The sequence below is a fragment of the Cibotium barometz genome, chromosome 48 (assembly GCF_041138505.1).
Source record: "Cibotium barometz isolate CiBa-2024 chromosome 48, ASM4113850v1, whole genome shotgun sequence".
Taxonomy (NCBI): Eukaryota; Viridiplantae; Streptophyta; class Polypodiopsida; order Cyatheales; family Cibotiaceae; genus Cibotium; species Cibotium barometz.
This window is the reverse complement of record NC_141093.1, coordinates 33,227,557-33,299,645: the sequence shown is the minus strand read 5'-3', so window position 1 is coordinate 33,299,645 and position 72,089 is coordinate 33,227,557. Positions and strand designations below refer to the sequence as shown.

General features: G+C 42.6%; 1 protein-coding gene across 1 annotated transcript; it reads left to right on the top strand.

Moving 5' to 3' along the window:
• Nucleotides 1–36,722: 36,722 nt before the first annotated feature.
• On the top strand, nt 36,723–64,425 carry LOC147611096 (cyclin-like protein). Its single transcript, XM_086785756.1, has 4 exons — nt 36,723–36,928; nt 37,416–37,698; nt 43,020–43,074; nt 63,465–64,425. The coding sequence occupies exons 1-4, from the start codon at nt 36,864–36,866 to the stop codon at nt 64,100–64,102; spliced, it is 1,041 nt and encodes a 346-aa protein (XP_086641882.1). The 5' UTR covers nt 36,723–36,863; the 3' UTR covers nt 64,103–64,425.
• The last annotated feature ends 7,664 nt before the right edge of the window (nt 64,426–72,089 follow it).

Genomic DNA, 72,089 nt, shown 5'->3' with positions numbered 1-72,089 from the left:
AGCCTCTGTACTGGATAAAGCAACTGTAGGTTGCTTTTTGCTACTCCAACTCACCACAGCACTTCCAAGTGTAAAAGCATATCCACTAGTAGACCTCCTGTCATATGCACTACCTGCCCAATCAGCATTTGTGTAGCCATGTATGTCCAAGCTTTTACCACTCTCATAAAATAGACCATAATGTGCTGTGGTCTTCACATATCTCATGATGCGTCTCACTGCATCCAAATGTGGTTTCCTGGGGCTCTGCATAAACTGGCTCACTAGCCCCACTGCATAACTCAAATCTGGGCGTGTGATAGTCATGTATATGAGACTACCAACCATCTTCCTGTACATAGAAGGATCATCCAATTCCTCGCCATAATCAGCCCGCAACTTCACATTTTGCTCCAATGGTGTACTCATAGGCTTACACCCTGTCATGCCATACTTTGCCAACATATCCAATGCATATTGGCGCTGTACTAACCAAGTACCTGCATGATCTTTCACCACTTCAATGCCAAGGAAGTATCTCAACTCACCAAGATCTTTCATGTCAAATTGCCCACTCAAAGCTTTCTTGACATGCATCACAGCTGCACTATGATCACCTGTGATAATCAAGTCATCCACATAGATGACGAGTAAAACAATCCCATGCTGTGTCTTCTTCACATAGAGTGAAGAATCTACTGTAGAAATCTGAAAACCAAGTGAGATAAGATATCTGCTCATCTTATCACTCCAAGCACGTGGTGCTTGCTTCAGACCATACAATGCCTTTTTCAACCTGCATACGTGAGTGGGATATCTAGGGTGTACATACCCTTTCGGCTGTGCCATGTACACTTCCTCTTGTAGATCTCCATTTAGAAATGCATTCTTGACATCCATTTGATGCATTTCCCAGCCATTAGCTGCAGCCATCGCAATGACTGCTCTCACTGTGCCCATCTTAGCCACTGGACTAAACGTCTCATCATAATCCAATCCTTGGGTCTGTGCATAACCCTTTGCTACCAATCTTGCTTTATGTCTCTCAATAGAACCATCAGATTTGCACTTCACTTTGTAAACCCATTTACATCCAATAACATTCTTATCCTTTGGTAATGCAACCAAGTCCCATGTATCATTATGGACTAATGCGTCCATCTCAACATCCATTGCTTTCTCCCATACATGCTCTCCAATAGCCTCTGTATAGCATGTAGGTTCCACATGCTTCACCATAGATGTCATATATGCATAGTGCATAGCAAAATCTCTATATGTCAACCTGTCAACAGGATATCTGACTCTCTGGGATCTCCGCAATGCATGCGGGTCACTCTGTACACCTGTAACTCTAGCATGTGGTGGCACATATCTGTCCTGCCTAGCACCAGGTGTGCGTAAAACAGGTATGCTAAGCTCCTCATCCAAACTCTCAGAACTAGATGACTCATAACCTATGATTCCAATTCCTTCGACCTTCTTCTTTCCTTTGTCCATAGCACTACTCCCAATGCTCACACTCTCATGCCTCAAACGTCCTGACCATGGACGTACACTGCTGCTCTCAGCTTCTGCTGGTGGCCCAGACATAGTAGTAGAACTAGAACTTGCTTGTGATGGCAAGTTCACAGGCACATCAGCCTCAAGTGACTCAATGACTCCCTCATCTTTTGCTTTGTACCAACTAGCAAGCTCATCAAACACCACATCTCGTGAGATGACTACTTGTCTAGTTTGAGGGTTATAACATTTGTATGCCTTTCGATCCTGTGCATATCCAACAAATACACATTTCTCTGCTTTAGGATCCAACTTCCTTCTTCTTTCATCAGGCACATGTACATAAGCTATGCATCCAAAAACTTTAAGATGTCCAATGTCTGGCCTGTAACCTGTAAGCCGCATCTCTGGCATGCTTCCATGAATGGCTGCTGTAGGTGTTTTGTTCAATATATACACTGCAGTAGCACATGCTTCTGCCCAATAGTAATCTGGCATACTCTTTTCATTAAGCATTGCCCTTGCCACTTCACATATGACTCTATTCTTTCTCTCAGCCACACCATTCTGCTGAGGTGTATACCTGCAAGTCAACTGTCTTCTTATTCCATGCTTCCTCAAGAAATGTTCAAAAGCTTTTGAGGTGTATTCACCACCTCCATCTGTCCTCAGACATTTAATCCAACAGCCATATTGCTTTTCTGCAAAAGCTTTGAAATCCATGAACTTTTCCAAGACTTCACTCTTCTCTCTCAGAAAGTATATCCATGTCATCCTGCTAAAGTCATCAATGAATGTAACATAGTATAGACTGCCTTTGATAGATGGGTTTTGTGCAGGACCCCATACATCACTGTGTACTATCTCAAGTGGCATGTTACTCATATTTCCTTCTCTAGGAAACCTCAACCTTGCCTGCTTTCCAAACTGACAGGCTTCACAAACATGCATATGTCCATCATATTTGAACCTAGGCAATCCATTGACAATGCCTCTTGTTTGCATGTTCTTTAATCTCTGTATATTGACATGTCTAATCCTCTTGTGCCACATATCAATGTCCTGTACCACATTCGTGCTCTTTGAGAACATGGCTGATTTTAGCTCAGGAATTCCAGCATCCAGCTTAAACAATCTGCCTTCTTTCTTTCCTTTAGCAATCACTCTACATCCATGTTTGAAGTCCTCAACGAAGCATCCATGCTCGTTGAAGCGAACCTGTAATCCCTGTTCCACCATTTGACCAACTGAGGCCAAGCTTTTAGTGATAGAAGGTACGTATAACACATCAGACATAGACTTTGTTTGACCATTGTGCATGACCAATGGTACACTTCCAACATGTGTAATGGCATGCTGGGTATCATCACCTGTTTCCACATAGCCCTTCACATCCATAGGCTTCATATGCTCAAACCATTCTCCATGACATGTCATATGGTTTGATGCTCCTGAGTCCATATACCATGTATCATCATTCTCAGCATTTGTCATCATTGAACCCACAACATGCTTCATGGCAAACAAATGATTTGCAGTTCCATCATTGCTACTTGATGCATAGTTACCACCATGTTGTGCATAGTTTCCACCATAATGACCACCACGTTGTGCTCTTCCCCCTCTCAAATCATTCTGTTTGCAGAAACAATCTCTCGCCATATGACCATACTTCCCACAATAATGGCATTCAACATCTTGCATAGAATTTTGTTGGCCTTGGCAACGTCCTCTTCCACGGGGGTTACCACGACCTCTTTGAGGGGTATATCCACGACCACCTCGAGCACCATATGAAGGCTGAAAATTCTGTTGTGGAGGCCTGTCCTGCCATCCACGACCATTACCACCACGTCCACGTGATGCAAATCTCCCCCTGCCTCTAAAACCTCTCTGCGAGTAGAAAGCCTGATTCCTGCCATCATCATGGCTAGAAGATGCATCCAGAAATGAATCACTGAGCTTGATTTCCTCAACCAACAAGAGTGAAACCAACTCATCGAAGTCGGGTAAACCTGAACTCCTCACTGAGATAGATGTATCAAATGATTTGTATTCCTTGCCAAGACCACGCAAGGTAATATCCACCAAATCATCATCAGGCATGGGGGCATTTATTGTGGCCAATGCATCTGCAAACTTTTTGATTTCTTGCACATAATCATGTATGCTCCTTTTATTCCTTTTCACATTATGTATCTGCTGTCGCAACAACTGAGACTTGCGAGCACTCGTATCTGTATCAAACATTTTGACCAAAGTATCCCATGCATCTTTGGGATTCTCAGCATCCTGAATGTGTATGAGCATAGCATCAGAAATGCATATAGACAAATAATGCAGCACTTTGAACGCTCTCTCTGACCATTGCTTATGAGCAATAAGCTGCTGCTCTGTAGGTTGCCGAGGTAGCTCAGGCTCTGGCTCAGCACCTGTAATGAGATTCCAAAATCCTTTCCCTTTCAAGAAACTCTTTATCCTGTACTTCCATGCCTGGAAGTTCTTCCTATCCAGCTTCACCAACAATCTGAACTGGATTGTCCGACATGTCTGCTCAATGTGCACCTTCTGCACAACTCCAAATCTAAAACCGAGCCTTCCTCAGCTCAACCACACTCCAATGAGTGTTCCAGATACTCCAAGATAGCCAACAAACTCCAAATTTGATGTAGAAAATTAACCTGTAATCATCCAAGATGAACTGTCTCACGCAGTCCGAGATAGACTGTTTCGATGCGCTTCCACGGCTCCAAAATGCAATGTAATGGTGCAATCAAGTATGGGAAACTTGCATTGACACCTAATTAGCCTCAATGTTGAGTATCAACACCATCTGACATGTGTACATATCAATTTTTGAAAACCCCTTTCTCTGTTTTTGGAAAAACCAGAAAAACCAGTAGAAAATTTGCTCTAATTCCTTCAATATTTGTCCAAATTGAGCAACCAGGCATTCATTAGCTTAGCATTAGTGTCCATCAACTCCATGTAAGAGGAATTTGTCCAATTGTAAAAGACCAAAGATTAATTGCTCAATTAAAATGCTCTGTTTCTCTGCAACCAGTGGACAGCCTGTTTTAATCAGCTCATTCCCAGCTCAATTAAGCATCATTGACCAAAAAAATCACATAGCCCTCTTCTCCAAAGTGTAAATCATCTAATTGCTAAGGAAGTTGTGGAAGATATCAAGTATCGAATGAGAATTTGATCTCCTCGTAGTCAAAAAAACCAGAATTCTGCCCTGTTTCCTCTGTATGGGCTGCGCCGCCTGCTGTAGGGGGGTTTAGGAGGGTTTGTGATGCTAATTGAAGATGGTTTTAAGTCCCCAAGACACCTAGGCATGTGTGTGACCCATCAATGCTTTGATTTTTACCAAAAATGTGCTCCAAATGCTTCAATTTTTGACTTGCTTTTCTTTGTTTTGTGTGAGCTCAAAAACCAGAGATTTCCATACATTTAAATGCTTCCAAAATGTTCCAAAATTTGTTCAAGGCTTGCACATGGGTTGCTAATACATCCCTCTTTGTCAAGTACATATGTCTTTTGCCAGAATCACTTGTATTTCCACCATACATCAATGCTTTCAAGCTTTAATGGAAAGCTTCAAAAAACCAAAATTTTACTTTGCTTTGATTTGCTCTATTTTGCATTGCTTTTGCCTGTTTCACCTGCAATCCGCTCAAGGATGTTTAGAAGACCTTACCCGGTAGGCCAAGCTTTCAGATCTGATAAGATTCGGTGTGCTCCAAGCTTCACAGCTCCAATGGCAAGCTTCACAGCTTCTTCTCCCTCTTCACTCACTCACTCATAAACCCTAATAAACAGCACAAGGCTCTGATACCATGTTGAAAGAACGGTAGAGGGGGAGGAGAGACACACACAGGAGCAAACCCTAATGTATATTGCAAACCCTAACCATAGAGGGAAGCCATCTCCACTCTCACACAAAGCATAATGCACTAATCCATAATCCACACAACACACAATGAGTTGTGTCCACACTCTACTAACCCTAGCTGATGTCCACACACTATGACCAGCTGGACACGCGGTCATTTATGTCTCACACATGTTCCTACCTAATCTGCCAGCACATAGCATAGCTGGCTCACACTGACATTGAGCTTGAATCTCAACAGTCCCTCTCCCAAGCCATGTATGTATGTGTCTCTTTTAATATAGATTTAAATAAGGAAAGAGAGTGTACTTAGAGAAGAGTGAGACAATAAGGCTAGAAATATTAGGAAAGTGTTAGAATAAAAATATTAGCTTCAAAAATCCTAAAAGAAATAAGAAGACAAGAATAGTTCTATTAAGAGATAAGTATCTCCAAAAATAAAAATTTGAATTTAGGTGATAAGAGGTCATATTTAGAGTACTTTTACATATTTAGAGTCCATGCATACTAAAAATGTGAAAAACCAACGCGTTTCTAAAGATGGCACATTTGTGGCTATATACAGATGTTTTGCCTATTCTACCCACGTAAGCTTGTAGAAGACTAAATGTCTTCCGATTCTTTTGACTGGCTATATGACCATATTCTGAGTTTTTATCAGAGAGTTATGGCCGAAATAATTTGATGATTGTGTCAGGGTCTCTACACAGGGAAAACTCTAAGAAGGCAGCAAAGGAGCCTCAAGGTAATCGTAGAGCTTGAGATGTATATATCCCTTCATTCTTATCTAATATCTTAGAAGAGAAGGTTAGATTACTATGGTCTTTCGGAGGAAGAGACCAAAACTCCATAGCTTTTCTTTTAGAGAAAGAATAGTATGTCATAGCCCTATAAGAGAAGGCTATTTTGCCATAGACCTTAGAAAGAGAGAAGAGTCACAGTACGAGTAAGAGGAGATAAAGCTTGGGGATGATTGGATGATTTCAATCGTAAGAGAAGGTATTAGAAGACTCTATTCGAGAAGATCATATGTCAAGTAAAGCTCTTGTTAACGAGCAAAGGCAATGATAAACAACAAATGTCTATAAGGTATATACATATTTTGTTTTTCAATTATATATCATTCTTAGGGGTTGAGGTATGGCCCCGGCTTCTCTATTAATTGTTAATAGTGATCTATTTGATTGATTTACTATTTAAAGTTTGTATTCTTTTAAACAACAGCATATGCCTTAATAAAGAATGTCTTATCGCAATCTCAAGTTGAAATGCTAAGATCTTTATGAAAAGGATTGTTTTCTTAAGAAGGTAACATGGATTCTAGTCCTATGGTTTAGTGAGTAAATGGATTGTTATGTTGGTTAAATTAAGATACACGTACAACTCTCCCTGCCCTTGATGCTACCCCATTCTTATGCTTGTATAGCTGGACGGCAGAGACGTTAGTAAGGCCCGGAGTTGGCCCATGGTACCATTGGGAGAATGAGATTCGCTGAGATTGAGGTGAGTGATTGTGATGCTCCCTAGTTCTAAAAGGGCCCAGGCTAGTGTGGTGAATTAGCCCATCCTAGTGCGCAGACATCCCTCTGAGGGGCGGGAGGATCGAGTGATGGATCCTGAGAGGGTGACATGCCGGCTTGAGTCCTCTCGCCAGCGGGGACGACAATGAGGTGTATGGTCCCGTAGGGTTTTGCCCAACATGTAGAGGCTGGAAGGCCGAATTCTAGATCATCAGCGGTATAAAGGAAAAGAATAAGAGAGCCGATTTGGCTTGTATGAAATTGATTCATGTATAAACTTTTTAAAAAACAATCTTATCTTGGCATTATTGTATTGTGTAAAAAGGTTGTTTTAAAAAACCTTGTGAAAAAGACCTTAATTAAGAAACATGTTTATTTATGTCAAACAGTGTGGTAGGATTAATTAGCAAACAAATTGACATGTGAGTAGGGTGGAAAGTGGGAGGATGGAATGCCCCGACGGCACCATCCTACGGACGGGTGGACCCGATTAGTCGGGTAGCTTTCCAACATATTAAGTGAAAGCCCTATGTTAGATAAATAGGTTCTTGGGCAACTCTATTCTAGAAGACTAGGCCAGCGGCTGTGCCTTGCATGGATGAGGAAAAAAGTGTTACCTCTAGAAATCAAGTCTAGTAGTTGCCCAATTTATGATCAATTACCCTATGGGTGATTTGATTTTTAGAAGATCACGCTCCCCCTCCGGGATAGGACTAGGTCTTACCTATGAATCGTATCCTTGAATCTCTACATGGTCAAGGTGTCAATAAATAGGAGATTTTCTCTAAGTTAAGACTTAGTGGACTATCTTAAGTGTTTCTCCTATCAATTACCCTATGGGTGATTTGATTTTTAGAAGATCACGCTCCCCCTCCGGGATAGGACTAGGTCTTACCTATGAATCGTATCCTTGAATCTCTACATGGTCAAGGTGTCAATAAATAGGAGATTTTCTCTAAGTTAAGACTTAGTGGACTATCTTAAGTGTTTCTCCTATTTTAGAAGGGGGGAACCTTACAAGTGGTATCAGAGCCGATCTTAGTTCCTAGGATTTGTTTTTCAAAGGTTAACTGTCAAGGGATTAAAACAAGTGATTGTTTATCATATGAGGACGAATCAATCATCTCTACTGGCCATAGAAGTGATTTGAATATCCTCACATGTTGAGACAATCATCCTATGAAATTGTGCTTGTATCTTGGGGGTGCACATGCAAGATATTTATACACTAAATTTGAGAAATAATAGTAGGGAGGAAACCTTTTGAGGAAAAACATAGGGCGATCAAATTAAGAAACTAGTGAGAGGCTAAATGAATAGAAGGATAGACCAAAACTTTGTTTAGAGACATTTTCAGGATATATCTCATTAGTTTACATATTATAAATTATTAAGATTGTAACTTCATTAAGGTTTGAATAGTTGACATGTGAATGCCATCCATTAGCTCCTTTACACTAGGAAAATGCCAAATTAACCACTAGAACCAGAATCAGTTATGGGATGCCATGAAATTACACCTTCGTGAAACGTTTTGTCCTCCGGGATTTTGAGAGGATAAAATGAATGAATTTTTGGAGCTAACCCAAGAAAGAAAGACCCTAAAAGAATACCACCAAAAACTTCTCCGATTTGCTCTAGAGACGGATGAGGTAACTCTTCTCCATCGATTCATTTGGAAGCTTAATCTACCTTTGAATAACCTCATCAAGAATGTAAAACTATCCTCTATTTCAAAAGCCATAATTATAGCTAGAGATTGTGATAAAGTTTTTTTATATAGAAAATATCGAGAAGGACATGAGTCCTTCCATGTTAATCAAGAAGAGGTCTCCTAATTTAAGAGGAACGTCAAGCCCACCCCTGGCTACAAGGAATCATGAGCTAGAGCAAAAATTAGGTCAAAAAATAGGGATAGCAGGGTTAAAGATAATCGAATTCAACAAGTATTTCTATGAGTAAATAGAAGAGGATTGGTGCAAGATTCATGTGAAGTAATTGTGCATGATGAATAGAGGTATTCTACAAGACGATACTAAGATAATGAAATTGCTATCATAGGTTAGATTGCGTAAAGGATTGATTCCCTTATGTTTCTCCATTGATAATTTGTTAAGTACTATATTACATGGGGGTATAGAATAAGGAATTCGAAGGTTCATAGCATTTGAGAGGTATATGGATGCATGAACTTAGGATAATAAGGCCAATTAACTTTAGAATAATAGACCTTTTGGAGGCACAACAAAATAAGCCAAACACATGAAATAAGGGACTCGGAGCAATGTTTAGATAAAAGAAGATTTCTACCTAGTAGGGACACCACTTTAAAAAGAGACGGGAGGATTTACTTAGATACTACCCCAGCGCACGAGATAAGGACATCTCGAATCTTTTAAGTGGGGAAGATTGTAAGGTCCCTCCCAAGCCATGTATGTATGTGTCTCTTTTAATATAGATTTCAATAAGGAAAGAGAGTGTACTTAGAGAAGAGTGAGACAATAAGGCTAGAAACATTAGGAAAGTGTTAGAATAAAAATATTAGCTCCAAAAATCCTAAAAGAAATAAGAAGACAAGAATAGTTCTATTAAGAGATAAGTATCTCCAAAAATAGAAATTCAAATTTAGGTGATAAGAGGTCATATTTAGAGTACTTTTACATATTTAGAGTCCATGCATACTAAAAATGTGAAAAAGCAACGCGTTTCTAAAGATGGCACATTTGTGGCTATATACAGACGTTTTTGCCTATTCTACCCGCTCTTGCTTGTAGACTAAATGTCTTTCGATTATTTTGACTGGTTATATGACCAAATTCTGAGTTTTTATCAGAGAGTTATGGCCGAAACAATTTGCTGACCGTGTCAGGGTCTCTACACAGGGAAAACTAGAAGAAGGCAGCAAGTAGCCTCTCAAGGTAATCCTAGAGCTTGAGATGTATATATCCCTTCATTCTTATCTAATATCTTAAAAGAGAAGGTTAGATTGCTATGGTCTTTTGGAGGAAGAGACCAAAACTCCATAGCTTTTCTTTCAGAGAAAGAATAGTATGCCGTAGCCCTGTAAGAGAAGGCTATTTTGCCGCCATAGACCTTAGAAAGAGAGAAGAGTCACAGTATGAGTAAGAGGAGATAAAGCTTGGGGATGATTGAATGATTTTAATCGTAAGAGAAGATATTAGAAGACTCTATTCTCATATGTCAAGTTCTAAAGCTCTTATTAACGAGCAAAGACAACGATAAATGACAAATTTCTATAAGGTATATACATATTTTGTTTTTCAATTATATATCATTCTTAGGGGTTGAGGTATGGCCCCGGCTTCTCTATGAATTGTTAATAGTGATCTATTTGATTGATTTACTATTTAAAGTTTGTATTCTTTTAAACAACAGTATATGCCTTAATAAAGAATGTCTTATTGTAATCTCAAGTTGAAATGCTAAAATCTTTATGAAAAGGATTGTTTTCTTAAGAAGGTGACATGGATTCTAGTCCTATGGTTTAGTGAGTAAATGGATTGTTATCTTGGTTAAATTAAGATATAGGTAAAACTCTCCCTGCCTTGATGTTGCCACGTTCTTGTGCTTGTATAGTCGGACGGCGGAGACGTTAGTAAGGCCCGGAGTTGGCCCATGGTATCCCTCATACCATTGGGAGAATGAGGTTCACCGATTGAGGCGAGTGATTGTGATGCTGCCTAGTACTGAGGACCCAGGCTAGTGCGGTGAATTAGCCCACCCTAGTGCGCAGACATCTCTGTGAGGGGCGAGAGGATCAAGCAATGGAGCTTGAGAGGGTAACAGGCCGGCTTGAGTCCTTGCCACAGCGGTCGACGATGAGGTGTATGGTTCCGTAGGGTTTTTCCCAGCATGTAGAGGCTGGAAGGACAAATTCTAGATCATCGGTGGTATAAAGGAAAAGAATAAGAGAGCCGGTTTGGCTTGTATGAAATTGATTCATGTATAAACTTTTTTTAAAAAAATCTTGTCTTGGCATTATTGTATTGTGTAAAAAGGATGTTTTAACAAACCTTGTGAAAAGGGCCTTAATTAAGGAACATGTTTATTTATGTCAAACAGTGTGGTAGGATTAATTAGAAAACAAATGATGCGTGAGTAGGGTGGAAAGTGGGAGGATGGAATGCCCCAATGGCACCATTCTACGGACGGGTGGACCCGATTAGTTGGGTAGCTTTCCAACATATTGAGTGAAAGCCCTACGCTAGATAAATAGGTTCTTGGGCAACTCTATTCTAGAAGACTAGGCTAGCGGTTGTGCCTTGCATGGATGAGGAAAAAAGCGCATCCAGTGTTGTATTTGGTGTTATTGCCGGTGAGGGCAATAGCGAGGGAGTAGACTACTATCTGATGAGTTACACTAGGCCAAAGTGCATCCTTGACCAAGATACAGTGGATGTGTTGAAATTTGAGCATAATGATGAGCTATGGTGGATCAAACACTAGAATCAACATAATTAACAAAGTGATTAAGAAATGATTAAGATATAATTAGTGAATAATTAGCACATAGATTAATGTAGGCATGGATACTCAAAAACCAGCAAATTCTCATTAGGGCTATGCCTCAATTTATAGAGTTTACATCAAGCATCAAATCCCATTGATTTCTCCATGATTCACTCCCAGAATATCTCCACCTTTTGCCTGATTCTCTCCACCTCTTCTCTTTTCCCTGATTATCTCCCAGAATAACTCCACACTCCTAAATTCCCTCATGCTACCCATTATTCTCTCCCAGTAGATTCTTCTAACCTTTTCACAGGTTCTTTCACAATTACATCTTCTCTTTTACAGCCTCTATCCAAGAGCTTGTTCCCACACACACCCTATTCACTTGTATATTTCAACACCTCCCCTCAAGTGAATACACCTAGACCCTATACCAAGTTTGCCTCCCCTTACTTGGAAGTCCGCGACCAGTGTCTACTCCTCCCCTCAAGTTATCTCAGCACACCTGGACCCTGTATTAAGTTTCTCTCTTACTTGACAGTCCGCAACCAGTGCCTCAAGTCCCTAAACTCCATAGTCCTTGACACTCTCTCTCTCTCTCTCTCTCTCTCTCTCTTTGTATCCAAGGCTACTATAAGTGCCCGCGACCTTGACTAAAGTGCTCACACATACATCTACCACGTGGCCTACATCATCGGTGGCTCAGAGGTGGTTTTACTTTATTGGGGCAGGTTACATTGGGTTGTGGGGTCTCTCTCTCTCTCTTTCTCAGAGATTTTTACATGGCTCCTCACTCTTTGGAGCCTCACATCTTCTCTTGTCTTCAGTCTTCTTCTCGTGGTGGCAGCATCTCTCCACGCGTCCGTCTCTTCTTTCAGTCTTCTTGGGGCAGCTTCTCTTCTTATGGTAGCTTCTCTTCTCCTGTCCATGTCTTCCTTCAGATCTTCTTCTCGGTGTGGATCCTCTTTTTGGAAAGAGATATTCTTCTTCTTCCATGGCGGGGGCCATGAGCTCGTCCGTGAGGTCATTTTGCTCCATGTGAGCAACATGTTTCAATGTTTTGCTGACAGTTCCTTTGGGCTTTTTATGTTTATTTTGTATCATTATGCAATGCAAACCCAAATTTATGCGGGAGGTCTTACCTCTTGCCTTATTCTGGACAAGGGTAGTGTCTCTTCCCATTTTTACACTGATGCAATGTGCCCAATACATAATGCATATAGCATTCATTCTCATGCACATTCCAAATGCAACTCTGGCTGTGAATAATCTTGAATTTGAGTGAGATTTATAGGCATTAACCAAGGGTTAAATGCAAAATGATGATTTTCACAATTTTATCAGCACAATTTTACCAGAAATTACATTAAATCAAGAGTAACCAATTTGTACGGGATGGTTGGAGTATCAAACCAACTCCGATTTGCAATCTGAAGTTATAGGGATCTGTATCAGATACCTAATGGTTAATTTGAACCCTCAATTGCACCAAAATACAGTGATTAGTATTGATTAATCACTGATTAGTAAATTAATGCTCTGTTTTGTGTGCAGAAAACAGAGTATGCAGGGAGTCCAGATCTGGTGCCTTCCACTTCAAATGAGCTCAAATTCTTTCAAAGGCATCAATAGCAATGAGTCTAGTAGAGGATTAAGCCAAGAAACACAAGATTTGACCAAATATTAAAAGCTTAATCTCTGTTTTACCAAAGTCACCTGCAGATTTGATGAAGAGCTTGGATCTCACTGTAGACTTGATGAAACTGAATTCTGTCTTCACCAGCTTGTAGAGCATGCTTGAAAACCCCCGGGGCTAAGAGGAATTAGACCCATTTGATTTGATGAAGTAGAAATCATTGATTTACTGCAGAAAAACGTAGCTTTTTAATCAACGAAAATCGGGAGCTTCCGTGGGCGGTTTGCGCTTCTGATTTGATGGGCTAGAGCTCCTATGGGTTAGCTATCTTGGGCTAGAAGGGTTTGGGCAATGGTTGAGTGTGCAAGGAGAGGGAGCTCCTCCACTGGCTGGGGGTACAGAGGCTAATTGAAAAAAGAGGGAAAATTATAATTTTCTACTAATCTTGATTAATTAAATAATGGGCTCATAAATCTGATGGATTCTAGGCATGGCTTTGATACCATGTTGAAATTTGAGCATAATGATGAGCTATGGTGGATCAAACACTAGAATCAACATAATTAAGAAAGTGATTAAGAAATGATTAAGACGTAATTAGTAAATAATTAGCACATAGATTAATGTAGGCATGGATACTCAAAAACCAGCAAATTCTCATTAGGGCTATGCCTCAATTTATAGAGTTTACATCAAGCATCTAATCCCATTGATTTCTCCATGATTCACTCCCAGAATATCTCCACCTTTTGCCTGATTCTCTCCACCTCTTCTCTTTTCCCTGATTATCTCCCAGAATAACTCCACACTCCTAAATTCCCTCATGCTACCCATTATTCTCTCCCAGTAGATTCTTCTAACCTTTTCACATGTTCTTTCACAATTACATCTTCTCTTTTACAGCCTCTATCCAAGAGCTTGTTCCCACACACACCCTATTCACTTGTATATTTCAACAGGATGATCATGGGTTTTCTTTTGACGCCCATAGCATGATTGTCCGAGGCCGATTCTACCAGAAGATTTGACTTCATCAGGGGAGTCTTGAGTTCCAGCAATGGAAGTGAGAGTTAGAGGCATTTCAGCTCTCTCATCTAATGGTTACTACCAAGCTCACTCTTGATCGAGTACAGAGCCGAAAACACAGTTCTCGCCCTCGTTTTCGGCTTCGAGTGGATGACCATGAGAGCAGTCTAGAGCACTTGAGAGCTAGAGAGGGTGCTGACTAGATCTCTATCTAGTGACTAAACTCAGACTAGATGGGTTAGCTCACTTACATTGTACTTAGATTTTTTGGGAGTGACTAACCTTGGGATAGCTGGGTAGCTCATTTTCATTATGCCTTGATCTTTTGAGTTACCGGCTAAACCCAAAGTTGTTGGGTTAGCTCACATTTTGATTTACTTAGTTGATGTTTTTATCATTATGAGTTTTTTCATTTTTATTGAGGATCATTGCATTTTAGTTGATATTCATGGTTTTTTAAATTTTTAACACTTTGGCTATCATATTGTTTGTTGAAAATCACCATACCATCATACCCAAACATGCTTCATTGGGGGAAGAAAACTTTGCATGTGGGGTGGGTCCTCTCCACTTGCTCTTGCAAAGTTTGGTCCCCATCGGAGCATTTTTTGGTACGATGGTATGGGAAAGAGCCGGATTTTCCATGGCCTCTTAAACACCAAGAGACTTGAAAAACACGCAGTGGGTCCTAATTACTAATGCAAACATACCCCGATGGAAACTAAACTTTGCAAGCATGTGGGGGTGGGTCCCTCACATGCTTGCCCAATTTGATCTCCATCATAGCATGTTTGGGTATGATAGTATGGGGAAGATCCAGATTTTCCATGGCCTCTTAAGCACCAAGAGACTTGAAAAATCTGCACTGGGCGCTAAGTACTAATGCAAACATGCTCCGATGGGGACCAAGCTTTGAAAGCATGTGGAGGTGGTCCCCCCCACATGCTTGCAAAGTTTTTTCTCCATTGGAGCATGCTTGGGTACGATGGTATGGGGAAGAGCCAGATTTTCCATGTCCTCTTAAGCACCAAGAGACTTGAAAAATCCGCACTGGGCACTAATTACTAACCCAAACATGCTCCGATGGGTACCAAACTTTGCAAGCATGTGGAGGTGGGTCCCCCCACATTCTTGCAAAGTTTGGTCCCCATCGGAGTATGTTTGGGTACGATAGTATAGGGAAGAGCCAGATTTTCCATGGCCGCTTAAGCACCTGACTTGAAAAATTTACATTGGGCACTAAGAACTAACCGAAACATGCTCCGATGGGTACCAAACATTGCAAGCATGTGGGGGTGGGTCCCCCCCACATGCTTGCAAAGTTTGGTATCCATCGGAGCATGTTTGAGTACGATGGTATGGAAAAGAGCCGGATTTTCCATGGCCTCTTAAGCACCAAGAGACTTGAAAAATCCACACTGGGCACTAATTACTGACGGAAACATGCTACAATGGGGACTAAACTTTGCAAGAATGTGGAGGTGGTGGGTCCCCCCCACATGCTTGTTGTTGCAAGGTTTGTTCCCCACCATCAGAGTATGTTTGGGTATGATAGTATGGGGAGAAGAGCCTGATTTTCCATGGCCTCTTAAGCACCAAAAAACTTAAAAAATCTGCACTGGGCTAAGAACTAACCCAAACATGCTCCGTTGGGGACCGAAATTTGCAAGAATATGGGGTGAGTCCCCCCCACATGCTCGCAAAGTTTGGTCTCTATCGGAGCATGTTTGGGTACGATGGTATGGGGAAGAGACAGATTTTCCATGACCTCTTAAGCACCTAGAGACTTGAAAAATCTGCACTAGGCCCTAATTACTAATGCAAACATGCTCTGATGGTGGGGACCAAACTTTACAAGCATGTGGGGGTGGGTCCCACACCCACATGCTTGCAAAGTTTGGTCTCCATCAGAGCCATGGGGAAGAGCTGGATTTTCCATTACGTCTTAAGCACCAAGAGACTTGAAAACTCTGCATTGGGCGCTAAGAACTAACCCAAACATGCTCTGATGGGGACCAAACTTTGCAAGCATGTGGGAGTGGTCCCCCCCCCACATGCTTGCAAAGTTTGGTCTCCATGGGAGCATGTTTGGGTACGATAGTATGGGGAAGAGCCGGATTTTCCATGGCCTCTTAAGCACCGAGACTTGAAAAATCTGCACTGGACGCTAAGAACTAACCCAAACATACTCCGATGGGGACCAAAATTTACAAGCATATGGGGGTGGGTCCCCCCCACATGCTTGTAAAAATTTGTCTCCATCGGAGCATGTTTGGGTACGATGGTATGGGGAAGAGCTGGATTTTCCATGGCCTCTTAAGCACCAAGAGACTTGAAAAAATCACACTAGGCACTAATTACTAACCCAAACATGCTCCGATGGGGACCAAACTTTGCAAGCATGTGGGGGTGGGTCCCCCCACATGCTTGCAAAGTTTGGTCCCCATCGGAGCATGTTTGGGTATGATGGTTTGGGGAAGAGCCGAATTTTCCACGGCCTCTTAAGTACCAAGAGACTTGAGAAATCCGCACTAAGCGCTAATTACTAATGCAAACATTCTACGATGGGGACCAAACTTTGTAAAGCATGTGGAGATGGGTCCCCCCACATGCTTGCAAAGTTTGGTCCCCATCGGAGCATGTTTGGGTATGATGGTTTGGGGAAGAGCCGAATTTTCCACGGCCTCTTAAGCACCAAGAGACTTGAGAAATCCGCACTAAGCGCTAATTACTAATGCAAACATTCTACGATGGGGACCAAACTTTGTAAAGCATGTGGAGGTGGGTCCCCCTTACATGCTTGCAAAGTTTGGTCCCTATTGGAGTATGTTTGGGTCTGATAGTATGGGAAAGAGCCGGATTTTCCATGGCCTCTTAAGTAGAGCTCATGAGTCCCATAAGCTACTATAGCCCTCTCCCTCTCTCTATGTCGTGCTACTGCAAGACGTCTCTGTCTGTAAACCCAAAATCTGTAATCAGCAATGGTACGTGCTTGCCACTCTGCGTGTGTAAGCTCCTCTGCTCTGCTGTAAGGACACGCAGCTCATGAGAACTAGCACTACTGCCAACACCATCACCCGAGGTGCCACTAAGACCAGCACCACCCACATGCTCGTATGCTGTGAGCTAGCTCTCGTGAAGGACTCTCTGGTATGGATCAAACTCGTGTGCACTCCACTCAATCTCTGGAGGCACCTCAGACTTGCGATCTCTGTCACATCGGCAGTGTCAAGTCCCAATTCAGTAGCTGAGATAAAATCAAGAGGCCTGCGAGTCCTAGCATCTACTCGAGCGAAGCCTGGGTGAAGATCGTCAATGCCCAAAACTATGTATGTCGCTAGGTCAACGTGTGCACGACAAGAGGGACATGTTGAGAACCGTACTAGCTCCTAGGTGATGCAAGACAAATGGAAAAATTGTCCACACCCCGGAGCATATCCACCAGTACTATCGATGTCCTCGCCGAGACAAAGAGAACAGCAAGCAGCATCATGGAGAAATGGTGGTGCATCCTGAGGGAGAGGTCATCGAAAAACCTCTATGTAAAACATGCCGTGGATATAGAGGCAGGTAGGGCACTGTCACATCTAAGGATCTACGGAACTCCCGAACATGCAGCATCAACAATGACTCTGCCCTATGCTATACAATCCGCTCCATAATCATGTGCTGCTCTGCCTCAGCTCTAGATCTCTCTACCTCAATCCGAGCCTATGCAAAAATTAAAGCATATAAATAATTTATTAGTCTCTATCATTAGGTATAACCTAAAGTAATTTATAACTTAGGACCTTAATTATCACTCCTTTACATCGGAAGAGAAACCTACCTGCTGGATGTTAGACTCTCTCGCATGTCGTGCCTCTGCAGTAGCTGCCTCTACTATCGTCCGTAATGCAGCTCTAAGGCGGTCAATCTCCACTCTCGCCTCTACCAACTCCTGAGTGAGTCTCTTAGTGGTAGGTGTGGGACCCTACATGACACAATCAACCATGCCGCTCATTTTAAAAATATAGAAAAGTACATATAAATATGTAAACAAATGACTATGAAAAAACTTAAGAAGTAATAAATGTGTAAATACCTGCACATTTGTCATCGGTATCGATCGTGAGAATAAGCTCACCACGTGCTGGATGCTCTCCGTGGTACTCCGTACGACGTCGATGCCAACCTGGGTGCCAACTCAGGGGGGAGTGCACTACTAGAAAATCCTAGGTATCATGTGCGTTCTAGAGGTTTTAAAAAAACCCCTTAACTAGAAAATTTTCCCCAATAAAACAACCCCTCTTTACTTATGAACTAAATGATTTTTTTCTAAAGAGCAATTAAAAAACCCCTCTTGTTAATGTAATTATGTTAATTTTTCTCAATGTATCTAATTAAAAAACCCCTCCCGTTGAACTCATGTGGTACACTAACATTTTTTAAGGTGAAACCCCCCGAGGGTGCTAAGAGCCTCGACCATCAACATAGGCACAAACGTCAGATCTGTAGGAGCTACACGAAGGGCTGGTGGAGGCTGCCTACCGTGGTCCTGGAGACGGCCTTGGCCTGCACCGCCACCAGCTAGTGTAATCCACCTCCTCCCCTAAGAAAAACTCTACATATAATTGCTTTGCGAATTATATGGGAATATGGCGGTTGTTCGGCATCCTCCCATATGCAGCAACATATCGACTATAGATATGTGCCGCCATATGAGGATGCGAACACCGCAAAATAGTAAGGGGCTTGCTCACCTGCCTAGGCCTCATCCTAGGAAAAGATCTAAGTAGGCTCCATCCCTAATCGGAGCAAGATCACAGACCTGACGATATGTCAGGCCATGTGACACAGGAGCAGTGTGATGTTGGGCTATCCACTCATCTATATAAGCAATATCGTGAAGGCTACAAAAGGATGATAGCATCGCCTCCAAGTCTGCCATGATATGTATTATTGTGGACGGTGTGTCTCTAGTAGTCCTATGGATCGCTGCTAACTCGCGATCTATCTCCACGAGGTCCACCATAGACAAGCGGCTCTCCCTGCATGACTCCATGCTAAAACCTAAGCCTAACACAAATGGGCAGGTCAAGTCTAGATTGGTAGCCAAAGGATATGCGCAAACACATGGGATTGATTATGAGAAGACATTTTTCCCAATTGCAAAGATGGCAACTGTGAGAGCTGTGAGAGTTATGGCTGTAGTAGCTAAAGGCTAGTTTTTACGTCAGATGGATGTAAAAAATGCATTCTTGCATGGTGACTTGCAATCAGCCACCTAGTTTTGAGGATACAGGTCACCCAGAGTATGTATGTAAGCTTCGTAAGGCCTTGTATAGTGAAGCAAGCTCCATGAGTATGGCATGACAGAATTGCTAAGTATCTTATCACTATTGATTTTCATATGGCAAATGCAGATCACTCTTTGTATGTGCGCAAGAGTGATAAGGGTATTATGATCATCACCATCTATGTAGATGATCTTATCGTTGGAGGTGACAACTTGGAAGAGATTGAGCACGTGAAAGGTCTTCTCAAAAGGAAGTTTGACATGAAGGATTTGGGAGATCTATGCTACTTTTTGGACATTGAGGTCATTTGCACACCTGATAGTATTTGGTTGTCACAAAGACAGTATGTATTGGACATGTTGTCCAAGTGTGGGATGGTAGGTTGTAAGCCAATCTCGGTGCCATTAGATCAAAATGGCAAGCTCAGTGCGGATGTAGGTTATGTGATGGAGGACCCCACTATGCAAGTATAGGAAGATTGTGGGGAGTTTGATCTATGTCACGATCAGCAGGCTAGACTTAAGTTGTGATTATTGGCTTAGAGAGCCAATTTATATAGTTTTCATGCAAACCACATATTGATAATGTGTGATGCACACTTTGGTATTTGAGGGCCACTGTTGTTTATGAATTATTTTATCAACAACAACAAGTGTACCATTGGAGGTATATGGGTGCATAGATGCAGATTAGGCAGGTAGCATCTCAGATAGGAGATCTACCAGTGGATTTATGTTTTCATTGGGGAGTGCTATTGTGTCATGGAGCAATAAGAAGCAGCCCACAATTGCCTTATCAAGTACAGAGGCAGAGTACAGAGGAGCTGTGGTGGTAGTGTGTGAGGTAGCTTGGTTATGCAAGCTACTTTGGTGATTTGGGATTGCATATACGGAGAGAAAGGTTGTCATATATTGCGACAATCTTAGCAGTATACAGTTGGCCAGAAACCTAGTTTTCCATGCATGGAAAAAATAAATTGAGGTACACTACTACTTCATCATGGAGAGAGTCTTAGTAGGCGACATCGACTTAACCTAAATTAGCACATAGGATCAAGTCGCTGACATCTTCACAAAGGCCTTGGGAGCTAAGAAGCTCTGCAGATTTTGAGATATGCTTGGAGTTTACGAGCTAGAGTCAAGCTTGAGGGGGAGTGTTGAGATGTCAAGCTCAACATGAGCTGACACTCACATGAGGAGCCTGCGTGATCGTTTGACATTTATATCACTAGCGGGTTTGGTAGCTAGCACCGGCATATCTTCGCCAGAGTTTTTATTACAGTTGGACTACACTAACTAGTCCCCATCTACCCACTCCACTTTAGCGTGTTCACATTATGGACCACTTTTATATACTCTAGTATGTGTGTTAGTCACTTTATCTCTTTGGTAGACCTCTTTTATTGAAGAAGAAGAAGAAAAATTTCATCCTCTCATCTTGTGTGTTCTCTTCTAGGGTTTATGTGAGTGTGTGTGTGCTTGCAAGAGCTCAAGCTCTCTTCTCCCCTGCATCTTTTCATATATGACCTGGTTTGACACAATAATAGCACTCCATGTTATTTTCACTACTATGATTTCTTTGTCATCCACCTTGACCTCTCTAGCTCCCCCTACCTCTAAAGGAGCCTTGTTCAAGATTCCTTTTGTTGATCATGATTTCTATTTCCAAAACAGTATGTACCTCTGCCTCTAGATGATGATCTTTCTCTACCTCTACATGTGTCTCTGTAGAAGGCCTACTCTTACATATTTCTTGAAGATGATTTACTCCTGACATTCATCTCCTTAGTGAAATAAGAAGGGTTATAAGGTCCTCAAAGTTTGGAAACTTTTCATGAGCTTGGATAAATGTCCCAAAACCGATCCTACTGTTTGCCAAGCCCATTATAAATGTGATTATGTCATCATCAGCAAGAGCTCCAATAGAGGAAAGTGCATCTACAAGACTTTTCTCTTCAATGAGGAATCATTGATGCTCATCTCATTTCTATGTACACTATGCAGCTATTGCTCTTTAACTACATCTTTATTGCCTTGGTACTTGTGTTATACAGCTTAACCAAGGTATCCCAATCATCCTTAATGATCATTGCATCTTGTATGTGACTAAAAATAAGGTCCTACATACTAAAACGTTGATGGCTCTCTCATATGCCATAACTTAAAGACATATGCTTGTCGAGGATATTAAGATATAGGCCTTGGAACCTTAGTGAACAAGGGTGTAGAAGGTGTGTGGGTGTGAATGGTCCTAAGGGAGCCACCTAGCCTATTTAAAGGCACATGCCAAAGGCATTTGTATGAAGTATGGAGCAAGAAGCCTAGTTGTATTTGAGAAACTTAATAAGCAAGATATTTTCTTGTATTTTGTGAGTCTCTCTCCTCCACATAGTTGATCTAGCATGAGCACCACGAAATCTTAACATGGTATCAGAGCTTTGGTTGATTAGGCCTTTTTGTGGTTTAGAATAGGTCAAATTTATCACTTTTTCTTGTGTGGAGCTGAACCTCTTGCCAGTGGAGGAGCTCTACCAGCTCGTGTGGAGGCAAAATCTTGGGAAGCACTCAACTAAGAAAGTGAAGAGGACAGCCAGACGCTCACATTCGTACAGCCAATCGACGGATCTTTTCTCTGTTGGATAAATGTAATCCCAACTCCTTAGTCCAAATTAATATGTGGTGGGGATAGGCTAGTGGTCAGTGGTTGGTGTGTAAAGCCTACAAATGGTTGGTGCATGTTGTTCATGCAACTCATGCAACTACATGAAGAAAAATCTGTGGAGTATGGTCAAGCCACTTACTGAAGATGAAGCTGGTATTTCTGCTGCAGTTTCAAGAGCTACAACGGCTACACTTCAAGCAAAAGATGAATAAGCACTTGGTATTATCATTACTGCTTTAGAAGATGATTTTATTCATTATATTGATGATGTTGAGTCAGCTATGGAAGCTTGGGAATTATTAGAATGTACTTTTGGTGCAAAGGCAAAGCATTCCAAGATCAGTTTGAAGATGCAACTCTTTGATCTAACCATGGAGAGTAATGAAAATTTAGCAGCTTTGATTAACAGGTTGAAGAGCTTAATGACACAGTTGGTTTATGTTAAATCTCCTGTTCCTGAAGAAGATGCTATTGCTATCCTGCTTAAAAGCTTACCTTCAAGCTTTAGACAAATTGTGACGGTACTTAAAGAGAAGGAGCCAGTCCCTTCTTTGGAAAGTATCATAAATTCTTTGTAGGAAGAAGACAAGAAGATTACAAAGGATATGATAGATCCTTATGCATATACTGTTACTACGACATCGGCAAAGAGGAAGTGTACTATTTGTGGTCGTACAAATCATCTTACTAAGGATTATTTCTCCAAACATCCTTGTGAGTATTGTGGAAAGACGAATCATCCATCCTCAAAGTGCTACCAAAAAGATCAAAAGCAAGCAAAGGCACATGTGGTTGAAGAAGTCAACCAACAAGAAGAAACAAATCTTTGTTCTAGTCTCAGTATAAAAGATGTAGATGAGGAGTATGTTTTTTAGATTATGTCATGTATGTGGTTGAGTCAAGACTTATGTTGTTCCAACTTGACGAGTTGCAGAGGAGAGTACACTACCCTATGTTGTTAAGGGGGGACTCTTACTCATTGTGTCAAGGAGGTTTGTTAGACTTGATTCATGTTTTGTAAGAAGTTGGTCTTAAGGGGGGATTGTTGGATAAATGTAATCCCAACTCCTTAGTCCAAATTAATATGTGGTGGATAGGCTAGTGGTCAGTGGTTTGGTGTGTAAAGCCTACAAATGGTTGGTGCATGTTTTTCATGCAACTCATGCAACTAAAAATAGGGTAGAGGAGTCTCTAAATAAGGTACAAGTCATGATCAAGTGATTATGTAAGTTTGGTTCATGTCTAATCATAATTAGTGTCTTCTTGTGTTAATCTCATATCAATTTTCTGCATATACCAATTTTTGTCCCTCATATTCATGATGTCTTGTACAATCTTTGATCCACCTTGAGTATGTTTTGATCAATATTCATAGCTTAGTTATCATATCCAACATTCTCTCCTAGCCGCAGCATTGCCACTTGAGTGAGCCGGTGCACGTTTCCCTGCGCAACTGATGCCGTACAGCAATACACTGTGTGTAGGCGTGTGTAGGCGATTGCAGGCTGCATTGGCTTAGGGCTTTTAAAGCCCATAGCCTCCACTATCTACAGTCAAAGTTTTACTCCGAATGGTGGCTCAACGCGCTTGCTACAGTGGAAAAACCAAGCTCCTCTCCTTGAAAGCCATTGAAGCTTCCATTAAAGCTTCAAAATCAAAGGTTTTTTTTCACTAATCTCCTCTTCTTTGCTCTAATCACTTAAGTGCTCTTGTGAGGGCTTGTTACTAATCCTATTTTTGAGTTTGAAGTGAAGCCATACACCATGAGGTATTCATGAGCCTCATTCTCATCAAGCTCCATCATCAACATCATCTTCAAGTGCACAAAGCTTCTCAAAGTGTGCTTATAAGCACTAATAGTGTTGCTTAACACTAATGTGGTCTTAACCATCAAAGGAGGAGGTCTTTAATACTGAGGAGTCTCTTCTTCATCAATATTGGAGGCCGAGCACACACCATAAGTGCCACACTATAAGTCTTCATCATCAACCCGCTTCTATGCTTACCTTGGCAAGCTTCCAAGGAGAAATGGTGCAACCATAAGCCATTATCTTCATCCCATAAGCCAAAGAGGTTGAAGTTTTCTGGTTTTTTATCATCAAAACTCAGTTTCTTGAGTGGTTTAAAGCTGGGCACATGTACACTAAGCGCTCATCTTTAATGTTTTTGTGTATCACCCTTGAGGCTCTTGATTGTAAGAGGCATAGGCATGTCATAAGCCATATGCTCTCATTTCCCAAGCCCAAGGCATGTTATTCCATTGCATATTCAACATTTTCATCTTCTAAGATGAGATTTAAGGTTGAGCATAGCATCACTAAGTGCTCTACCTTGTTGTTTGTCATGTTTTTAAGCATCTCTTGGCATTGTCTTCGTAAGAGGCATAGGCAACATTATGAGCCATGCCCTCACCTTGTTGATCCAAGAATGATGTACCTTATTGGTTTGAGCATTTACCTCAACCACTTACTCACTTTCATTAAGCTTGTACCTTCAAACCCTAATGGGTATCATGTAACCAACATGCACAAAAGCTTTTGTTGTAGACACTGCCCTTGACCAATCCATAAGGCAAGTGGTAAGACCCTCCCTTTCCCTTTCCCATATAAATCTACCTCATAACCATTACTCTAAGAAGGACGGCCCTCATTGCCCATGGAGGAGGTATGATATGCAGAGAAGCATCCAACATGTTGAAGGAACATCTATGTGCAAACCACTTAAGCAAGGGTGGCAGCCTTGTTTTGATCATTGTGTGAGAATGGTCAAGGTGGAAAGCATGTGGAAGCAATGGCATGTATGTCCAAAGCATGTCAACTACTACAAGAGGTCAAGCAAGCACAAAGAGTGGGGTGCACCATCATTAAGGTGTACATCTTCATCGACATCAAATAAAGACTTATATGGCATCAAGGTATTAGCCTCTAAGGCTCTAGGAAAATAGTTGTAAATCCTAGATAACCATACCACCATGAATATTCTTGTAAGCCTAATGTTATAAAGGCACAACTTTTTTTCATATGTCCAATACCACCCCCCTCAATACCACCCTTGAGCTTAGAATGAACAAGGGTGTAGAAGGTGTGTGGGTGTGAATGGTCCTAAGGAAGCACCTAACCCTAGGCCACTATCAAGCCTATTTAAAGGCACATGCCAAAGGCATTTGTATGAAGTATGGAGCAAGAAGCCTAGTTGTATTTGAGCAACTTAATAAGCAAGATATTTTCTTGTATTTTGTGAGTCTCTCTCCTCCACATAGTTGATCTAGCATGAGCACCACGAAATCTTAACAGAGGAGTGACATTTTCTTCCAGATGCTCTGGCAATTTCTCGTCACCTGAAATAAACTCCCAATATCCTTTTCCCACCACAAGGAAGTTTCACATCATAAACTTCGATGCTTGGAATTTTTTCTTGTCCAAATTTCTTCCTCCCACTCTCGGATAGATTGTGAGACATGAGCACCTATAGTAACTTCCCAAATAATGCTTGTAGAAACTTCTACACTTATAACAAACCTATAATCTCCAACACAGGCACTTCCTATGCGCAGGGCTATATACCTGTTATACTACAATTGTATATGGACCACCAGTAACTTTCTTTAGGCCTAGTTGTTCGGATAAATTCGTATCCTCATCTGGATACGAACCCTGTCGTCGGCCTTGGTCTCTTCTCCATAAGCCGGAGTGCCAACCTCAAGGTGAGATCACATTGGTCCAGACCCCAGAAGCCCAGTGGAAGGGTGATGTGAGAGGTGCATCCACTCAGAAAGCATAGGGAGGTCGAATGACTGTGACCATGTCTATCTGCTCGCTAGCAATTGTCTAGCTTCTGCTACCAACTAAAACCCCCACCGGTTTCATAATCAGGAACCCCTGGGTTCACCGTCTTTTGACTTTACCTACTAGATAATAGATAACCAGTTTACCTACTAGATAATAGATAAGATGAATGATTTGGACTAGCCACTACCTACAAGCCACTAGAAGAGATCTTTACCTACTAGATAGGTAGCATTAATCGCGCTGATAAGTAGTACGATCCGGACGGAGTATTGAAAGACTAGATAAGTCATGCTAATCGCTAAAGACTAGAGTGGGTTGCTCCAAATGCAACTCTCATATTCTTTGCACATACTATCCTGCAACCAAATTTCTACTGCAACTTTGCAATGAACCAGAACTTAGGCGTACAGAATCAAAATTGGCACTTTCACAAAGTGCTTGTAGAAAACTAATAGAGCAAAAACAAGGTGCAAAAAAATCACCTCAAATCCAAATTTTGGAATCACTGAGAACTTCCCCACAAAATATAACGCCCCTCTACTTCACTGCAAAGGGTGGTTCAAGATGTGATAATGCACCTTATTGTTTTACATACTTGCTACTCTTGCTTAGTAGCTACTTGCACAAATTTATTTCCAAATCAAAGGGAAAGAGATGGATTTGGCCTTGTCCATGTATCGCTTTCTTTCCTTTCCTCTTGCTTTCCTCTTAAGCTCTTCACATAAATTAACACTTCAATACCATGAGAAGAATTTGGGGGAGAAGGTGAGCTTGAGCCCCCTCTGTAAGCAAACATACATGAGTAGACAAGCACAAAAGAGAGATTTTTGGATGAAAATATTGATATTCTCTTCTCTTATATACAACCATAATATAGAGATAAGAGTACATACTATAAGGGAAAGTACTCTCCTACTATACCATACAAAGTACTCTCCTACTATACCATACAAAGGTCGGCGGTCCATAGTGTGAAACTGACTATATGAGTTGGTGCTATAACTCCATCATAACTCTAATAAATCAAAATGGCACACAGCCTATAAAAACCACTAGTAGCATATCACCCATAATCTCACCAACCATGCCACTGGCATAAGTGTGTAGAGATGTCACCGTTGTGTCTCACCCATATCCACAACTAATTGAGCTCAATTTCTCAACACATATCCACACTAGTGGCATAAGTGTAGAGATTTCATCCTGGTGTGTCACCCATATCCACACTTGTTGGGCTCCATATCGCAACACATCATAACATCTGCTCTAGATGCTAATCAAAATGATGTGTATCTAGTTATTATAAGACATTCTTGAGGTCCAAAGTGTAGCCGAGAGCTAAGGCCTAAATGATTTTGGTTGGCCTCAATAGTTTTTGTTAGAATAGTGCATAACATCTTGTTATTACTTTCAATGTGGTTTTAACTTATGGGTAATAGGGTTTTCAATGAACCACTAAAAAACCCTTCATGGCACATTGCACTTGTTCCAAGCAATCCAATGCTTCCTTACTGAGCCCTTCATCAGCATATTTAAAGATCAGAGCATTCCGAAGACTACCTCTCAAACTAAACAGTGTATCGAACACCTCTTGTGCTTCCGCAAGAAACCCACAAACTTTCTCATTACTTGGAACTAGATCATCCTTATCCCAGAGCAGCCCGAACATGAGAATATGGGGGTTCAAGGCAAGGCACATTCAACGAAGCGGCTTGGACATCTCTGCCCTCTTCCCCCTTCAATGCACATACCACTGGTCCACCATATATTTCATTACTTGACCACTCAGATGCATAACATGTTTGTTGAGCATCAAGAAACCGGCATCATTGGCTATTCCGCAGGACTGCATTTCCAGATCCGATGCTGATGCTTCATACAATGAGATATACTTTAAATGACCATGGGTTGCTCTCATGCTAGAGTGCTTGTTTTCAGAAAGGTTCACAAAGGGAATAAAACCTACATTCTTTGCTTTTTGTAAGAACATACCTCCACAATGTGATCCTCTCACATCCCACCAAGCCAACCATGTTTGTAGGGTTGGCAACTCACCTTCCTTCACATGTTTTTTATTCCACCACTTTCTAAGATCCTTCTTATATATATCCACCCCACAGAGGCTTCTAAAGATGCATTCTTCCCACTTTCTCACAAAGCACTTGATGGTCCTCTTGAAACTCAGGTTTGATTCATCTTTTTGTATGATCCACCATGTTCATTTCCCAATGAAAGCCACATAATCTCTCTTTGCCAAATCATTTTTTTCCTAGAGTCACCATTGTACACAGTTTTGAGTGCAATTAGCATTGGTCTCATTGGCCATAAATCCTCTGAATTCTGGTATTGGATAATCATTCTTTAGCATTTGTGCATTTAGCATTCTCGAAAACTCCACTTATGCCTCTGTGCTCACATTTAAATTCACATGTTGCAATTGTAAAAAGTTCCCGAATGAAAGAATCATAAACGTGGGCCCCCATTGTTGACCAACCTTTCACACGATGCACATAATCAAAATGCACCCAGTGCTCTCCCAGGATTCCTCCTGGGATGCATCCTATTAATTAGATCAACCCCAAAACAACCGGGTCCAATACTAGACATCGTAAAAACATGGGCCCAGGGAATAGTATGCTTTATAAGAAAGGATACTTACACCTTCTCTTCAACTCAAGCAATGAGTCCAAACCTGCGTCACCCCTCTATATCCATACACCTGCAACTGTATACCAGGCCATAATCTGCTATGTCCAATTATGAAACACTACAGGTCTATGACCTTAATTATCTTAGGTGTCTACTATGCTCTTGTTTTTCCTTTTCTTTCCCTTTTATAATAGGAGGCCTTGCCGTGCCAATTTTTACCTTTCCCTTATCTAGGGTGACATTTGGGGCATGCACCACATTTCCCCCCTTCTGCTCTACTATAGGAATAACCTCTTGAGGTGGCATTGCTGCTACTATTGGCAGCTCTGCAAAAGTACCAATGGGCATCATGATACCATGGCCATGCTCTTGTTTTTCCTTTTCTTTCCCTTTTATAACAGGAGGCCTTGATGTGCCAATTTTTACCTTTCCCTTACCTAGGGTGACATATGCACCACATTTTCCCCCCTTCTGCTCTACTGTAGGAATAACCTCTTGAGATAAGATTGTTACTACTACTGGCACCTACAAAAGTACCAATGGGCATTTTGATACCATGTGCCCAAACTTTTTGCATGAGGAAAAATTTTCCCATTTGAGCTTGAAGAAAGCTTCCTGTGTTTGAAGTCCTATGTTGAGATATCGAGCTTAACTAATGCTATGGCAGACGTTGATGACCCGCTTGGGTGATAGCTTCCGCACTTATGCCACTAGCATGGTTGGTGAGATTATAGTCGATATGCCACCAGGGGATAATAGGCAGTACTAGAGTTATGGCATAGTTTAGCGCGAGCTCACATAGTCGGGTTCACACTATAGACCAACCATTTTGTATGTTGATGTAGGAGAGTACTTTCCCTTTATGTATGTACTCTTATCTTTAGTTATATGGTTGTAGAGAAGAGAAGAAGATAGAATAAAATTCAGCCATCCATCTCTCTTGTGCCTTGCACTCTCTTGTGTGTGTGTGTGTGTTTGCTTGCAAAGAATTCAAGCTCTCTCTCTCCCTCACATTCTCTTTATGGTATGAGAGATCCGGTTCGTGTGAGAGCTAAGGAGGAAAGTAAGAGGCAAGAACAAGCAAGCAAGGAAGCGGTACACGGGTAAGAGCATTATCATCTCTTTCCCTTCTTGGTTTAGATACAACACCCCTCGGTAGCTCCGGGAGCTACACATGTCCAATTGAGGAGCTATCTTCACACGCTTGGAGGTGCCTATGTGGTACATAGTACTTCATATTGTAGTTTTGTGGCCAAATTCGTATTTTGGGCACGTTTCAGTCTCCATTCTGTCTCACTGCAAGGTTTTTTTAATAGTTTCGGGAAGTTCTGGTTGAGAACTATCTCTAGTTGAAATCTTGTTATTGTAGTGCATCATTGCATTTTGGGAGTGCAGACAATGTTTGCACATGTATTGTTGACATTGGGTGTATGCACATGTACTCTGGTCAGATTTAGTGACCTAAAAGTTGTGCTGAAGTACCACTACCAACAATCACAAAAGATACTGCTATGTTACAAGTTACATACAGAAATTGTCTGTTGTAGTTTTTTGATTGTTGCATACAAAAATTATTTGTTGTAGTTTTTTTATTGTTGCAAGAGAACATATATGATGGAATCAATCAGATTATCAATAAGAAGCTATACAAGAATAACTTCCATGCCTGGAAGTTTAGAATGATCAATTTCCTGATGGGTAAAGGATTTTGGACTATGTGGAAGGAGACAATCATGAGGAGCCTCCAAAGTTGTTTGAAGAGAATTCCACTCCAGCAGATATAAAGGCATTCAAGGATTGGAATCAAGGTACAAGGGAAGTCATGTATTGGCTTTCAATTAGTGTCACAGATAGGATGATAGAACACATATAGGATGCTAACACTCCATTAGTTGCATGGAAGAATCCGGTGTAGATGTTCCTGACTAACACAAAGACAAAGAAATTGTAGCTAAAGCAAGAGCTGCATATTGTGGAAAGAAAAGCATGTCTATCAGTGAGAATACTTTAAAGATCAAGGGCATTGATGAATCCCTTAGATCTATCAATGTATCGGTGGAAGATGATGACTTGGTGAGTATCTGTTTGAATGGACTTGTCAAAGAGTACAAGCCATTCAAGACCTCCCTTATAGTCAGGGAGAATATTCCCAACTTTCGAGACTTGGTCTCTATGCTGATAATAGAAGAAAAGTCACTAGGTGAGGAATCTTCTTCACAAAGCAAGAACACATGGGAGCATGCCTTTTATTCTACTTCAGGTAGAGGTAGAGGTAGAGGTCGTGGTCAAGGCCAAGGTGGTGGTCGACAAGGAAATTAGAATTCTAGACAACAATACTCCAATGATTCGCAGAAGCAGCAATCATACACAAGTGGAAGAGACCAGTCTCTAGAGGCAGAGGGAGCCAAAGAGGCCGAGGTGGTTGGCAAAGAAATCAGAATGCAAAGAGCATAGAGTGCTATTATTGTGGCAAACTAGGGCACATGGCAAAGGACTACTATAAAAAGCAGAATGACATTAAAAGTGGAAAGTTGTAGCAAGGCAACTATGCATCATCTAGTAAATAGAGAGGTGATGATAGAAGTGAGCAGCTGTTTGTGATGCAGCACATGCTCAATTCCATAATAGGAGATGTGTCAGGATCTCAAGATACATGGTATGTAGATTATGGCGCCTCTAATCATATGACCAGTCATGATGAGTGGTTTAGAGACATGTAGAAAATGGAAAAACTAGGTTATGTAGAAACAGGTGATGCTACATTGCGCATGTTGGTAAAGTGCCATTGTCTATGTAGGATAGCAAAATGAAGTACTTGTTGGCAGATGTACTTCATGTCCCAAATATTACAAAGAACCTAGTTTCTGTTATACAGATGTTAAGCAGGGTTTGGAAAAGTGAGGTTTAATCCTCATGGATGTTTTGTAGGAAGACTTCAAAAGTCAGTGTCACTTGGTTGCAAAGGGTAACATAAATAGCAGGATGTTTACTTTAGATGATGTGAACATGTCTAACGTAAAGGCAGCCATGTTTGTACATGGAACAGGTGTCATTGTAGATATTGACATATGGCACAAGCGTATTGGTCATGTGAATGTACATCGACTGAAGTCTATGTAGGCCCAAATATTGTTGCATGTTTGCCAAAGTTTAAAGGTTGATGATATGCATAAAGTATGTGAAGCATACTAGCTTGGTAAGCAAGCCAAACATGCTTTCCCACATGAAAAGCATGTCAGTGTGCAAGGCCATTAGATGTTATACATTCAGATGTATGGGGACCGACCAAGACTGCAACAATTGCAGGTTGCAGGTATTATGTTACATTCATTGATGACCACACTAGGAAAGTATGGGTTTACTTCATTAAGGAGAAAAGTGAGGTGTTTGCTCACTTTTAGCCTTGGTCGAAAAGGAAAAAGGCATGCAAATAAAATGCCTAAGATCAAATGGTGGGGGGGAATATTTATCCAATGAGTTCAACAATTTCTTAAGGAAGCAGGGAATCAAGAGATAGTTTACACATGCAGGTACATTCTGCAATAGAATGGTGTTGTGGAAAGAAAAATAAAGCACATTGCAAAAGTGGCACGTGCCTTAATGGCTGAAAACAATATGCCACATTATTTTGGGTAGAAGCAGTAGTAACTGCTCCCACTATGAGCATGACACCCATTGCAGTTGTTCATGGTATGACACCTGGATAGAAGTTTACAGGCATAAGACCGGATGTGTCTCACTTGAAAGTGTTTGGATGTATTGCATATGTGCATGTTCCTAAGGAAGTGAGAACAAAGTTGGATCCAAAGGCAGAGAAATTCATTTTTATTGGTTATGCTATGGAGCAGAAAGGTTATAGATGCTATAACCCTACCACTCATGAGATGCGAGGAAGCAGAGATGTTGTCTTTGAACAAGATGATGTACCAGCAGTGAAGGCAACAGAAGATGCAAATGTAAGAAGTGCTGATGTTGCACCACATGTAGAGTAGCAATCACACAGGTGCTTAGTGGAACTCGAGAGTCCTTTAGCAGTGGATCCAATGTTAGTCCATGGTCAAGTAGGTTTAGGAGAGATGTAGGTACATATGTATCACGCAGAGGGAAGGAAAAGGTAGATCAACCTTTTGTGCCTGATTTGTTAGCAGGTCACTCATATGTGGATGGTGACTTTAGTGACTCTGAGCAAAGCCTTGATGAGGAGATTAGGATTCCGTTTGTGATTATTCCTGGGAGAACGAGGACTGTTTTGAGGACACCTGACAGTGATCCAGGTGTACGCAGGTCTACGAGGGTTAGGTACCCTGTTGTGACGGGTTGAGATATGATGGATATATAGCCCATCATTATGCTTACATGGTTAAAGCAATATAGGAATTGGAGCCCACTTATTTTGAGCAGGCACTTGGAAATAAGAAATGGGAAGATGGCAGCATTGGATTGAGACGGGTTGAGATATGATGGATATATAGCCCATCATTATGCTTACATGGTTAAAGCAATATAGGAATTGGAGCCCACTTATTTTGAGCAGGCACTTGGAAATAAGAAATGGGAAGATGGCAGCATTGGATACAAGTACAATATGGGAGTTAGTGCCTTTGCCTCTATAAGGAAAAGAAGGCAATTGGATGTAAGTGGGTGTATAAAGTCAAACATAACACTAATGGTTCAGTAAACAGGTATAAGGTAAGATTGGTGGCTATGTGTAGACTTATGGCAATTGGATGTAAGTGGGTGTATAAAGTCAAACATAACACTAATGGTTCAGTGAACAGGTATAAGGCAAGATTGGTGGCTATGTGTAGACTTATGGCATTGACTATGAAGAAACATTCAGCCCGGTTGAGAGAATGGAAACCGTGAGAGCTGTCATTGCTATGGCTACAGCAAAGGGTCGGTCTTTACATCAGATGGATGTAAAGAATGCCTTCTTACATCAGATGGATGTAAAGAATGCCTTCTTACATGGTGATTTGTAAAGAGAAGTTTATATGATGTAGCCACTAGATTATGAGAGTGATGCACACCCAGATTTTGTGTGCAGGTTACGCAAAGCCTTGTATGGCTTGAAGCAGGCACCAGAGCATGGTCAAACAAGGTCGAGGAGTATCTTGTTACCATTGGATTTCAGATATCTAATGTAGATTTTTCACTTTATGTGAAAAAGACAGATATTGGGATTATGTTATTAGTCATCTATGTGGATAACTTGATTATCACTAGTGATAGTGATGTTGACATACATGATGTCAGGAGGCTTTTGAAGCAAAAGTTTGAGATGAAGGATTTGGGTGAGTTGCGGTATTTCTTAGGCATAGAGTTGTGAGATCACCTCATGGCATTTTGTTATTGCAATGCGGAAATATGGCTCGGACATGTTGTCCAAGTATGGTATGAGAGGCTGTAAGCCTACTATTTCAGTGCCATTGGAGTAGAACACAAAGCTTTACAAGTGAGCTCTTGGAGAACCCCACTACATACAGGCGCATAGTGGGTAGCTTCATCTACATGACCATTACTAGACCAGACTTGAGTTATGCTGTTAAAATTGTGAGTCAGTTTATGTAGCCCCCTAGGAAGCCACACTTGGATGCGGCTAGATGGATTCTCAGGTACATAAAGTCTACATTTGATTATGAACTTTTCTATGAGGCTGGTATAGAGATACAACTACATGGGTACACAGATGCTAATTGGGTTGGTAGTGTTGTAGACATGAGATCTACCAGTGGTTTTATGTTCCTATTTGGGAGTGTTGCTGTGAGTTGGAGCAGTAAGAAGCAGCCAACAGCTGCCTTGTCGAGTACAGAGACAGAGTACATGGGTGCTGCTATGGCAGCTTGGTTTTTGAAGTTACTTGGTGATATGGGTGAGGCCATGGAGACAATTGTTATTTATTGTGACAACATGAGTAGCATACAGTTGGCCAGTATCCTAGTATACCATGCTAGAACTAAGCACATTGAGGTGCACTATCACTTTGTGAGGGATAAGGTTCTAGCAGCAGGTGATGTAGATCTGGTATATGTCAGTATAGAGGATTAGGTGGCTGACGTCTTCACGAAGGCATTAGGCACAGAGAAGCTCCACATGTTTAGGCGCTTACTTGGAGTGTAGTGTGTGGAGGAGCTCAAGGGGGAGTGTTGAGATATGGAGCTCAACTTGTGTTATGGGGCGGACATTAATGACCCACCTAGGTGATAACTTCCAAACTTATGCCACTGGCCTGGTTGGTGAGATTATAGTCGATATGCCGCCAGTGGATGATAGGCTATGTGACAGCCACTTTGGAGTACTAGAGTTATGGCATAGTTATATCGCTAGCTCATATAGTCGAGTTCACACTATAGACTGACCATTTTGTATGTTGATGTAGGAGAGTGCTTTCCCTTTATGTATGTACTCTTATCTTTTAGTTATATGGTTGTAGAGAAGAGAAGAAGATAGAAGAAAATTCAGCCATCCATCTCTCTTGTGTCTCACACTCTTTTATGTGTGTGTGTGTGTGTGTGTGTTTGCTTACAAAGAACTCAAGCTCTCTCTCTCTCTCTCTCCCTCACATTCTCTTTATCCTAGTAGTTCAGTATCTAAGGCCACTCGAGAAGAAGTTGGTTTATTTTTGTATCCCAAAGGATACAAAATCTATTGACACTTCCAAAAGACCTAGGAGAGCAAACCACTTTGAGCTTAAAGAAAGCTTCCTATGTTTGAAGGTCTAGCAGTTCAACATCTAAGGCCACTTGGAAAGAGGTTGCAAAAATCCCAAAGGACGCAAAATCTATTGACCCTTCCAAAAGACCTAGGAGAGCAAACCACTTTGAGCTTAAAGAAAGCTTCCTGTGTTTGAAGGTCTAGTAGTTCAACATCTAAGGCCACTTGGGAAGAGGTTGGTTTGTTTTTGTATCCCCAAGGATGCAAAATCTATTACACTTCCAGAAGACCTGGGAGAGCAAACCACTTTGCCCAGTGAAATTCCACCAGAAAAGGTATAGCAGGGAATATATAATCAGGAAGCTCTGCAACTTGCACCCACATAGGGCATCTCTATTTGATGAAGCTATGATAATCCTTCGTACACGACCTGGGTGTACATGCACCATCTGCTACCCAAAAAAAGAGAGGTGACTTTTCCAGAATAGTTTGTTTATGCTGTGGATTAGTAAGTAGAACCTCATCGAAGCCACGAGCAGCAAAGTAGCAGCCCTCAACAAAGCATCCTTTAAGCATGGCTTTAAGCCACTGCTCAACATCCGTAGCTGCTACTGTTTCCAAGAAAAAAAAGGATCAAAGCTCTCTACGAAAGTTTCATCTCATAGGGTCTAGTGATACTTGTCTAGGAACCCACAAAACAAAACTCAGGGACAGGCTCATCCCATGATTTCTTGATTTGAGCAAAACCTTCTTTAAGGCAAAAATGTTGTAGGTTAGGATTAGAGAAACGAGAGGAGAGAATTTCATATCGTTGAGTCTCTCTTGTTGTGTTTCTTCTCTTGGACTCAACATAGGGATCTTTACGTCTGTACACTTATGTAGGAGAAGCCATTTCAGTGGGGCAGCAGAGCAGCTATGAACAAGAATAGCTTGGCTTTAGCAAAGGCAAGGTAAAGGAGGGAATGCGAGGCAACCACTAGGTGACGGGGCCAGCGGATATAGGAGACGTTGGTCAACATATGTGCAAGTAGCAATTACAGACGATGGCCAACAAGTACAAGCCAGTAGGTACAAACAGACAATGACAGCTACACAGGAGGAGGTCGATGTGTGTGCTTTGTGTGTGACACACACAGAGATAGAGAGAGAGAGAGAGAGAGAATGTGTGTGTGCTTTGTGTGTGTGTGTGTGTGTGTGCATACAAAAAACATAGGGCTCCATGCTTATAGGGTGGGGGATTACTTGAAGGTAGAAAAGGATCGTGAGCTAAAGCAGGGTTGACAAGAGTTGAATTTGTTTTGTAGCTCAGGGTTGGCAGAGCCCGTTGGTGCCTCAAAGTGGATGATGTGCAAAGGTAGTAAGTAGTACATTTGGCAAAAGGCAAATATCGTGGGCATTGTTGGCAAGCGAAAGGCAAAGTGAGATGGAAGTGCTACCTTTGGAGCTATACATAGTTGCACATGTGGAGAAGATTGCACGTCGAGGTTGGTTGGTGGTGTTCATGTGTTAGATTGTGTTGCCTTGGAGTAGCACTAGGTTGGTTTTGAGTTCGTAAGAGTGCTGTGGGCATGCCCAATAGGGTGTGCCATGTCACCCTGTCCAGTGCCCTGTTGCGCCTGCCCGCGTGTTCACATTGTTCCCCAGATCCGCCGCCCGTTTGTGTGAATCTGCCGTGAGTGTGCAACGAGCCTAAGGTTAGCAGGCTAGAACGTAATAACCAAGAAGGGATGTTTCACGTTCACAATTAAATCCTTAGAATGCGAAAGCTTTGATGGGAAATCGACTGTGAATCCGAAAATGGGCGAGAAGCGACGGCATTCTAAACCTACTGCGCCTTCCGGGCATGTAGACAGCGATGAAAGGTAGGTCTTCCCTAAACATTTCGTAGATTCAGTTAAACTCTCACAGATAATAGGCTATGATGCAGTGTCAGTGCACAGATTGCAGATTCAGAGTAGAATTAGGGTTTTCAACTGTCTGTATTCTCATTAGGTATTGAACGAGATTAAGCATGCTTTTCTGTAAAGTTAGGGTTTTAGAGTAAAACTAGGGTTTCACTTCTGTGTCTTGTTAACAGTTTTTTCTTGAATCTAGCACAGAAAGTGCAACATTAGAGCGTTTCATAGGAAGAAATGGTTTCAATTGCCTTGTTAACTCTTTGTTTAGTTAGAATCTTGCAGAGACATCAGGGTTTCACTCCAACTTAGGGTTTCACCCTACAGTTAGGGTTTCACGTGTGTGCCTAGTTTTTTTGCTGCAGAGGTAGAGTTCTGGAAGCACAAATAGGGTTTTATTGCACAGGAAGAAGGGTAAAGTGCAAAACTAAACAGGATTTTATGTGGGATGCAGTCCTAAGAATGTCAAGCGTGACGGGAAGCCTGCTACCGAGAGACATATCCCTGCGGTACATGACCTGGAGGCCTCTTTAAACCCTACAGATAACGACAGAGGCCGCAGGCGTCGTTTGCAAGATCCTTTACCTTTGGAAGAGACTCGTCGTGGTGCAGACAGGCGAGCTTTTTCTCAGCAGCAGCAGTCTGTTGTGGTTGCTGAAAAGGAGCCCGTGGACAACAGCACAAATGCTGTGCCTGTGAATCCAACTCACGTGCCTAGGTCTGGGTCCTATTTTCAGGTCATAACTAGTCCCGTTGCACAACACTTTTCACAATGTGTTCTTGTTTGTCATTTAAGTTTGATGTATGTTTCAATGTCTGGGACATGATTTGTATGTGGGAGAAACTTATACAGAGAAGGATCAAGTGCCATGGCTCTTTGAAATTCACTCATTGCATGCTCAATCTAAGGTCATAATTGTAAGGTACACAGGTGCAATCCATCTCACTGCAGTTAGACAAATCTGCACAGCTAAACTAGATATCATAAAAAATCAGAGCAAAGGTTTTTCAAGCCCGGTGTGGTACACAATGCCTCTGTATGGCATGCCTCAATGCATGTGTGTTGTGATTTATCCTATTTCAGTGTTTTGATTGCTCAATATATCGATCTTTAACGATAGCATGTCAAACAAAGGGTTGGCAAGTTCACCTCTCAGTCATAGCTCCCTTTGGGACATAGTAGGTGGAGTCAAATCTTCCAGCAGTTTGGAGTATAATTGCTAGAAATTCAAGGAAAAGATAGCATGAAGGCACAGTATGTGGATTCGGTAGAATTCAAGACTTTGTACATGTTGGCCCTAAGTTTAGTCCTCGATGGTTGGTTATTATGTAAAAACCGGTTATGCGTACTAAGAAAGAAAAGACATGCACTTCTTCATGATGCCCATGATTCTCTTATTGGGGTTCATCTACGGTTTGGCCCTAAGTTTACTCCTCGATGGTTGGTTATTTTGTATGTTTTCAACTTGGTTTTAATGGAATTTTGTTTGAGTCATGTGTCAACTTGTCTTCTCTTTGAAATTGAAAATACTAAAGTTTGCAAGTATTTTTTTTAAAAGTTTGCATGATACCGTACGATAAGAATATTTTTTATATCATACCGTATTTTCCCGTACGGTATCGTATCATATGAACCGTACGGTATCGTACCTGACAACTATGGCCGACACTTCCCCAGTTACTATTTTCTCGGATTCTCAGAGTGCTATTGCTCTAGCATATTCTGTGATACAGGACGATCCAAGCATATCGAAGTGCATTATCATTTTGTACGCGACTGGATCGAGTTGGGCCTTCTTCGACTGGCCTACTATTCTACCAAGGACAATGTGGCTGATCTCTTCACCAAACCACTTCTGAGAGCTACTATGGAGGTGTTACTTCAGTGTGCTAGTATTGGACCGCCCCTTTGGTGTGAAGAGGAGGTATTGGATTATATCATCTCCAGAGAGTCTACATCACCTTTTTCATGCTTGTATTGGCCATTTATGAGGCCTTGCATTGGCATATCTTAGCAGAGATTATTCAGCATTTTTTCCACCATTTTTGGGTATTTTTAGACACTTTTTGTAGCATTTTATGCTATTGCCATGCTGTCGACGTGCTACTGCTGGCCGACTAGCATCCTAGGGGAATATATAAGGGTTGACTCCCTTTCCCCCAGTTCATCTCATTTTTTAGCATTCAATTGAGGTCATTAGGAGCTGCTGCTTCTTACCATTGTAAAGCACGGGCTTCCCTTGTGCTCAGATTTCACCAATAAACATGACTTTCCAGTATTTACGAGTCTTGTACTTGGGCCTACATTTGTATTTTATATTTGCTTCACTTTCTTTCAAGGGGTGTGGACCGGTGAAGGATTCTGAGGAGATGACAATGCCCATGGTGGGATAAGTCATAGCGAGCATAGGGTTGTGGAGTAGCCCGATTGAGAGCATTAGTGCAAGTGAAAGAGACCTTCCTAGGTAAGAAGGGTTTCACGATGATGCTATCACAGATGGGGAGATTCAAGTAGAGGACGAGCCATCGTTTGAGATGTCATTGCTCGAGGCCGAACCAATTGATGAGTTACAAGCGCCAGTGCTCGAGGTTCTCACCGAATCCAATACAGTAAAGGAGAACAAGACTAGTGCCACGAGAATTTCCAAGGGAGTAGAGGATTCTCTCGTGTTGGAAGACATCCATTGGCAAAGGAACCAGAACCAGAACCCAAACAAACTTGAACACGAAGAGCAGATTCTAGAGGAGGTAGATCTCTCCGAATCCTATGTGGAGGAGGATGAGGTTAGCCTGGCAGTTTTTGAGGAGGTAGATCTTTACAATTCCTATTTGGAGTTTCTGAGGAGTTTCTAGCGAGTCCTTCCAAATCCTACGAAGAGGAGGATGAGACTATAGTGATTCAGAAGATTCAAAGACCAAGTCAGAGAGCTTGGAAATCAAGCCGGTGGATGTGAAGTGGATTCTTCAATTGGACCTGAATGTAAAAGGAGCAAAGGTGTATGGATTACCGCACTCCAAGTTTAGCAGAAGGGTATGTGTCACCATTTGGCCACCCAATTGGTCCACCCGTGCTTTCTCATCATGTATGTACATTGGACTGGTCTCCATGGTAGTTGTATATGCCCGGGATTGATGTCACTCATGTGATACTGTGGAATTGGCTTTCCGTTGGGACTTGTGCCTCTGTGTACATGCCCGGAAATGCTTGATGGATTGGTGTTCCATTGGGTCCGGTACCTTGTGTACTTGCCTAGAGTACGTCTATTTTGGTATAGTCTCATGAATGGGGATTGTCCATACCAATGATACATTGTATAGCATCTTTATGTGCTTGCTTGTAATTGAAATTGCATGCTGTTTTCATGCTTGCTTGACCAATGTGTAGTTCCGGGTAAGGGGATGCCCGCCCGTCGTGCGTGTGAAACTGTTTGCTGACATGGTTATGTGGCATGTGACAGGTGGTAAGTATTGGTCATAAACCGAGCCTTAGGAATTAGCACTAATTTATAACCAAGTGTGTACACACTTTATTAAGTTTTGGCGACCAAAACTCACTTATAAATTATGACCAGCTCACTGTTCACACATACTGATGTCCCGAGGTGGACAAAACCCAATGTCCACCGCCCAAACCTTATCCCCTTTGTACAAAGGGAGTAACCAGCCATGCTCTCTTACTTGTTGTAATTTTTGGTCTTTTTTCTGAAAACCCTAATTTCAGCCTTCCTTTCTCAAGTTGAATCATAGGAGAAGCTTTTCCAGGGTTCCCTTCATCCTCTTGAAGACTTTTGTTGCGAAGAATTGCGACAAATCGAAGATTTCAACACTCCAAGCACTTCCATCGCAAAGACTTCCGCTGTCATCAACTCTACTTGCAATTGGTAAGCTTTTATGCTTAAATATGGAAGCAAGTAGCAAGAGGGAGGAACCGGATTCCAAGATCACATACCTTGTGTAGTGTTCTCTTGTCCTATGTGCTCTCTTGCATATTGTTGCTATCTTGTGTTGGTAGAACAATAGAGAGCAGATGGTAGGGAACATGGGCACTTGAGAGGGTAGTGTGAGCTGCAAGTCTACACTGACAACCACTTTGTTTGCAATACTATATTCATATGTATTAATATGGAAATCTAGTCAGAAATGCCCATGACACTATGTACTTGCTTCTCTCAAGATCAATATACTTTATTTGGAGAGGGGCCTGCCGTTCCGGCTCATTGTGCGTCTCTTGTCAATTCAGCAAATTACTTCTTGTATTGAGCATGTTGTCCATTAAATCTTGGTGTATTTAAGTGTATTGATTAGCATAGTGTTGTACCAAGTTATAGTATGTCATGTGCATACGTTAATCCGTGCCACGAGGACATGTATATTCTCATTAGCAAATATATGGGCAGATTTATAGCAAACATCGCAGGCCTACAGGTTTCCAAAAGTGTCCAAGACATAGCCCAATGGTTGGGACACCTTTTGGGCTTAGGTTTGGACACAAAATGCGACTTTTTTGGACAATGCTTTGTGGGAAAGATAGGGAAAGCAGATTATGAATTCATACCTTTTCTCTATTAGTAGCATCACTAGGCATTCATTAGAATCATGAAGCAAAGATCAAGGGGATCCATTTGTCAGATTTTCCAAGGCAGCAAGGACATAATGGTGGATCAGAGGGAGCTTCTCTTGCATTTTCAAGTAGAGGATTGTAGGGATCTTTGGTATGCATCATGTGAATCAGTAAGATCATTTGCATGAAGCTGTGAATCAGCAAGATCATTGTATATATAGCATATTTTGGCAATATACAATAGATCCAATCTCTCTCTCTCTCTCTCTCTCTCTCCTTCTCTTATGTGCCTTTGCTAAACATAGAATTAGTGTTAATCTTCTTTTCTTAGCGTTAATCATGAAGACGCTTCCATAACACATGTTACAAAATCATAAGAAAAGAGAAAAATCTTTGGAGGGAGAATTCCTACAAGCAACCTAGCCTCACCAAGAGATCGATTATAATAAAGATTTTTCCACAAAATCCCATTTCTCATAATATCCTAATCATTATGCTTAATTTAATATAATTAATTAACTTCCCTCGATTCATTTGAATAAAAAGAAGCTCCCTAATTCAAAATTGAGAGCAAAATAGAGAGATGAATGAGAAAACTCCAACCATCCATTGGTGTGTGCCCAACTGGTACCCCTCCCCCCAATAAATAGGAAAGGAACGCCCTAAAAGCACACGCTATCAATAGCGGACCAAAAAACACATGTCCGCCCACAACATATCACACTCTAGCTCACCAATCTGCCTAACAAGGAGATAGCACTAGGAGGCATTAGGCACTAAGAGAGAGTCTTGGTAATGATCAAAAGCTCACACCATGAGGTAGGGAAGTAGACACATTTTTCAGCCATGAATAAAGAAAGAGAAGCATCCAGATAAGGCAGGGGAGGGGTAGGTGGTGGCTTCCCATGGAATGAAGAGGATAAGAGGTGAGGTGAGAAGTATCCTTCCCATTCTAGAATGAGGTAGGGGGACACATGGCTGAGAATGGGCAAGTAGATTTCTTATTAATAAAGTCTAAATGGCTGAGGTTACAATCTGAGCACACCTAGGTGCTCGAATGGCTACCTACACTGGGTCAAAATATCACCCTTCACCATAATCTCCAAGAGTAATTTGTTTTCTAATTTTCAAAAATAATTTATTATTATTATTTTGATAAATTCCTAATGTACCTTGCCTAGCTCGAAATCAAGGTTTATCACCATGATCCCCTATAATGCTCTGCTTTAGAGTTTTTATAGCTCATTACCCCGTGAAACTTTTCTTGTCAATATTATATATCACTGTTGCCCTATTAATTTTCATGTACATTTGAGGTTCTTTTGTGAATCCTTGATATTTTGGCAGTAGATTACTTACCTTAATGGTGCTTTTTTAAGGAGTAATTTAAATGTACTTTTCTAGGGCATATCTTGTTAATTTCTATGTTACTTTCTTTTTTTGTGAGGAGTTTCCTTGTACTTTTTTAATTGGTTTGCATGATATTTTCTTTAACAGCATGATGATAGGAGTGGAGCATCCGGCGGAAGAAGCAACAAAAGAAGAGCTTTTGGTATTTATTTTTCTACTTAGGCTGTAAAATGGGTTGTTATGATTGTGAGTTTTTGAGCAGAGCATAGATTTTGAACATCTTTAAAGTTTTTAGTATAATTATGGAAAACTAGGAAATGGAAGGGAAACAAAACGGAAATTCAAATCGGTTGAAATGGGATGTTTAGGTAGGGGGCTTAGGAGTGAAGGTGTAGAAACACTCACGAATGAAGTTTAAAACTTGAAAGTCCATGATGAGTGAACATAAAGGAGTGATGCATAATCAAGAGGCCATCCTACATAAAGCTATTATGTTGGTAACTGTGTATGAATGTCCGCATTTGTCACCATTTGGCCGCCCAAGTGGACTTTCCCTATTTCGTGGCAAGGTATGGGAGGCCAGGGAGCTTCGTGTCACCCGTACTGAGGCTAGGATTTGTGTCACCTATGGAAGGCCAGGCCTCGTGTTACCAGTTTAGGCTTCCCACTGAGCCAATTTCGTGCTCGGGAAGGCCTGCTATTTACAGGCTCGAAGAACGGGAGATATATCCATTGCACAATGCATGTGCACGCATCTTTGCTTGCTTGAAAGTGGTTTCACGTGGCTTGTTTTCATGTGATTGCCTACTATGACGTGTTGAGTTCACGGCGGGCAGGAGGAGATGTCGACCTGTGAACTGTGCAAATGCCTTGTATTCTAACATGGTTTGTGGCATATGAACAGGTGGTAAGTATATCCATTGAAACCCTTGTTTATTATTCTAAAGGTTTTATAACCTTTGCAGTTCACATTCATTAAAGCTGGGTACAGCCATTGACTAGTGCCTAGGGCCCAAGGCCCATGAATGGCCAGTAATTTAATGAGGGGGCACCTTATAGAGGTGCGTGCCTTCATTAAACGAGGGGCCTTGCCACGTGTCACAAGGGCATAAGACCCCTACCAACCTTGCGAACTCTCATCCCTCCCTCCTTCGTCCTCACGTATCCAGGAACCGCATCTCTCTCTATTGCCTATACATGGCTGTCCATAGTGTATGAGGGCTGTTCACAAGGAGCCCAATGCCCAAATGATCGTTTCCCCACTAAGAAGAGAGAAACAACCATGCTCTGATATCACTGTAGTAACACCGGTTAGGTGTGAATATTCTTGGGCACCATTTCACGAACAACAAGCTCGTCAACACTTAAATATGAACCAGCAACAATGCAACAAATACACAACACTGCACAAGATAATATTGTAAAGATAGAGACTGCACAGTACAACACTACGGTTGCGAACAAGCTGCCCCCCCCTCCCCCAATACTGTTGTATATTATTGTAGTATTTAATCTGTGTACAAAGTTCCAAGGGCTTTCCAACCAGATATTGCATGCAATGCAAATAATGAATACAAGTTACCCAAAAAATGTGTGTCCGTGTAGACCGTTGATGCCGGGCTAGTCAAAAAACAGTCAAAGTGACCTAACCATTAGCCTCAAACACCTGGAGCTGAGTGAACACATAATTGTTCTTCTTAGACCACGCACAAGCAAGCGCTTTCGTACTAGAGCCTGGTTCACTCAACTCGCAGAAACTGTGGTACAAGTCTTCGGGGTATGAGTACACAAACAAGTACTCATACAGCACCAAGTACACAAACAGGTACTTGGTAAAGAACCAGTACTCAGCAGGTACACGGGTGCTGATGCAAGTACTCAAGTAGGTGTAGATGCAGTAGGTACAGCTGGTGCAGGTGGTACAGCAGGTACAGTTAAAATCTCAACTCGCAGAAACTGTGGTACAAGTCTTCGGGGTATGGGTACACAAACAAGTACTCATACAGCACCAAGTACACGAACAGGTACTTGGTAAAGAACTAGTACTCAGCAGGTACACGGGTGCTGACGCAAGTACTCAAGTCTCAAACATGTACTCAAGTAGGTGTAGATGCAGTAGGTACAGCTGGTGCAGGTGGTACAGCAGGTACAGTTAAAGTCTCAACAATTACAGAGCAAGTACAAGTACCACAGCAGGTTCAGGTCAGGTACAGCAATGTTCAATACGATAGTAGGTACAATCGAGTGCAACAGGTACGACTGGATACAGCATGTCGGGTAGGCTGAGTACGTGTACGACTGAGTACAGCTGGTCGGGTACGACTGAGTACAGCTGGTCAGGTACAGAGTGGGCTAGGGCCTAGTTCACATGGCCAGCCAAGTGGTATGCATGCTTCTGATGCTTTGGGTAACAAGCATATGCATAGAGGTTATGTGGAGAAGCAAACACATGTGGGACAACACTCTTAAGGAAAACAAGAGATGCATGAAGATGACCCAAATGCGTTGAAGGCCGAGATCGAACGCATAAAGAGGCAGTTGTATGCCAGGGAGGAAGAGTTGAAGATGCTGTATGAGAACTTGTAGGTTCATAAGCTTATGGAGGCCACAAAGGCCAAGTCTATGGTTGCACACAGTATGGACTCTATGGCTAGGGAACTGCGTGTGAATCCTCGAGACCCCAATGACTTGCCTATGCAAAGACCGTTCCACAAGTTCCCATGTACCATTCCTTTCAGTGGAATCAATCTTGGCCTCCATGGCTGCTCGCCACTCAGGAAGAGCAAGAGCCTCTTTAGCTATAGTAGGCTCAACTTTACTCATCAAGGCGAGGTTATAGGAAGTTGTAATCTCGGTGCCTGTGTCAAAGGTGTTGCTGAGGAGTCATGAAGATCAACATCTGAGAGTCACGAATAGTGGCTTCCAGCCATCAGGGAAGCATGGGGGCAATCCTTTGTTGCACACACGCAGGAGTAGGAGAAGCTAAGGGTGAAGAAACTTGGAATGGAGAAGCTGAGGGGGTGCTTGGGAAGAAGCAGGAGGATGAGGAACCTTTGGTAAGCTTAGGGTGAGATTGGGAATCATCCGACGAGGGTTCAACAAAGTGAACATAGCGGGAAATCACTAAGGACTTCTTCTCCGAATCCCATAATCTATAAGCTCTTGATTGAGAGATATAACCAAAGAATTTGCACTTCTTGGATTTGGGATCAAATTTGGACCGGCATAATTGGGGATATGAGCATAGGCATCATAGCCGAAAACCTTGAGATATGAAGCTGAAGGTTTTTGGCGTGTAAAAGCCTCTTGCGGTGTCATATTAGCAACCGCCTTTGTGGGAGAACGGTTGATGATGTAGACAACACTAGTTACAACTTCTCCCCAGAAAGGAGGAGGAAGGCCGGAAGAAGAAAGCATGGTACAGGCCATCTTTTGAACAATCTTGTATTTGCGTTCAAACTCACCATTTGTTGTGGAGTGCCAAGTGTGGAGAACTGACAGTCGATACCTTTTTGTGAACAAAAGTTGTGGAAGGTGTTGGAGGTGAATTCTCCTCCATTGTCCGAATGAACCTGTCGAACCTTCAGTGTGGTCGCATTCTTGACCAAAGCCACCCACTCTTGAAAGCGGGAGAAAGTCTGAGATTTTTTTGCCAAGAGATATGCCCAAACTTTACCTGAGCACATCAATAATAAGCATGAAGTATGTAAAACCACCTTGGGTAGTAGTCCGCATGGGACCACACAAGGTCATATGGATAAGCTCCAGGATGTGAGAAGCCCTGATGAGTAGCCTCGTGAAGGAAAAGCTCTCTGTGTTGCAAACAAGCCACACAAGTGGAGTGGGAGGGTTTCAGCTGCGGAAGACCATCGAACATCTGTTGAGAAGACAACTGCTGAAGAGAAGCATAGTTCAAGTCCTCCTAGTGAGCATGTCCCAACGCTGTATCACTCGAACTATTAAGGCATGATAGCTTTGAAGTTGTAGCATGTGATTTCGTGACTAGTTGATAGAGCCGCCAAAGTCCTTTAACTTGTAAAGACTGCCTTTCTGTACACCTTTACACCTTTGGCAACAATCGGCAAGGTGCTAGTGTCAATGATCTCAAGAATTGATTTGTCAATGTAGATGCCGTAGCCTTGTGCTACTATCAATGATCTCAAGAATTGAACTATGAAAGTAGGCATTGTAGCCGTTCTCTACAATCCGAAACACTGAGAGCAGATTGCTAGAGAGCTTGGGAACATAAAGCACATCTTGGATAGTAGAAGGTTGGTCGGGAGAAGAGTTAAGTCTCATGCTACCCACACAAGGGGCCTCAAGGTTGGAAGCATCACCAATGGACACCTTCGAAGAGCTAGGCCGAATATCATGCAGAATGGACTTGTCATGGGTCATGTGAGTAGCGCACCCACTATTAACCACCCAATCCGTAAGACGTGAGGTGGCAGGAACAAGTGAGTCCACGGGAAGCTTCTCAATGCCGATGAAGACAGTCTCCTTGGTGGAAGAATAACTCTGGGATTGGTTGGTAGATGGAGAGATTTGATTGGTGGGCTTCCTTGTAGAACCATCTTCTCTCTTCTTCTTGCAACAGTTAGGTTGAATGTGACCTTTGTGACCACAATAATGGCAAGTAAGATTCTTATGAGGAGGATTGTTAGCAGGTTTAGAGTCAACTTTGTTTTTGGTGTGGAACCCTTAGACTACCATTTACCTTTGACCTTGACTTGAAGAAGGGTCTCGAAGAAGCACCTTGACTTGTTTTCTTCCTCGTAGCTCTATCGTAAAGCATGCCAACAACAATATGTAGATCAAGAGTGAGGGAAGAAGTGAAATGGTCTCACAGAAAGATGAGAGTGTTTCGTGCAATTTGGCGAGGAGCCGATAAACAAAGTCCTCATTAGTAGCCTTGCTTCCCAAAGAGACCAATTGTTTTTGGATGGTAACAAACTCCGTGATGGTGATATTGGCAGTATCGGAGATCTTCAGGTTGGCAAGCTGATTCTCCAAGGCAATCTTTGAGTAGAGCTCTCTCTATGATACCTCCTTTGTAATATGTAGCGAAGTCTTTGTATTGGAGGATCCTGTCACACAAATGCTCACACCGTCTTCTGTATCCCGAGTTTCGTGAGTTTAGCAATCCACTTTAATACTTCAAACTTTAAAGAGATGAGAGAGATATATGAGAACTGTACACCAGATTGGGTCCCAAATTACCCACTAAAGGGCCCCCTATCCCGTTAACGAGATAGTATTTGCTTTATTACTTTAGAGAGAATGACTGTGGACTGTAGATAAGCCAAATGCAAGATCTCGGAGGATCGGAAGCCTGGCTGAACTCTACACGGCTGTAGAAACACCTCAATGAACTGATCTCGAGCCTATGCACTCTTCCCAAAGGCATGAGGAAGGGCTGCACACCTGAGGGTGAGAAAGGACTACGGTGGATTGTTCTAAGCCATGTAACTATGCTGTAAATGCTTATGAATGATATGTTGCCTTCACTAGATGACTGTTGCATGTATGGATGATGCACAGAAGGCAGAATACTGTTGTAGAACTGATGCTGGACTGAAAACACAGACTGTAGACTGAAACGCACTGCTGTACTGTTGTAGATCTGCAAACGCAGGTTTGCAGGGGATTGACTGGCTGCTGGTGGTGTTATGTGCTCAAACGCAGACTGTAATCTGCTGTCCTGTGGCTGGCTGTGTGCTGTATGCAGGCGCCTAAGGGCTGAGCAGATGGCTGAAGGTCTGAACTGTGCGTTAGGCAAAGATGGCTGCGCCTGAACTGTGGAGCTGCTGTAGGCTGAATGGATTGCAAGAAGGGCTGCGCCTGATGACTGTGGAGCTGTGGGCTGCTTAAGGGGACTGCAAGAAGGCTGAAGCACATCACAAACTCCAGAAGGGCAGGAACCAGTCTAGGCTGAAGGCGGGGAATGCTCCTAGTGCTGAGGAGGAAGGTGCCTAGCTGACTGAAGACTGAATGAATGTCTAAGCCCTATGCAAGCCTATTTATACTAACTAGTGGCTGGTCATTTATGTAATAAAGTTTATTTTTATAAATGACAATAAATGCTACATAACTACCATAAAATATGGAAAAAATACAATATAAATCCTAGTAAATTCCCTAAGGCTTCTGGGATGTTCTAAATGATGCACAAACATATGAATGCATATTATGCAGGATGCAGAGTGCTTTTTCTGATGCAAAACCTAAGGCTTCTACTGACTCTACATGCATGAATGATTCTCTCCAAGTGGATTAAGGGACTTGACTAACTGACTGACTAACCCGCTAAGGCTGAGAAATGACCTATGTAGCTCGTGCCTGACTTATCCTGGACTGAGGATGTACAATGGGGTCATGTCGTACCATAGTTGTTTCTCGTACACGTACGAACCTGTTCGTACGTACGAGTCGTACGGTATGATACCGTACGAATTCGTACGATATCGTACGGTACGAGTTAGTTTCCCCCCCCCCCCCAATTTTTTTTCCTTGAAAAAAAAAATCCAAATGCTAAAAAAAAATAGAAACCCTGCTTTACGAAGATCCCAAATGCTTGCAATACTTCGCAACTTTCGTGTCCACTCAGTATTCCATATGGGGTTGTGGAGAGACCTAAAAAATCTGGCGAGGTAGACTGGTAGTGTACACTTGATTGGTAGGATGAGAGAACCTTGCTACATCACTTGGGGATCCTTGGTATAGGTAGGCTAGACAATTAGATTCTCAAGTTATGCACGAGGGAGAACATTTGGACATGGCCATTTTGCTCTAGAGAGGAGTCCCTAAACTTATCACCCTAGATGCACTCCTCGTATTTGTGCAAGGACGGTCCCTTAGTTATAAACGCTACACTGGGAGACCTTTGGTATTGCATTACCCATCCAGGTTCTTTTATCGGGAGATCCAACCGGGAGAGACACATATCCATTTACTGGTTTCTCAAGCACTGTAGACTCCTCCCCTCCCAACCTTCCCTCACATTCAAGCTTGAAGCTCCATAGCTTGTAAGTGTAAAAAATAAAAACCGTATTTTATCGTACCGTATCTCAAAATTTCATATCGTACCGAATATTCTCGTACGGTATCGTACCGTACCGTATCGTATTTTCGTACCGTGACAACTATGTGTCGTACGACAAATATCATCCTACTGGGTTCTAATAATGTACAAATGTTGCACTGCTAATGATGAGCCAGTTTGTCACCATGCATTGAGTGCAGAGTGCATGTGACATCCTTTGAATGGCATCCCACAATTCTTCTGCGGTCTCATCATCATTGTCATCAAATTGATGAGCAACAGATGGTTAAATGTTGAAGATGGTGACTGCATGTGCGTGAGCATCCTTATCAAGCCAAGCATCAATCTCAGCCCGATGAGAATTTGCAGTTGGTTGGGTGTTGTCCCTAGTAACAATACTCCATAGTCGATGATACCAGAGTAAAGTCTTCATCTGCAAAGACCAATCAAGATAGTTGGTCCCATCTAGAATGGATTCCTTGGGAAGTTGGGAAATAGATGAAGAGATGACAGTTGGTGTAGAAGCCATGGAATCCTCCTCTTAAATTTACAGTGGAAAGGTTGCAAGTAGGTACGGGGAGCTGCCCACTCCTCCATAGATGCGAGGTGAGGTGAAAGAACGATGTAGAACTGTACTCCTTTTGGAGATCAAGGCACATGGGTGAAGATGAGAGCTGACGTGATGCGTGATGAAGCACGGGAGGGAGAAGCGAATGTAGCAAGCACACGATGCTACCACTAGTCCACAAAAATTAGGGAGAGTAGGGACAAAACACAAAAATTAGGGAGGGTAGGGTCATAAAGGGAGGGTAGGGACATAATACAAAAATTAGGGATGCTACAAAAAAATTGCATTAAATTGCTGGGAGGGTTGAAAAAAAAATGCTGGCTGATGGTCTTCCTGTAGAGTGTAGAAGCAAGAGCCTAAGAACCTCAGTGCTCTGATACCATGAGAGAATAGTTGAAGGCAGCAATCGGAAGAAGAGGAGAGATGTGGAGCAGCCAGCAATGATCCAACACTTCAGCAAAATGATGAATGAATTAAATGGCAAAAAGTCTATTCTTATATACATTATGAAGGGGCTGGTCGACCAGCATAAAAACCCATGTTCGAGGACAAAGTCCGCGACTAGGAAAAACGGTTAATAAAAGGCGAGAAAAATACCCAAAAATATCCGATAAATATGTTGAATAAAAGGGGGCATAAAAGGAATTGACCGGGGTGGAGATGACATTCCAACAATACCATGCAAGAAGATAGCCCAAGTCCCAGATATTGCTTCATTATTTCTTCAGTATATTTTCAAGATACATGGATTACTAATTTTCGTTATTTCTTCAGTATATTTTCAAGATACTTGGATTACCAATTTTCATTATTTTAGATCAAGATCCTAAGTTTACATGACATTTTTGGACTCCCCTTTCCAAGTCACTTGGCACAAATTTGATATTCAGTTCAGAATATCATCCACCACCCACAGACAGATGGATAAACCAAAAGGGTTAATCAAATTCTTGAAGAGATGCTTAGACATTATATTCAATCTCACTTAGTATCTTGGAAAGATTATCTACCATGGATGGACTTTTCTTACAACAATTCTCATCATACAACAGTTAGTATGACTCTTTTTAAAGCCGCTTATGGTCATAGACCAATGTGCCATCCAACTTTGTTCTTCTACACAAGGTGGCATTAGCAGATCGGTTAGTTCAAGAAATGCAAGGCACTCTTCTTCAAGTTCGAGATCAAATGATTGGAGTTTAAGAATAATATCAACATGCAACTAGTCTGCATCCCCGACATGATGAATTTCAAGAAGGTGATATGGTTTATTTGTCCGTGGCTCCTCATCAATATAAAACAGTGAACTCAAATTTTTTGAAGTTACGGCCATGTTACTATGGTTCTTTTTGGATTATCAAGAAGAATTCTCGTTTGAGTTACAAGTTGGATTTACCACCTTCATGGGAAAAATTCATTTGACTTTTCACATATCATGGATCAATAGATTTGTACACAGATTCTACTGTACTAGATGTTTCAAATTATGTTTTAGAGATAGAAGATGAACATATAATTTTGATTACAGAGAAAATTCTTAATGTTCGATAGAAAGAAACTTGACAGAAAATTATCACAAAATTCTTGGAACAATGGAAAGATTTGGATGATTTAGATTCAACTTGGTAAAGTGATGAAGATCTACAACATTATTTGGAATCACTTCAAGAGTTCTTTAGTCAACAACAATCACTTATATAACCTTGGATCTTATTTTAAGTGGGAGGAAATATCACGATTGTGACTTAATTCTCTCAAATTACTCTTAATTATTGAAAGGACACCGGTGAAAGGTCACACTCCGTCACATGGGTAATCACCAAAGGACATGTCTATTGAAAGAGACATCTCTACGTCCAAACGACAAAACTATTCATTCAAGAGTCATATCCTTTTGTTAGGGATATGCCTCTTTATTTGTACTATTCATGCCTTATTTAACAAGGCCTTGTGTCTTGATGCAATACAACACAGCTTTCCCCTCTAAGCATCTTTATTTTCAATATTGCATACAGAGGCAGGGCACAGGGCAGCGGCATGGCAGGGCAGGGGCGGCCGTAGGCAGGCAAGCAAAAGGGAATCACGAGGGCGGGCAGCAGGGTGAGGGGTGGGTGGCAGGGGAGTGCGAGGGCGGGTAGCTGGCAATGAAGAGAAACAGGGTGGGAGCGATGGGGACAAGTAGTGGGGGCAAGAGCGGCAAGGGCAACGGAGTGGGAGGGCGAAGAAGGGCCAAGGAAGTGCAATGCAGTGCTGCAGGGTCGAAGCTCCAAGCTCTTAGCTCGAACTTAGCTATCTGTTTTTTGTCGTTGCCGCTTGATTTTAAAATAGCATGTTTGAGACTGTCACGTGCATCCCGCACTTGGATGCCACGTAGACATTCTGTACAGAAGGTGCAGGACCTGGGATGGTGAACTGGTCCCATGTGAGCCCAGTCCGGGACGAGTCAGCCAGGGATCCATCTCAGTCGTCCGAGGTCAGGTGTGCATTGTCCTGCACATGAGTCCAAGGTCAGGTGTGCATTGTCCTGCACATGAAGCAGTGCCAGTCCGCGCTGTGAGTCTCCCTCTGGAATGATGTCAGATGTGCTGTGTATCTGGTTTGCAACTGGATGCCAGGCCTCTGTAGGCATGTAGGTTGCATGTAGAGATGGGGCCAGCCCATAGGGCTACCCCAGTGTAGGTGTTTGCATTGGCATAATTAGTATGGGCATGGGGGAGGCATAGAACCACCCCCAAGGGGGCCAGGAGGGCCCAAGACTATGCCCACCAGCCAAGGCAAGGGCTGGAGGGGCAGTCGGCCAGCTCCAGACCCTCTGGACAGGCAGCCGACAGAGGGTATAAGCCCTGGACAGAAGGCGGCCAGGTGTGGGGGGCAGTCCCACACCTATGCGTTGAATGCCCAGCAGCCAGGAGGCTGTCCAGGGGTCATGCGCAGGCTGGACAGGCTCCAAACAGGTGTGAAAAACACTTTATTAAAGTGTGAACACATTTAATTGCAAGACTCAGTCGTGGGTCTTCAGTAAACCAGCCGACTGCATGTTTTGGGAAGTATAAAAGCCCAGCCCATAGTTTCATTAGAAGCATCTCATAATTCACCAAGAGCCTCAAGCATACAAGGGCCAGGACAGCCAAGGGTTTGCTAAAGCTAAGGGGTGAAGGACTGAAGGTCAAGGGCAGGTTTTCCAGCCAAGAAAAGGTCAAGTACTTTGTATTTGTTTTCAGATTTACATCATTCTAATAAAGCAAATACACCATCCGTGGTGGGGGCCCTACAGAGGGTAATTGGGACCCAATACTGTGTCCTTCTCCATCTCCCCCCTTCTCTCTATTTTTCTGCACATAGTCTTTCAGTTTGTGCGTTAATTCCGTCGCGAAAAGAGTGCTGATTTCTGAGTTTTGAAGTACCGATCCTTCTCCGAAGCTTCCGCATATTACAGTGGTATCAGAGCCTACTTCAAGGACGAAGATTCAGCAAAGAAAACCAGAAAATTTTTCGCTCGTGTGGTTGGTTTTTAGACGCCGGTGGACTACCCCTTTCGGAGTGACTCCTGTCCCTCGAAGGACGGTTGGTTTTTAGCCTCCGGAAGCCTCCGGAAGTCTCCCACACAGACAGTGGATGGTCAGATTGCGTTCCGGAAAGGAATTGCAGATTCCCGCTATGGCGAGCTTTGGCGACGAGAGAGAACCAGAACCATGGGACCAGAGTGCACCAGGCAGCCCAGCTAGGGCACCCGGCTTGAGTGTACAAGACATGTTCCAGCAGATGATGCGAGCAATCGCAGACCAGACAACCAAGTTGGACGAGCAAAAGGCGCGGATTTTGGCTCTGGAGGAGCGTTCTCGCTCTCCAGTGTCGCGTTTTCCATCTCCTCCTCCCTCTCCTTCCGTACCCCAGATACCAGATCCTCGTCACAGGGACCCTCTCGAGGGGTCACAGCCGCAGTCAAGCTCCTTGCTTGAGAGGCAGATACGGGCATTGGAGATTCGACAACGAGAAGACGAAGCCATGCGACGAGTGGAACACGAGCGTTACCTCCAAGCTTTGGACGCCAGATTGACACCGGCGGCGCCCTCGAATCATTTTCCCGAGAAAATGAACTTCAGTAAGTATAATGGTAAACTCGATCCCACTACTCTGTATTCATGGTTACATCAATTTGAAGCTTACTTTGCCGCAGTTAGGAAATCAGATATTGACAAAGTGATCTTAGCCAGTTGGTATTTGGAAGGTGAGGCCATTCCTTGGTGGACTCAGTGGGCTCATGCCCACACCAGATCAGGTATGGCAGCTTATGGGTGGGACGAGTTCGTCCGTGACCTTAAGCAGCGGTTTTTACCGCCCCACTACCTTGAGCGACTCGAAGACGAGTTCAGGGGAGCGCGTCAGAACGCGCAACCAGTCCTTCAGTTTGCCAATAGAATTTCGACCTTGTGTCTACAATTAGGCTTATCTGATGCGGACAAGAAAGGGCAGTTTTTGTATGGCCTGGACACGCAAATCCAATGGGAGGTGCGTATGTTTAGACCAGCCACCTTTGAGGACGCACTCTCGCTTGCGCAGAGTGCAGAAATGAAACACAATGGTGGCAAGCCCAAGACTTCCCAGCCGGCTTCTCCCAAGGCTAACGCCTCGGGGGGCAAAAGCCAGAACCAGACGGGGTCTTCCCCAGGACAGAGCCCGGGAGCCTCTGGCTCCAAGAACTCGAACAATGCGTCTAAGCTTACTCCAGACCAGAAAGCGGAGGCAGGCAAGACAGGTGGCAAGTTGAGTGCTGAGGAGCTTGCTCAGTACAGGAAGGAGGGTAGATGTTACTTTTGTCACACAAAAGGACATACTTCTCGGGATTGTCCGAAGAAGCCTCCAAAGCCCGCCGCTGCCTCCACAGCTTCCGTGGTGAGCACAGCTCCCACACAGACCCCAGCGGCGACCCCTAGTTCTTCAAACCCCGGTGCTTCAGTAGGAGCAATTATTAGCCGGGAGCTCGAAGATAAGCAGAAGGGCGCCCATGACCAGGAGTATGAGCGCAACGAATTGCTCAAGTCCTTTGGCTACATAGGTGGCCAGAGAGTCGTTGTCTTGTTTGACAGCGGCAGCACGGAGGATGTGATCACGGAAGAGGCCGCTAGGCGTGCCCGCTTCGAGCTCACTCCGGTGGACAAACAAGTTGAGGGTTTTAGCACAGGTATGACTACGAGCGTCAAGTATGAAGCTCTAGGTGCTAAATTAGTCATTCAGGGCATAGAGTTTGTGCGTGACTTTATGGTTGCCCCTCTTGTAGGAGCAGACATAATTTTGGGTATCCAGTGGTTTCACAAGTTCCTTCCTGATGTCAAGTGGGACAAGCACACGTTCCAGATTGATCGGAATGTGTCAAACACCCCTGTGACCATTAAGTGTGAGCCAGGTATTCCAAACTTTCCGCTCATAAGCCACTTGCAGGCTAAGCGAGCAGTCAGGAAAGGCGCACAGTGTGCGATGATTTACATCCAGACCGCCCAGACGGTGGCCAGTGCTTCCGAGAAGTACTCGGCTCTCCACGAAAAGTTCCAGAAGATTTTTCTTCGGGACAGTCTCCCTCCCCAGCTTCCCCCGTCCAGACCGGAGGATCACAAGATTGACCTCCTCCCAGGCTCGGAACCCCCGAGCAAGTTTCCGTATCGCCTTTCTAAGGCAATGGAATCGGAGTTGGACCGCCAACTCCAAGAATTGTTGCAAGCTGGCTTCATCCGCCCCAGCGTGTCGCCGTTTGCAGCACCGATCTTATTTGTCAAGAAGAAAGATGGGTCTTCTCGGTTGTGTGTCGATTATCGTGCACTCAACAAGCTGACTATCAAGAGCAGATTCCCGATGCCTCGAATTGACTATATTCTGGAGAGGCTGAATGGAGCTAAGGTGTTCTCTAAATTGGATTTAAAGAGTGGGTACCACCAGGTTCGGATTGTTGAGGGGGACATCCCCAAGACAGCTTTCCGTACAGAACGGGCCCACTATGAATTTGTGGTTATGCCATTTGGATTGACGAACGCCCCAGCTACATTTAACCGCATGATGATGCGTATTTTCCGGGAGTTGATTGGAGTGTGTGTGTTCATCTTTTTGGACGACATACTCATATTTTCAGCTACAGTTGAGCAGAAGACATTGATGTGGAGAAAGTCCTTAAGTTGCTGGAAAGCAACGAGCTCTATATCAATGAAAAGAAGTCAGAATTTTATCTGTTCCAGGTACATTACTTGGGATATATAATCAGTGCCGAAGGCATTCGACTTGATCCGGCTAAAGTGGCCGAGATTGTGAACTGGGAAGTACCTCAGACTGCTTATGACATTAGATCATTTGTGGGTATATGCCAGGCATATTCCACCCACATTGATAAGTTTTCTGATCTCTCGGCAGACCTCACCGATCTGCTAAAGGGAGTGAAAACAAGGAGGCAAAAGATTCGAATGACTCCACGAGCGTTGGAGGCATTCCAGAACCTCAAGGTGGCTTTGTCAGAAGCGCCTTGTTTAGCCCTTGCCTCGTGGGACGAACCATTTCAGGTGATCACCGATGCGAGTAACATCGCAATTGGCGGTGTATTGCAACAGAATGGTCATCCAGTAGCTTACATGTCTCGTAAGTTACTGCCCGCCGAAAAGAATTACTCAGTCTACGATCGTGAACTCCTAGCAGTCATTCAGGCCTTGAAACATTGGAAACATTTCTTGTATGGCCGTGACTTCGAGGTTCGCACTGACCATCAGGCATTGCGCTGGATTCAGACGATGCCCAGTGCACAGTGGAGTGATCGACAGCACCGCTGGAGTCAGATATTCCAGCAGTTTGGTGGCATGATTGAGTACCTTCCAGGAAAGGCCAATCCAGTGGCCGATGCTTTGAGCAGGAAGGGACAAGTATCTGCGATTCAGACCACTAGACTGGACCTTGTTGGTACAGGACTAGAAGACATGAAGCACACGTACGCGGATTCCGAGGAATTCGGTACACAGTGGGAACAGGCATTGGATGCCACAGGACCATGCCATTTTCTGATACGCGATGGTTGGCTTTACTACAAAGGCCGACTGTGCGTCATGAAATCATTCCGGGCAGCTCTTCTCCATGATGCCCATGACGCCATTACAGGTGGTCATAGGGGCATGAATTCGACTCTGGAGAAGTTAGAACGGCAATACTATTGGCCAAAGATGAGGCGTGATGTGTTTACTTATGTACAACGCTGTGACATTTGTCAAAAGGTGAAAGCTCCTCGTGGAAAGAAGATAGGGTTGTTACAGCCTTTGCCAATTCCTGAGGGTCCTTTCCAAGACATTTCGATGGACTTTGTCACAAATCTGCCTCCCAGTCCGAGTAAGCGTAATACACAGTGTTTGACTATTGTTGACAGGTTCAGCAAATTTGTGATGCTTATTCCTTGCAGGGCCAATGTGACCGCCGAAGATGTTGCCCAGCTTTTTATTCGGCATTGGTACCCGATTGGTGGGATTCCTAGGACCATAGTGTCAGACCGAGATGCCAAGTTTACCAGTCATTTTTGGAGGGCATTGTTTGATAATTTTGGTACTAAGTTGAATTTTTCCAGTGCATTCCACCCACAGACAGATGGCCAGACAGAGATATACAACCAGTTGGCCTTTGATGTGCTGAAGTGTTATGTCCACGATCAGCAAGGTAAGTGGGAATCGTTTTTGCCTTTAGTTCAAGCTGTTCTGAATGACTCTTTTTCTTCAGCTATTGGCAGGACTCCATATGAGGCAGCGTTTGGAAGGCCTTTCCAGTCGTTGTTAACCAGGACCTCGTCTTCAGTACCGGAGGCGAACAGAGTGACGGAGTCTTACCAGGAGATACTAGAGTCCGTTAAAGACAGATTGGCTAAAGCGCAAGAGGCCTACACTCGACAGGCCAATAAAGACCGAAGGGACATGAAGTTTTCGGAAGGAGATTGGGTATATCTTCGGATTATGAAGCAAAGATTAAAGCAGGTGGGCAAGCGATGCCCAAAGTTGTCTTTCAGGAGCTTCGGACCATTCCCCATCCGGAAAAAGATTAATGAGGTGTCTATGCAGTTAAAGCTACCTCCGAGTTGGACTATGCACGATGTATTTCATGTCAGTTGGTTAAAGCCATATGCAGGTCCACCCCCTTCAGAGGTCAAAGACGAAGCGGAACCAGACATCATTGATGAAGCCGAAGTAATGGTTCCAGAACAGATCCTTCTGCACCGTTTCAAGCATGGCTCAGGCCGAAGACTACGACAGTTCCTCACGAAGTTTCAGGACCGAGGAACTCATGAAGCGGTATGGCTCGACAAAGAATTCTTCGAGGACTATCCGGCTTTATTGACGGATTATTTGGAGGCTATGCAGCTTCCGTCAAGTTAAGCAGAAGGGGATGTCACGTGCATCCCGCACTTGGATGCCACGTAGACATTCTGTACAGAAGGTGCAGGACCTGGGATGGTGAACTGGTCCCATGTGAGCCCAGTCCGGGACGAGTCAGCCAGGGATCCATCTCAGTCGTCCGAGGTCAGGTGTGCATTGTCCTGCACATGAGTCCAAGGTCAGGTGTGCATTGTCCTGCACATGAAGCAGTGCCAGTCCGCGCTGTGAGTCTCCCTCTGGAATGATGTCAGATGTGCTGTGTATCTGGTTTGCAACTGGATGCCAGGCCTCTGTAGGCATGTAGGTTGCATGTAGAGATGGGGCCAGCCCATAGGGCTACCCCAGTGTAGGTGTTTGCATTGGCATAATTAGTATGGGCATGGGGGAGGCATAGAACCACCCCCAAGGGGGCCAGGAGGGCCCAAGACTATGCCCACCAGCCAAGGCAAGGGCTGGAGGGGCAGTCGGCCAGCTCCAGACCCTCTGGACAGGCAGCCGACAGAGGGTATAAGCCCTGGACAGAAGGCGGCCAGGTGTGGGGGGCAGTCCCACACCTATGCGTTGAATGCCCAGCAGCCAGGAGGCTGTCCAGGGGTCATGCGCAGGCTGGACAGGCTCCAAACAGGTGTGAAAAACACTTTATTAAAGTGTGAACACATTTAATTGCAAGACTCAGTCGTGGGTCTTCAGTAAACCAGCCGACTGCATGTTTTGGGAAGTATAAAAGCCCAGCCCATAGTTTCATTAGAAGCATCTCATAATTCACCAAGAGCCTCAAGCATACAAGGGCCAGGACAGCCAAGGGTTTGCTAAAGCTAAGGGGTGAAGGACTGAAGGTCAAGGGCAGGTTTTCCAGCCAAGAAAAGGTCAAGTACTTTGTATTTGTTTTCAGATTTACATCATTCTAATAAAGCAAATACACCATCCGTGGTGGGGGCCCTACAGAGGGTAATTGGGACCCAATACTGTGTCCTTCTCCATCTCCCCCCTTCTCTCTATTTTTCTGCACATAGTCTTTCAGTTTGTGCGTTAATTCCGTCGCGAAAAGAGTGCTGATTTCTGAGTTTTGAAGTACCGATCCTTCTCCGAAGCTTCCGCATATTACAGAGACGTTCACAGCTTTTGAAATGTGGTAATTGTTCCACTAGAGATACGAGCACCAAAATTTGGACAATTATTTTATGACTAACTGCTGCACACATGTTGAAGATATTGGACACCATACGGGACTAGACTTTAAACAAGCAGCAAGTGCAGATGGAGGCAAGGGAGTAGTTGTAGTAAAATCTTATAGGCAATGCAAATCCTTTCGATTTGTAAGTTTGGACTGGAGATATTGTAACAGTTCTGTATACAGATTATTGCCTCCTTGAGTGCTACCTCTGGAACGCAGCGTCCAGTGTATTGGGCAACACACTGGAGGTGGTGGTGGCTGAAAGAATGGGTACAATGCTGTGATACCCACAAAGAAATGCTACAAGAACTGTACAACACTGTATATGGACAACAAGCATAAAGGAGAAAAGAAGATCACTGCTGAATATCACTAGAAAAGGTAGTACATCATGTGGAGCAGCATGAGGGAGGTCCCGTAGATGCTGCCTATCACAGCAGAAGCTGAAAAGAGAGATGATAATGATGCCAAGCCAAGCCACCTATATATATGTGGGAGAGGAGCTGGTCGGCCAGCTGTAGCAAGCCGACAACTTGGTTGTAGTAGCAAAGAAATACTAAAAATGCCTAAACAATACCAAAAAAATGGTAGAAAAAATGCTGAAAAATCTCTGCTAAGATATGCCAATGCAGGGCTTCATATGGAGCCAGATACAAGCATGGGAAAGTCCATCTGGGGATGAAATAATTTCCAACACCTCCTCTTCAGCGCTAGATGGGTGGACCAACTGTGGCACGTTGCAAAAAATTCTCCAAAGAGTCTGAAGGAACCTCCTCCTCATAAAAGGCACAAAGCTCGCGAAGATATGGTACATCTGAATAATGAGAAGGTCTCCGGAAGAAGCCACGAGAAGATCGAGAAGATATTAAAGACGAAACACCAGGATCAATCTGGAGAGAGAAGCCCTCAGGAGATGGAACCATAGATGGCTCCAAAAAATGTGGTACCTCCTCTGCATTTGCAACAAGTATCGGGACCAAAGCAGAATCCTCCTCTGAAGAAGAAGGAAATGAAACAACCACTGGAACAAACTGATCATCAGTGATAGCTGAATTTGCCAGGTTCAAAGTAGGAACAGGCTCCAAGATAGTGGAAGATGCCTCCTCTGAAACATAAGAAGGAGAAGCAAAAGCAACTGCCAGGGGAGAAACCGCCAAAGCAGGAAGCTCTAGAATATGTGAGGATATCTCAACAAAATCATCCACCTGCACTGTAGAAGAACCACTATCCTCCTCTGAAAGAGAGGAGACAAAATCTGCAATAATATCATCAGCATGAAACAGCACAAGGGAAGGAAGATACTCATCCAAAGGGATGAGAGGGGAAGAGAAGAGGATCCCCAAGAGGGGAGAATGGTGATCTCCAGAAGCCATCACCTCCAAGAGCCCAAGCCTCCTTTAGAATGACTAGAAGAGAGGGTGGGTGGGTGGCTGGGAGGGAACCAGAAAGAGAAGAGAATAGAATGAGTGGTAAAGGCTGAAAAGTAGCTCTGCAGAAAGAAATTGCAGCACTTGAGGCAGTCCCGAGTGAAAACGCAGCTCCACAAGAAAACGCAGGTTATTGATGAAGAAAAGGCAGCAAGTGAACAGCTCCTATATGCTGTAAACAGTCAACAGCAGCATGGGAATCGAAAACACAGGTACCTGTAGATGTTTCTCACTCTGATACCATGAAAGAATGGGTACAATGTTGTGATACCCACAAAGAAATGTTGCAAGAACTGTACAACACTGTATATGGACAGCAAGCATAAAGGAGAAAAGAAGATCACTGCTGAATATCACCAGAAAAGGTAGTACATCACGTGGAGCAGCATGAGGGAGGTCCCATAGATGCTGCCTATCACAGCAGAAGCTGAAAAGAGAGATGATAATGATGCTAAGCCAAGCCACCTATATATACGTGGGAGAGGAGCTGGTCGGCCAGTTGTAGCAGGCCGACAACTTGGCTGTAGCAAAGAAATGCTAAAAATGCCTAAAAAATACCAGAAAAATGGTAGAAAAAATGCTGAAAAATCTCTACTAAGATATGCCTATGCAGGGCTTCATATGGAGCCAGATACAAGCATGAATATGCATGGGAAAGTCCATCTAGGGATGAAATAATTTCCAACAGTGGCCTCCAGTGTAGGAGTGGCTTGAGGGTGAACCTAGGGTGGAGGCTACGGGCAAGGTGGCATATGCCGTTGGGCTCCTCTGGCTGTTGGATCTTTGGGGTGCTACTGTGGTGGGGTGTGCAATCTGCCCCATGCCAGCACGACAGTGATGGTGAAGAGAAGGGGGAGTGACTGAAGTAGGGGGCTTGCACACAAGACTATTAATGTAATCAAAAAATTAATCGAATGGCCACAACCACATTCATAAAATCTTGAAGAGAGATCTGCACAGGAACCTACATTGTGGCCTGAATGGGCCGACTCCCCCTTCGAACATTCATATTACCAAGGAGTGTCTTAACAGTACAAGCTTGCAGGCCATTACGTGGAGAGATTATCTAGATACAATCCTTGATATTTCATGTACAACTGGGCTTCTATCCATGCCCAAACATTCACAAATGTATGTATAAACTTTTATGACTGTGGGTATTGATCTTCCCCTTACAGTATTACATCCTGAATGGGGCTATGCCAGTATAAACCATGGATCAAGAACATAGGGTTAAGGGGATTTGCTAACCTAGAGGTAGCCAGGTTGAGGGTTAGGGTTAAAAAGCTAACCAAAAGTTAGGGTTAGGGCTTAGCTAGGCGGAGGGGCTGCTAAGCCCTGCTGAGGGGGCAAAGGGGTAGCAAGGATGAGGTCTGGATTGGCCTTGGGTCAATTAGTGCCTAAAAACAGCTAAAAGCTCACTAATAGAGCTGGGGGCTAATAATACCCAGGTATATATTAGAAAAGAGTACCTTGGGCTCACTTGTGATCTTCATAAGGTGAATTTGGGCATGTTCCTAGATTCATCTAGGTATATCACTTGTGATCTTTATGAGGTATCCTTGTGGTAGAGTTGTCTACCTGGCATGTTGGACCTCAGGGCCAGGAGTAGCTCTAGGTGGGTGGTAGTCTAGTGGTATGGGACACCAAAGGCATGCTGTCTAGGTGGACTTGACTAATGGCAATATGGACCTTAGGGTTGGGGGTGGTTCCAAAAGGGGACCTATGTCTGGGAGGAGAGTTGGTAGACAAATTCTCTTGCGGTCATTGATCTTGGGTTTGATGTGGGTTATTCTATCCCTAATAGGGTTTTGAGATATGTCATCCTTACATTGGTATTGGAGCCAGACTTGTTTGATTGTGTGCTTTTGAGGCACGGTTGCTATTGCAGGGCGTGCTTTTCCTGTTATGTGCTTTTCTACCTATTCCAATCTTATAAAGAGGTGTGTCTCTGTGTGTGTGTGGACATTTATAATTCTGTGCTTTTTATTTTGTAGATCGTGACGGTATGACTGAGCCACCTGTAAAAGCTCGTTATAATGACAGGCCTAGAGATACCAGTCCTGATCATCAAGGTCGCAGGAAGAATGAGAGACATCAAGAATCATCTCGAGTTGTTCCTCAAACTAAGGCAGAGGATGCATGGACCCATGATAAGTTTCTGGAAAGCCAAGCTGAAGAACTGGAAAGGAGGAAAAAGCAGGTTGCTCCTCTTGAAAGAGTAAGACATGCTGAGAGTCGTGAATTCAGGGAAAAGCCACCTGTGAAATCAGAGAATGCAGAGGAACAGAAGGGCGGTGTTCCTGACAAGAGGTCAGAGAGAAGGTATCCTGACATGAATTTGGCACGGAGGGAGAGGGAGCGATATCGTGAAAGAGGGGAGGATATGGAAAGAGGTGGCTGGATGGAGTCTGATCAGCAGGGTGGCAGATATAACCCTCGCAAGGGCTATAGGAGGTATATGGGAGATGGGGAACGTCCAGTTGGACGATTTGATTTGACGAGGAGGAACTCGGGTAGCAATCCAGTGGCTGATAGATGGACACACGACAGGTTTGAAGAACTGAACCGCAGCCCAACTCCAAAGCAGGAAGAAGACCATATTGCACAAATAGAAGCCCTTTTGGCTGCCTGATATTCCATTTCTAAATTGAAAGAAAACACTGTTGAATGTGAACATAAGGCTAAAAGTGAAGCTCTTTTTTTTTTCTCCTTTGGCAGGATGGCTATTAAGACTTATGTAGTTGTAATTTTCACACCATATTGTGGATCAGTGTTGCATGTGCAGAGGACTTCGGTTTACATGCACATACACAGGCCCTCCCACCCTGGCACGCTCTCTCTCTTTCACACACACACACACACTCTCTCTCTCTCCACGTCGCATGATTGTGCTTCTGTGTATGCAACAATGCCTTAAATAGTTTGAGCATGAAGCAAATGGGAAGTTCTCTTCTAGCCACTCCTTGGAGTTTTGATCTGTTAGTTCATATGGATTCAGGTTTCTATTGAAAGTGTGATTATTGTGTTTGGTTAAGCAGCAGTCAATCTGTCATGTCTTTAAATATTTGCAGGATCCTTAACCAACAAAGGTGTATGTACGTGTAAAAAGGTCTCTTAGGGGATGTACATGACATGTGTTCTTTTGTTCTGTCACTACTAGATGATGACCTCTTGGTCTCGCTTTTTGCTGGCCGTTTCATTTTGTAAGATAGTTAATGAATGCATGTGACTAATGAGTGGTCTTTCTTGAATTGTGTCAACCACTTGCCTCAATAAGGAAAAGGCATGTACGAAAGGAGGATGTCCATACAAATGATCTAGTTCAGATCTCGTTGGCTACGGCAGAGGTAAGAGACATAAAGGCTAAAGCAGAAAGATGGTAATCTAGCAATTTGGATACTACGAGAGAGGATCATACTGCAGTTGTGCGGATAAAGCATGTGTGATACGGGATAGACAATCAATTGGAAGGGACCAAGTCCTATGAAGCCTAGAGATATCACAATTTGCAACGTTTGAATTGTTTCCAATCATTTACCAAGGCAGAGGTTAGGGACATCAAAACTAAAGTGGACACGTGCTAATCTAGCAATTTGGATGTCTCAAGCAAGGATCCATCTAATTATTCTATCATATACTACAATTGTTTAGGTGAAACATGTGCAATCCTAGATAGACAATCAATTGGATCAATTGGAAGGGTCCAAATCCTATGAAGATAAACTATAATATGAAGATTGCTTCAATTCCAAGGGGCGACACTGATTTATAGGACCCTAGAGAACATCGTATTTTGCAACCTTTAATTGTTTTTCCAATTTGGTTGGCCAAGGTTAGGATCCTAGAAAGGTTCCCATTACATAGTTGTTGACTTTACCATAGAGTGAAATAGTAAACAAAGGTTTGAAATTGCCTTGAGTACATCAAATCTTCAATTTTATATGAGAACCATATCTCTTACTAAGCTCCGCTTCAACATCCCACACAAGTATGTATAGAAGTCTTACCACCTCTATTTGTTCCCCTTTGTATGTGAATTCATGCTTGCACAATCCCACCCTAAAGATTTGAACCTTTGTTTTGTCAAGATTTTTACCTTAAAACACTTCTCTTCATAAAAGGTCTGTAGTGCACCTAGTTGCTTTTATACCCTTCTTCTAAAGAGAAAGTTAGCACAATATCATTTAGCAAGAAGAGCCTACCTCGGAAGAGAACCAACCACCACACCCCACTTCCACTCCCACCCACAAATCCTTGCTTGATTGTAGGTGTGTTTTTATCTCCTAATGATATTCCTTCCCATGTTTTGTCTAACCTTGTAACTAACTTGTTCATAGATGGTCAGCCCATTTAAAAAGTCAAGCTCTTAAACCAGTTATATAATTTTTTGGTGGAGTTTATCATTTTATAGCTCTCCAAAGAGGCGCTTAGATCAACCAATCACTTCACCTTTTGCATTATTATCTCAATCATTCATATGGTGTCACCTTGACACCTCATTGATTACATTGTTAGAAATCCACCCTTTTCACCAAACCACTTAACCTTTGGATAATTTAAGCTTTGATTTTTGTCCCTTTAGATCACCTTTCTTTTTTATCCCATATGTTTGTGCCTTTGATTTTGTTCGATTCATTGTTATGAACTTTGGAATAATAGTGATTACTTCATGCTTGACTTTGGCAAATATTGGCTTCCAATTGAAATACCATGAGGGTCTATGAGACAATGGTAGTTCTTCAATCTACATTCAAAATGCAGATTGACTACTATGTACGATAAACTAGTCATAAAAAAGAAAGAGAAACGCAGTCCAGAGTGTGCACATAGAGTAAGGGTATCTTCATGCATCCTTATATATCTTAGCTATAACCTCCTTACTAAGAAAAATGACACTAGCACAACTCCTAGATATAATTATGTAACCTCTACTCATGAACCTTAACAAGTTCCTCTTAGTGGAGGATAGGTCGTGCAAAGCTAGCTATAACATAGTTACTAATGTTATGTACATAATGGTATAGGCCAGGTGAAGTGTAGAAGGACATTAATAAGTGTAGTTTGGAAAGGAGTCCACGTATAAAAGCCCATGGAAATATTCATTTACCAATTTTTGGAATATACAATCTCTCTTGAAGCTAATTACTCAAGGTTCTATGGTGGTATGTCTATCCATGTGTGCATTCCATGTAATGAATGCCAGGATGTGTGCACACCATCCCCATTGAGTGCAACTCTTTCTTACATTGGTATCAGAGCTTTGCCTTTGATCCATATTTTTTTTCTTCTTTCTTTCTTTCACTTCTTGCAAATTTTAAGAAAAGGTAGGGTTCTTGATCTTCTTGATTTTCTTGACTTTCTTGGTCTTTCCTAAACTTTTTTAAAAATCTCGATTAAAGCATAAAAATATTTCAAGTTGGGATGCTAGGAATCATGGCTATGGTGATCTTGAAGTCAAATCATGCATCAAATGGTTAAAAATTCAGTAAGATTGGATAAGTTTGTTCAAATTTTTATCAAATGGGCACCCTGGACATGGAAAATTTAGTGTGGATAGTTTTGTTTTTCAATTTGGCGAATCGCATGTGAGCGCGAATTCAAAAAAGAAAAAAGAAAAAATAGAGAAATATGGCTACCGCCTGCACTTGTGAGAGCTGTGCCTGTGTGTTTCTAGGGTTTTGTAGCTTCTTGCAAGAGTTTTGCTAGCCTTGCTAGGCAATGGAAGCCTTGTCATGCTAGGGAGAATGGACAGGGTGCACAAATGACGATTTGAAGTGGCGAAATTCATTCAGCAGCGTTGGTTTCACGATCGTCTATAGCACCACGATTTGCCTTGTTGCTTCTTTGAAACATTAGTTCATGAGATAAATGTTACATCAAGATTTGGGGTTTTCATGAAGATTACGTTTTCTCATCTTCACAATCTTGGATTAATGACACTAACCATTTATTAAGCTAAAAATCATGAGCATTATTGATCATATCCACTCTCTCTTGCAAGTTTGGGACATTCTTCAAAAATCAGGGTTTACTTTCATCTTTTTCACTAATTGCAATCTTAATCATCATTAATCAAGCTTTATGGACATCAATGCATGATTGTCCCTATTCATTTGATCAAGAACATGAGTTTCTTCATTGATTTGTACATGCATTTGATCAAGAACATGAGTTTCTTCATTGATTTGTGCATGCATTTGGTCTCTATCATGCATATGTGGCATTGAGGGATTGGTTTTTGCATTGGGAAGTACATGAAGCTATTGCATGGAGTTTGTGCAAGAAAGGAAGCATCTCATGTGAGAAAAGTAAGCATTGGGAAGTGTATAAGGCAAGTGCTTGAGGTTACATCATTGGCAAAAAGACTAACCATTTGGAGTTCACCTTTGCAAGCTACTTCACTGGCATTAAACTCTTATAATAAGATTGAATGTATTGGCATGCAACTATAAATGCCTATGTTGTAAGTGAACTCTCTCACATACTTAATTGCAAGCTCTTGGTTATATTCAAATTTCAATTCCAAAATGCTTATAGATCTAGTATGTTGAGAGGGTACCTTTGGCCAAAGGGGAACATGGCTTGAACCTTTCGTGTCATGAGTGCTTTGGTAAAGGGGTATGAAAGGGTATTAGGTACATTGGATGCGAAGGCATGGCCCCAAACCTTGCCATCGGATTCCTAACCTTGGTAAGGAGGTGGAAAGACTTGGCTCGGAGATTAGCAAGTAGCGCTTTATTGATGTACATCGGTTGGTATTGGCATTAGTGTCGATTGGCAATGATTATGCAAGGCAATACAATTGGAATGTCATAGTTTAGGTGAAGCATGTGCAATCCTAGATAGACAATCAATTGGAAGGGTCCAAATCCTATGAAGATAAACGATAATATGAAAGATTGCATCAAATCCAAGGGGTGACTGATTTATAGGACCCTAGAGAACATCGTATTTTGCAACCTTTGATTGTTTTTCCAATTTGATTGGCCAAGGTTAGGATCCTAGAAAGTTTCCCATTACATAGTTGTTGTTGACTTTACCATAGAGTGAAACAGCAAACAAAGGTTTGAAATTTCCTTGAGTACATTAAATCTTCAATTTTATATGAGAACCATATCTCTTACTAAACTCCACTTCAACATCCCACACAAATATGTATAGAAGTCCACTAACTCTATTTGTTCCCCTTTGTATGTGAATTCATGCTTGCACAATTGCACCCTAGAGATTTGAAGGATCATTACCTTTGTTTTGTCAAGGTTTTTACCTTAAAACCCTTCTCTTCACAAAAGGTCTATAGTGCACCTTTTTTTTTTTTGTCAAGGTTTACTTGAAAGCCCTTCTCTTCACAAAAGGTCTATAGTGCACCCAATTGTTTTTATACCCCTTCTACTAAAGAGAAAGTTAGCACAATATCATTTAGCAAGAAGAGCCTACCTCAAAAGAGAAACAACCACCACTCCCCACCTCCACTCCCACCCACAAATCCTTGCTTGATTGTAGAGGTGTTTTTATCTTCTAATGATATTCCTTCCCATGTTTTGACAAACCTTGTAACTAATTTGTTCATAGACGGTCAGCCCATTTAAAAATTCAAGCCCTTAAGCTAATTATATAAACATTTGGTGGAGTATATCATTTTATAGATCTTCAAAGAGGCATTTAGATCAACCAATCACTCCACCAAACAACCACCAATCACTTCACCTTTGCATGATTATCTCAATCATATGTATGGTGTCACCTTGACACCTCATTGATTACATTCTTAGGAACCCACCCTTTTCACCAAACCACTTAACCTTTGGATAATTTAACCTTTGATTTATGTCCCTTTAGATCACCATTCTTTTTTATCCCATATGTTTGTGCCTTTGATTTTTTTTTGATTATTGTTATGGACTTTTAAATAATAGTGATTACTTCTTGCTTGACTTTGGCAAATACTAGCTTCCAATTGAAATACCTTGAGGGTCTATGAGACAATGGTAGTTCTTCAATATACATTCAAAATGCATATTAACATATAACCTGAAAACCCCAAAATTTGACTACTATATATATGATAAACTAGTCACAAAAAGGAAAGAAAAAAATAGTCTAGAGTGTGCACATGAGTAAGGGTATCTTCATGCTTCATTTGATCTCTTAGCCATAAGTACCTCCTTACTAAGAAAAATGATAGTATCACAAATCCTATATATAATTATGTAACCTCTAGTCATGAACCTTAACAAGTTCCTCTTAGTGGAGGATAGGCTGTGCAAAGGTAGCTATAACGTAGTTACTAATGTCATGTAAATAATGGTATGGGCAAAAGGCCATGATAAAGTGTAAAAGGACATTAATAAGTGTAGAGTGGAAAGGGACCCAAGTATATAAGCCTATGGACATATTCATTTACCAAGTTTTGGAATATACAATCTCTCTTGAAGCTAATTACTCAAGGTTCGATGGTGGTATGTCTACCCATGTGTTCCCTCCATCCTGTGCAACTCTTTCTTGCATTGGTATACGAGCTTTACCTTTGATCCATATTTTTTTCTTTTTCTTTCTTTCTTTATATTCTTGCAAAAATTTTAAAACAAGGTATGGTTCTTGATCTTCTTGATTTTCTTGATCTTTTCCTAAACTTTCTTAAAAATATTGATTAAATCATGGAAATATTTCAAGTTAGGGTGTTAGGAATCATGGTTATGGCGATCTTGAAGTCAAATCGTGCATCGAATGGTTAAAAATTGAGTAAAATTTGACAAGTTTGTTCGAATTTATATCAAATGGGCACCCTTCTGAACATGGGAAATTTAGTGTGGCTCGTTTTGTTTTTCAATTTGGCCAATCGCATGTGAACGTGGATTCAAAAAAGAAAAAGAAAAATAGAGAAATATGTGTGAAGAAACAACACTTTTCCAGCCCTAAAAAGGGACTTTCTGGATATTTTATATTTTATATTTTTGGGGGTTTTTGTCTTGGCTGTTGATCAGAGCAATCGTGAGCAAAGGGATTGAAGACCTTGAGAGCACACAGCATGGATCATCTATCCGCACTCCCGAAGGACCGATTCTTCTCACCAGAAGATGCTTCTCCAAACTCTGATCTGGACCACATAGGAAATGAGATTTCTTACTCAGTGGAGAATCCTGTTCAAGATCATACTTTGGGAGATGATCAACCCATGCACATCACCTCATCCACACCACCTTTGCCATCACGATCGCCCTCTTTGACTTTATCAGATTTTGATTCCAGAGGGGGATACATTCCTCCTGCCATTGTGTTTGTGTGGGACCCTGGCATACTTCATCTTCTCTCATGGTCCCCTTTATGGCCTGAGAGGGGGTGTGAAGAAACAACACTTTTTCCAACCCTAAAAAGGGACTTTCTAGATATTTTATATTATATATTTTTTTGGGGTTTTTGTCTTGGTTGCTAGCCTACACCTTTATGGTGACTGACCAGCACCCCCCCTTTACTATATATAGCATTGCCTATACTTCATCATTGATGTACCACTTCATCACCATATTAGGTAACATTTGGCCCCGCCTAACAGTAGGGGCTCATATTTGCATTTTCCTCTGCTAGTCTAGGGGACGCCTTTTGCAAGGCTTACATCAGCCTTACATCAGGCTGTTTCTTGGCCCTTACACCAAGAAACAGCCTTACATCAGGCTGTTTCTTGGCCCTTACATCAAGCCTTCTTCTGCTCCACATCTACGTTTTACTTCAGCATATGTCAGTGCCTACATCAAAGCATACATCAACATTTATACATCAACTTACATCAGCGCTTTGCTTTAGCAATCATCTGTGTTTTGCTACAACATACATCAGCGCACATCTGCGCTTACTTCAGGCTTACGTTAGGGCTTATATCAGCGTTTATCTCAGCCTTACATCGGCGCATACATCGGGGCTCACATCCATGCTTACCGTCAGCATATCTTGTGCGTATTGACATAGCCCTTGGGACAACAGCCCTCTCTGCTACTTTGAGACAACAGCCCTCTCTGCTACATCCGGACAACAACCCTCTCTGCTACAAATTGGGACAGCTGTCCTCTCTGCTACATCGGGACAACAGCCCTCCTGCTACTTCGGGGACAGTAGGCCTTTCTGCTATATTGGGAGGACGGCAGCCCGCTATGCTTCACATACACAGCACCCGTGTCACCAGAGCTTGCACCACTCGGGACGACAGCCCTCTCTGCTTCAGGTACGTAGCACTTGTGTCATCAAAGACTGTACCACCATCATCGTCATCGACGTTACCTTTTTCCACTACCACTATCATCTTGGAGTGCTTTTGCCTCACATCGACGCAAGCCTTCGTCATCGGCCGTGCTTCAGCTCCGACGTCTTCTCTGCTTCAGCACTGGTCTTCTTTATGCTCAGAGTCACCTCTCATATGAGGGCTCTTATAAATATCTGCACTCACCCTTTTATATATATTCACTCACATATTTCATGCTGTGTATTTTTACTCTGATCTCTTGTATATCTAGTCCTTCCCCATCCTTTTGCCTGCACGATATGGTTGCTACCTACACCCATGAGAGCTATACGCGTGCATTTCTAGGGTTTTGTAGCTTCTTGTTGCAAGAGCTTTGCTAGTCTTG

Coding starts and splice junctions, on each gene's coding strand:
- LOC147611096 (XM_086785756.1), top strand. CDS start 36,864: ATGGGCGAGAAGCGACGGCATTCTAAACCTACTGCGCCTTCCGGGCAT. Junction 37,699..43,019: donor GGTCTGGGTCCTATTTTCAG/GTCATAACTAGT, acceptor TTTCTTTAACAG/CATGATGATAGGAGTGGAGC. Junction 43,075..63,464: donor CAACAAAAGAAGAGCTTTTG/GTATTTATTTTT, acceptor TTTATTTTGTAG/ATCGTGACGGTATGACTGAG.